Genomic DNA, 71,361 nt, shown 5'->3' with positions numbered 1-71,361 from the left:
TATATTTTATGTAACATCTAACGGTCTTCTCTAATCATGCTAACACGCCTCTCTATGTTTCAACTGAGAAAGCGTTGACAGTATGTGATAATGAACAGTTCCTAGACAGACAGACTTAACTCCAAAATTATATTCCAGTCTATGATATCTTTGAAGTTCCAAAAATATTAAATAAATGAAGTGCTGAGCAAGCAAAACTCAGTCATAAATTAAATTCGTTTAGAGTACAGTTCTATTACTTCCTATTTAAGCAGGAGCTTTCTTTGGCTGATAAGAATCATGAGATACATACACATACATACTTACATTCTGGCTTTTTCTCTGATTTCTATCATTTCAACTTTTTTCTTATCCAGTGTGAGTTGGTATTAAACCGTGCATTGGAGCTCTGTTCCTTATATGCGTCACACACTGGGTTAACAAATGGAGAAATCCTAGGTGTAATGGTAAACTTCCACCAGGTTCAATGGGGTTCCCACTTGTTGGTGAGACTCTCCGGTTCTTCGTCCCCTACTCGACTTTTGATATCGCTCCCTTCGGTAAAGAGAGGATGAAATGGTGAAAATATCACTCAATCTCCTTTACTCTTCCATTCTTAGATGTTAATTGGTGCGTTACTTGCGAGTATGGGCCAATATTCAAGACTAGCTTAGGGGGCGACTGGTAATTGTGTCGACAGACCCGGATCTCATCATTTCGTCTTCCAGCAAGAGGGACAACTGTTTCAGTTGGTATCCTGATACATTCACAGAGATCTTTTGGACGTCAGAATGTGGGTTCCTTGCATGGTTTCACGTACAAGTACCTGAAGAATATGGTGCTTAATCTCTTTGGTCCTGAAAGACTTAAAAAGATGTTACCTGAAGTTGAAAACACAGCTTGCAGAATGTTACAACGCTGGTCAAGCCAAAAATCAGTTGAATTAAAAGAAGCAACTGCTAGTGTAATTAAACATTTATGTATCTCATTCATGGTTCTTCATCCGTGTAAGATTCTGGTCTAGTCTAAAGCGCTAACTCGGTCTTTTTTTGCAGAGATATTTGATCTGACTGCCAGAAAGCTTATAAGTTATGACCAAGACGATTTGTTGGTGAATCGCGGGGGAATTTTGTTGCATCATCCAGGGATCTCCTCCCCATTGGATATTCCTGGAACAGCTTATCACAAGTGTTTACAGGTACAAACTGTGTTATATACCAATTTCTAGCATCAGTTAAGACTTATGGAACTATATAGGGAAGGGGAAATGCAATGAAAACGCTGAAGGACTTGCAAAACTAAAGGCGGTCTCTGCCCCGTAAGCAGCAAACTAACACATAGACTTACATGGAGAGAATACAAATCTACATGGAGAGAATACAAATCGATGACATTAACATAGACTTTCCAGGTGAGACAGTTGCAGGTTAAACTTCTAATAAGATCAATTATTTTCAATCAGGCTGTTTTATTTCCATACTGACAAGTACAAGTTCCATGCAGTTCATCAATGAAACAGTTAGACTGGCATATATAGTTCCTGGAATCTTCAGAAAAACACCAAGGGAAATCCATTTCAAAGTTATGCATTAAAATAAGCCACTCTCCAAATGTTATAATCAAGTTTTAGTCATTCAATTAATATGAAAACTAACACATATCAATAACAATGCAGGATATACCATTCCGGCAGGTTGGGAGGTAATGGTCTGTCCCCCGGCCGTGCACCTCAATCCCGAAAAATACCAAGATCCCCTCATCTTCAATCCATCAAGATGGGAGGTGTGTGAATACTGTAAATTGTGTCCTCAACCTGCAAGATCAATCCGAAAAAACAAATACTTTTGAGCTAAAAAAGATTGTAACATGTAACTGCAGGGAACAGAAATGAGTGGAGCCTCAAGGAATTTCATGGAATTGGTGGTGGCATGAGATTTTGTGTAGGAACAGACTTCACTAAAGTGCAGATGGCCGTATTTCCCCATTGTCAGATTACAAAATACAGGTAATAGAATGCTGCTACATACTAAACATGTTCTTTACCTGTTCGGAACCGATCGATGGATAGTAACTCATCGAGATTCCGAGCCCTTTCAGGTAGGAACCGATCAAAGGAGGAAATATATTTTAAAAAATTGAAAGTTTAGGTATTATAATGAACTAAAATTAATAGTTAAATTACTAATACTTAATTATCCGAAATTCTATATTTCATATATTTTACTTTTTATTTTTTTTATTATATTCTAAAATTTTTAATTTTTCATTTTAAAAATTTATAAATTTATCCCTTAATATTTTTTTTCGCACTCATATTTTTCTAATAAGAATTACACGTGCAACTCTTGTGGGTCTTATCATCTATGCCATTCAAACCAATTTTGATCTTCTTTTAAATGAATGTGATTTTACTTTTAGAAATAAAAATTTAAAAAATAAATTGGTAAAATTTTAAATTTTAAATAAAAAATAATAATTAAAAGAACTTATAATACAAATGAGTTCAATGTTGGAGTGGAGTAGAAAGTGAATAAATACTAATTATTAAGACGAAACTGAAATATGGTAAGTGTAAGAGGTGAAGCGAACATTATCCGGCAATTATGAAAAGAAGACAAAATCAATATTCGGTTTGGTTTCACCAGCATCGTCAACTCGCCATCTGTCTATCCATCTCCACCATTCCCTAGAACCCTAACTATCCAAATCCCCTGAGTGAAAGAAAAAAAACCCCGTAAATCTCTTTTGTTTCTAGATCTACCTGTTGTTGTTGTTGTTTGATTCTAGGACGTTTTATTTTATTTTGAGAATTACCAAAAATGGCTTCAACGACAACGAACCGATCTTCGTCGGATGATACGTCGATGCGACGCCTCTTTCTCAACAAGCAACGGTTCGCGGGACGAGGCCACTGCACGTCGATCCGTTCGTCGCCAGAGCCTCCGTGAAGCGGCTCGGTTCCTGCGCGAGCAGCAGCCGAAGGATGATGCGTGAACCCTCCATGCTGGTTCGAGAGACCGCGGCTGAGCAGCTCGAGGAGCGACAGAGCGATTGGGCGTATTCGAAGCCCGTCGTGGTCCTCGACATTATCTGGAATTTCGCTTTCGTCGTGGTGTCGGTCGGGGTTATGTTTTTTAGCAGGGACGAGAGGCCCGAGATGCCGTTGAGGCTTTGGATAATTGGCTACGCTTCGCAGTGTTTGTTGCATATGGTTTGCGTTTGTGTGGAGTACAGGCGGCGCCGGAGGCAGCAGAGCTTGGGATACAGGCCAATTAATGCCGGCGAGGAAGGGATTCCCAGCCCAAGATCAAGGGTGGATTCAGAGCAGTACGTGTCATTGGCTCAGCTGGAAGAGAATAGTGGAAGGTACATATATTGTTACTTAAAAGAATTTGAGAAGCTAATATGATAGGGTTTTTTTTATTAGTTTTGAGTTTTATTTGCGAATTGGTAAGGTTTTTGGTAGGCATTACTTTCTTCAGTGATAAATTATATGATCGTTTTCTTTTTGGTTCTGGCCTTCTGGGGAAATGGAGAGGAATTTGGAATTTTCGTTCCGTTTGCTGGAAATTGGAATAAATAGGCTACATGCCACAATAGAGGAATTGGAAATCGGCTTATGTTTTCTTGTGATATCTGGATTGCAATTAGGTATTTGATATCGGTTGGGGATTTTCATGTATGCAAAGCATTGAAAGTAGTTAAATTAAATGTTGAGAGCTTATTATGATCCTAACAGACATTTAACTCATCTGTTATAGCTTTAAGTTGTGTATGATATTACTGCACACTTAAATGGCTGAAATCATTTGAAATTGATGTTTCCAGTAGTGTTGCAAAGCATCTTGAATTACGAACACGATGTTCTCGTTCATCTGGTGGATCATTGGATTCTACTGGGTATCTATAGGTGGCCAAGCGTTGGCACGCTCCTCCCCTCAGCTTTATTGGTTAGTAAGCATTATTCTTCCAGCTGTCTTTATGGTGTTTGAATGTTTTCCTCTATAACCAGATCCTAACTATTTTAATTATTATTTCCTCTGCAGGCTTTGTATAATTTTTCTTGGTTTCGATGTTTTCTTTGTTGTTTTCTGCGTTGCACTGGCATGCATCATTGGTATTGCTGTTTGCTGTTGTCTTCCATGTATTATTGCAATCCTATATGTGGCAGATCAGGTAATTTCAAATCCCGTGATTATATACGCCTTATTAGTTGTTTGTGTGCATTTGACACATGATTTTGTGCTTCATATGTAGTTTAGTTGTTTGTGTGAATTTTGAACTTTCTACTTGGATCTGATTCAATCGAGGTGATTGTTTTAATCACCGTACACTAAATAACAGTTTTCTTTCTGGGTTTGGCTGGAAAGGTTTAATTAGTTAATAATTTCTGTAGTTGTATGGCTCTTTGATGCACTTTTCTTTTTACTGGCTTCATATGACCTCTTGAATCAGGAGGGAGCTACCAAGGAAGATATTGATCAGTTGTCTAAATTCAAGTTTCGAAAAACCGATGATAATGGGAAATCTGCTGGTGATGTACAAGGACCTGTTGGGGGAATAATGACTGAATGTGGCACTATTCCCCCAGGGAACAAATGCTTTCCCCAGACGACGCAGTAAGCTGACATCTTTTGTATTTTTTTCTGTTTACTTCCTTTATCTTCCTCCTACGAGTTGCCCCTCCAGAAATTAATGATGTTAAAAGACGACTATTTTATGACAATTCATTTGGCCTTGTGTGAGTTGAAGGGAGTTTAAGTGAAGTACCCAACTGATATTTGATTCTGGGGTTAATTTATAGGAATGTTGCATTTGCCTTTCCGCTTATGATGACGGAGTTGAGCTAAGGGAACTTCCTTGCGGACACCATTTTCATTGTGCCTGTATAGATAAGTGGCTATACATCAATGCTACCTGCCCTCTCTGCAAATACAACATTCTAAAGAGTAGCATCCACGAGGAAGTGTAGAAGAACGGAAGCAATCCATTCACGGTCGATGACTCTGGTACATCTGCTTATGATTTTAGCTCAACAGCAGCAGTCTAATGTACAGCACTTATTATAGGCTATTCTATTATTGTCCTTTTGTGGTGGTGGTGTAGATGTCATCTATCATAGTACTGGGGTTAGTGATGTGTTTGTTTTAGCTATGGTTTTCATGTATATGATGATTCCCGCTGGCATCTAAAGCACTGGCTGAGTTGAACAACACGTTTCTTTCTCGTTTTTATTTTCATCATTCGATAATAACATGCACTGTCTACTATTGCTCAAGGCATCTTCTATGCGTTCTGAATTACATTGGCGGCTTCTAGACTTCTAGCACATATAAACAATGAAGCATATATGGTTTAATTAATTAGATGACAAGACAGTACAAGAAACAGAGTGACGCACGTAACTGGTGAGTCTATTTTTAATAAGCAGAGTGATGCATATAACTGGTGTATGAAATAATTTTCTTTAGAACAGGGTTTAAAATTTCATGTCCAGATAAACATTTTTGAAATTAATAAAAATCTGAAACTAAACTTTTATATCTTCAAAATATTAATACATGAAGGTGTCGTGTTTTTAAATAATTATTATTTTTATTAGTATTGTATTGTACTAAGATTCCAAATTAATTTTCATGATAAGGTTTTTATTTTTTTTTTACAAATGCATACGTGTATATATATAAAAATCTCAATTAATTTGTTGAAAGTTTCTTATTTCATAATGATATAAACTATGAAGTGCTATTTGAGAATTAATTTTATCTAATCAATTTTATAAAAATTAGATTATTTTATAATAATATCCGACCTCTAATAAAATTACTTAAAACAATTGATTTATATAACAAATTGGTGTTGTATTATATTAATGCTACAAATAACAAAAAAAAATTGATTTTATAAAAAAAAATAGTGGTGCAATTGTAATGCTCCCAAAGAAAGAAAGAAAATTTTCGTAGGCTTACTGAATTCTAATTATTCACAACAAGAAGCTAAAAAATTGTTGTTCCCAATTAAATTATCTGAATAAAATTTCGAGTGAAATCTAGAACAAGCAGGAGATATTTTACGGCGCTGTATGTCTCGGAGGTGTTCCTTCTCGCCTCTTCGAAAGCAATCGTTAGCGAACTCCCATCGGTCCGGCATTACCTTCCTAAATCCTAAAACAATAACGGTATCTTATAATAAATTAATTTCTCATAATGAACTAATTATACTTTTGCTATGAGCAAACTCTTAACACTTACATATGTTGAGTTGGTGTACGAAGCTGGAGAAGTTGATATGTTTGAAGTATTTAGGGAGCAAATCGCGAGCGAATTCCGACGGCTGCCAAACGATGAAAGCCGATCCATCTTCATTCCATGAAATCAAGTCATCAACGGAGGGATCGTCGACTAACTGATAGGTTTTCATAAGGAACGGAGTCGGTAAAGATCGCTGCGAGTCGGCGGCAACACCGGCTGCGGATTCGCAGGCCATGAGGTTCGGTCCTGTGTAAAGAGAGAGATTCCTCCGCCTCTACTTTAGTTCCTGAACTGCTGCTGATTAAGAAAAATAATAGTGTACGTTTTAGCCGAGAAAGCTCTTGAAGATAGAATAAATAAATGAACAAAGATATATCTTGGATGCTTCTAGCTGAAAATATCTACTTTAGTCGTTCAAATTCAACACTGAAATTCATTTATTTATTCAGATTCACAGAAATGGAAACAGTCTCCCGCTGCTGTGATGTTTTGATATAATTGATGAACAAATATTATAACATCAACCCGTTTCTTCCGTCAATCATAAAGAAAAACATTAAAAGAAATTGAAATGTTCAAATCTAACAGGGAGATGTCAAAATATTTTAACATTCGTACCGGGAACGAAAGCAAAAATTTTCCCACCAACCAAACAAGTAACAAGAAACCTGGCTCGCGCGGTCAGACACCGTTGAATCAAAGGTTTTCAACACAATATAGAACTGAAAGCCGGCATGTGACAGAGAGGGGGAGGATGGCAGGCTAGGTTTTGTTATTTCTAGAAGTTTCTGGGTGGAGTGAATGATAAGAGAAGAAACTAACAGAATTTGAGAAGGAAAGGGGATATCGAGAGACTTAAATTAAGAGAAAAGGGAGAATTTCTTTTTTCGACCCTCTCGACTTCATTTATGGTCAGTAATTAAAAGTTCGGGGGTAGGAACTCATTTAAAAAAGTAGTAGAACCAAACAACAGCAAAGATAGTTATCGAACAGCAGAGGGAGCAAGGTAACTCCTAAGATTACACCTCAGGGAATTAGTTTGGAGGTTGGATGTTCGAATGATCATGATAGTGTTGCCATGGAAGAAGTTTTAAACACTCAAGTGACACAAGAGAAGAAAACGCCTGGATGCCAGGGAAACTCATCCCTCAAATCAAAACAGTTGTAAAGATGATATCTTGGAACTACATAGGTGTGAGAAATAACAAGTTTATTAGAAATTGTAAGGAAATTATCAATGACGAGAAACCATCGATTATTAGTCTTCTACAAACAAAATCTCCCGTGGGAATTGGATTTTCGATCCAGAAAAAGAAAAGTTACGCTTCGAAAATTTCTTGTTAGAACAGTTGTGGCGGGAGGAGCTGGCGAGTTTGATGGAAGATCCGAGGATAATATACACTGAGGAAATAATTTTCCCGTCGTTACCGTCATTCACTGATCAGAAACCGACGCCGGTTGCTGAGAGTGATCATGAAATGAAATCGTCGGAGGCCTTGAAGGAACAAGTGAAGGAATTGTTAAAACCGTGGTGCGAGATGATTCTAGAACTTGGAAGAGGATGTAGAGATGTTTTGCAGCAAACGGAACAAGTGAAGGAATTTTTGAAATCGAAAGTTACTGAGGATTCGTTTATAGTTCAGAAGCTTGGTGGACCCGTGGCTAAGGTCTCTAGTCAGTTGAATTTCTTGAATGAGTTCTTGCCTCAGGAACATGATCCTATTCACGCTTGGCCTGTTATCTTCTTTGTTTTCATCCTTGCACTTTCAGCTCTAAATTTGAATGGTGCGCATGATGTATCGGCACCACCAGTAAAGAAAGTACTTGTTCATCCTCCTAGCGCAAGCCGAATCCAGCTCCCTGATGGCAGACACTTGACTTATCGTGCAATGGGTGTTCCAGTGGACAAAGCTAGATTTTTCTCTTATTGCACCGTTATTTCTACATAGTAGTATAATTCTTTTGTGTGTTTAATTTTGTATTCATTTTGTTGCTTTTGTTGCTTCTATCTCAAAGTGTCATGGAACTTGAAAGTTTCACAGTCAAGAGTCCATAAAAAAATATGTCAAGAAACCTTGTAAAAGAGGGTGAAGAATAAAGAAATGAAGGTGAATAAGAAGAACGAAAGAAAGCATCAGCACTTTCGATTCAAAGTGAACGTAAGGAAGCATCGGCACTTTCGATTCAAAGTGAACGTAAGGAAGCATCGGCACTTTCGATTCAAGAAGAACGAAAGGAAGCACCGACACTTTCGATTCAAGTGAACGGAAAGAAGCGTTAGTACTTTCGATTCAATTGTTCATCTTTTCATCAAGAAGGTTGAGAAAGCAGGGAGAATGTTGAGAGAATGATGCAGGCTCACGTGGATAAAGAGTGTGCTTGTGTAATGCCATGCATATGCATGCAGCTCATGCATGTCCAGGTTCTAGAAGTTAGTCTAGAAGCTAGGTTGTTATGAGTTTGTTAATCAGTTAGGAGGTTTTTTGTGTTGCTAAGGCTGTGTATAAAAACAATATTGTATACTGTGTTGAGTAGAATTCTTGTTAACGAAGCAATGAATTAAAGAACTCTTTCCTTGCATCTTGAAATCCAATATAACCTCATCCTATTAAAAAATTATGCGGACACAATGAACATACGTTAGAGTGTGACGGGATTTTAATGATATCGCCTCTATTGAAGACAGTGTGGGAGTAATGCTGATTGTCTTGACCGAATTATTAAATTTTGAGAGCATTGGGATAAATGTAACCTGATGGATGCTGGATGGACAGGTAATAGGTTCACTTGAGTTAGAAGCTGCCATGGACAGAGCATCCTACAAGAATGATTAGACAGGGCTTTATACAACATCGAGATGATTGACCTTTTCCCTAACCTTCAGGTGACGGTCCTTCCAAGACATTACTCTGACCATCATCCAATTTTGATGGATTCATACTTGGTTTGCACTGTGGACAAAGAGAGAAGACCTTTCCGTTTTGAAGCTTTTGGTTAACTCACCCGAAGTTTAATGACGTTTTTAATAGAGCTTGTACTTGTAAGAAAGACTCGATTATGGATGCTATTGAGGAATCAGTTAAAGAGATAAATTTTTTTTGGAAGGCTTTGACCTTTGATAATATCTTCAAACAGAAGCATACTCTGCAAAATCGTTTAAAAGGTATCCAGAAGTCATCAAACTATTTTAGATCAAGGCCCTACAGAAATTTTGAAAAAAAAAGGCTTAAACAAAGAGTTTCAAAGGATCCTTAACCAAGAATAAAATTTATGGTTGGTGCGGGAGGAGGAAAAAACAAAATGAGAAGTGACGTAGGAGCAGCGGAATATTCGTCCGTTAACGGAGAAATCTGGACGGTTTTTGTCAACAACCTAAGTAGAAGAATCACTTTGGGAATATTTTAACAACCATGGAAAGGTTGTCGATAAGACAAGGTACAACAACTCCACTTTTACTTTCGTTCAATTCGACTGTGAGAAGGACTGCCTTAATGCTATTAAGAAGGTGGATGGAACTTGGATCAACGGGAAAAAGGGTTTCTGTGGTGATAACCAAATATCAGAAGACTCGTAAAGGAGAAGCTTCTCCAGGTAAGGTGGTGAAAGGATCAAAAGTGGCTTCTGGATGAGTTAGGAAGACAAACAGAGGTCGGGAGGGATATTTTGGAAGCTTGCGAGACAACAGATCATATATGGAAGCTCTGATTAGAAACCAAAAGTCAGACAGTTCCCACACAAGCAAAAGACCCCCGGTGTTTCACGGTAACGTGGGAGGAGGAGAGAAGAAGGACCTGAGGACGTATCTCCCCTCAAAAGGTTTCGTTCAAAGGGCTCTCTTCAATGATGGAATCGACGTCAGAGTAGCGAGATGGGGTTATGCTCGGAACTCATGTCTTATCACTTTTCCATCGACGGAAGTATTGCAAGAGACGTTGTCAAACAAGAAGGTCAAATTATCGTATTGGTTTGAACGGTGGGATCACCAGGTTATGGAGGATGACATTCTCATGGCTTACTGCTCCATTGACCTCATTGGTGTCCCACTGAACTGCTGGCACGAGTCATTTTTCTCAAGTTTGGTGAATCAATGGGGACGGTTAATCTACATCGAGGAGGCGACGAGGAACAAAGAAGACTTGACGGTTGTGAAGATGTTAATTAGGATTGCAAGTCCTTTTTATGTCCCGAGGACTATCTCAATTTGTTTGAAAGGAAGATCGTATTCGATTATTCTCAAGACGGGAGCAACCACAATCAACTCAGTGGATTTTTCTGGTAAGGAATCCAGGGAAAACTCAGAAGATATATGGAATTTAGAATCATCGGAAAGCGAGGAGCATGGTGGCCAAAATTTTTAGGCTGATCTGGACAACCAACCGACTTTCTTAGAGACGCAGAATAGGATGGGCTCATGGCTTAATGAGGGCAGGACAGGTGGCATCTAGGGGGAATGAATCTGACAACAATCTACCCGCTTGCCCGAGTCACCCGTCATTGATGTTGGAGAGGGGAATAGGAAATATTAATGACAAAGAGACAGACATCCAAAATGCTCTGATTGCCTTAAATAAAGATCGTGCTGGCATGGTCTTAGGAAAAAATTGAACTCATTTTCTGATGGGCATGCTCAATCTAGCCCAGAGCCCGTAAGTGCTGCCTCAAGGAGTTCTCTCTTATCCTCTGATTCTGAAATTGTCCTAGACAATTTGACTGAGGTGTGCAAATTCGGGTATCCGTATCTTTGAGTAATTAATTTCTCGGCTCGTATTCTGACTCAGATGTTGCGGGTACTCGGTAATCGGTACCCGAATACCCTATTTTTTTCTTCAAATTATTAATTAAAAACACACATAAATTTAAATATTTAAAATTTCGAATTAAATAGTTCAACATCCAAACATAATTAAAAAAATGTCATGTTAGCATCATTGTTCATTTTTAAATATAGGCGACCAAAACATAATCAAAACGTAACATTAGGTATAATTTTGAAAAAAATAATTATCGAGTGATCAAAACATAAATTAGATAATATATAAGCGACCAAATAGGTAGTTTACCCTAAATAAAAATATTTATGAATTATATTAGATAATATATAAGTGACCAAATAGATAGTTTACCCTAAATAATAATCGAGTGACCAAAATAAAAATAAGAAAATATTTAAGTGACCAAATAGGTAGTTTACCCTAAATAATAGTCGAGTAACCAAAACATAAATTTGATAATATATAAGTGACCAAATATGTAGTTTACCTAAATAATAATCGAGTGACCAAAACATAAATTAAAAAATATACAAGTGACTAAATAGGTTGTTTACTCTAAATAATAGTCAAGCGATCAAAACGTAAATTAGATAATATATAAGTGACCAAATAAGTAGTTTATCTTAAATAATAATCGAGCGACCAAAATATAAATTAGATAATATATAAGTGACTAAAAAATTAATTTACCCTAAAAAATATGAGATCTCGAATAAAAATCAATTTTATGATCCGAATTCGACCCAAAAAAGGTTCGACAGATCAACGGATCAAATCAATTGGATCCAATACTTTTGCCCACCTCTATTTTTTTCACAAACAATTCAAAGGAGTCTCGTTAAATAATAATATCGAAGAAGAAGCCAGAGAAATGGGGTCTCGGTGGATAATCAAAATCAACCCCTAATGATTCGAGGCGAGCAATATGAAGGTGGACCCAGGATGGAATTTTACATTAAGGTTTACAGGAGATTGAGGAAGCAAATTTGACTTTCTTTAGAACATGCTAGGGCAAATTCTTCCCAATCTGACCAATCTAAATAGGATGCGTCCCTTAGAAGAGAGAGAAGAAGATGAGGCTACCTGGGAGGTGAGCGGATTGCTAGGTATTCTTTTGAAGGTGGAAAGGAGAAGTTCTTGGAAAAGGATATGGACTTGGAGAGAGGGTGTAGAACTCGAAGATGAATGGGAAGGGAGGTGTTAGGTCTTTTTCAGGTTTTGTTATTATAAATTATTATGGGTTTAACAGTAATCTTGTGGAACATTAGGGGGGGTTGGGGAGGAAAGAGAAGATAAGGTGGTTAGGAAGATTATTTTTAAAAGAAAGTCTCAAATTGTATTTCAACAGGAAACAAAGAGGGAAGCCTTTAAACCTAGTTTGCTAAGGAATTCGGGAGGAATCAGTCTTAAAGAGAATCTATCTTCCCCCTCAAAATGAGCTTCAAGGGGTCTGCTGTGCTTGTGGGATGAGAATTTCTTTGAGCTAGAATCAAATTATGTGTGTAGTAGATTTATTGTTCTAATAGGGGGGGTAAAGCAGAGTCAGACTCCTTGCTGCCTAGTTAATGTGTATGGCCATGCTATGGAGGCTGAGAATGCGTCTTTCTTCTCGGATTTAGCCTCTTACCTGGAGAACTTAAATCTGTTGATATGTGTAGGGGGCGATTTTAATGCATTTTTATAAGTGGAAGAGAAAAAATGAGTGGTAAAGAAAGTCCATTCAACTGATTGCTTTAGAGATTTCATCCAAAAGGTAGAGCTACTGGACTTCCCCCTTCAAAGGGGCTTTTACTTGGAGCAACAAAAGGGATTGCCCAACTCTTGTGAGATTAGATAGGTTCCTGATGAACGTCAAATTTCTGATTGTTTTTCCAGATTCATCGCAATTACTTTTGCCAAAGTCAATATCAGAATTGGGTTGATGGAGCAACAATGCTATTTTATTGGTGAAAGAAGAGGCTAATTGGGGTCCAAAACCATTTTGATTTTATAACTTCTTGTTGGAGGAAAAAGGTTTTAAAGAGATGACGAGGAACTCAATTCAAGAATTTAGGAAAATGAACAACAGAATTGGGTTGATAGAGTCACTCAAGCATTCTAAAGGCGCCATCAAACATTGGACCGGAAATTGATTTAAACTAGTGTCTAAAAGGATTGCAAAGTTAAAAATCAAAATTCATAGAGTGGAGATGAAATCTAATCGGGTCTGTTGATTCGACGGCGAAAGCAACCTTTTTGAAGAATAAAGAGGAGTTGTGGAGGTTACTGAGAATAAATGAGCAAATTTGGATTCAGAATTCTCGTATCAAATGGGTCAAGGAAGGGACCGCAAGATGAAGTTTTTCCACATGTGTGCTTCGAATAGGAGAAGGGATAACACAATTAAGATGCTTAATGTGAATAGTGAGATCTTAATTAAGGAGTGTGTGAATGATTTCTTCTTTGCAAGTTACAATTCCAAATCGACGCTGAAAGTTGGAAATTTGGATCTTCCCCTTCCGAAGTTAGCTATGGACCAATTAATGGCTATTGAATGAAAATTTTCAGAAGATAAAGTGTGGGAAGTGTTATCCTTATCAAAAAGTAACAAAACTCCAGCTCGAACGAATTTAATATGAGGTTCTTTAAAAGGTTCTGGTCGAATTTGAGGGTGGGTGTGATGAAGTTCTTTCATGATTTTACAAAGGGAAAAATCAGGAGAATGAAGTTAACCACTCCTTCATAACTTTAATTTCGAATAAGACCAATTCGGAGTCGCTAGAGGATTACTATCCCATTAGTATGGTTGGAGGAGTAATGCCCCGAAACCCGGGTTGGTAGATTCGGACTAACCCAAGTCAGTCATTGAATAAATTCCTTAGCCTTTGGAAGGCTTTGACCCAATTTGAGTGGACTTGGAATTTAGCCAAATAATTGGTAAAAGGGAGGATTATGAGAGTTGACCAAAGATAGAGTGACCAAAAGAATAAATAAACGATATTTTCAAAACAAAAGCTAAAACCTTTAATTACATGATGATATCATGTTATCCCCTTCCCCCTTTTTTTTCACCACTCACCTTGTCTTCTTCTCCCAAGCTCTCATATTCTTTTCCCAAGCTCTCATCTTCTTCTCTAGAAACTAAGCAAAGGTGTTAATTTGGTGGCCTTGAAACTTTAGTTGAGATTTCTAAAGGTAAGTTTCAGAATCACCACATTCATAGCTTCAATCTAAGCCCATAATATCTTCATTCTACCTTGACTTCTAAAATGTGGGTTTAATAGGGGTTTTAGCAACCTTGTGAAATCATTCTATTTTGGAGGATTTCAAGTCTTAGAAATGGTTTGTAATCTCTTCGAATCTTCTGGAACAAGTTAGTAACACAAGTGTTTGATTATTGTCTATTGAGAGAAGTGGGAGAGATCTCTCAAGCTAAGGGAAAAGAGAAACCTACCTTGGGTTAAACCTTAAGCACTTCTAGCAGCTTAGGGATCAAAGGTAACTCACTTCAGACTTGACTATACCATATGTAGGTCAATTAAATGTGTTAGTAGGTCGCATGAGTTAATTATCATTTTCATGGTAGAAATAAAAAATTGTGTTCCTAGCGTGTTTATAACCTTTTTATGATCCCTTTAGTCATATTTAAGACTTTAAAAACAATTGGGACCATCAGTAGGGATTTTAGAGTGGAAAGTTTGTATTTTTCATGCCCAAACAGGGCATTTTCGAGCGAGGGTATCGGTACTGAAAAAACAACATCAATACTATTCTTAAAACAAAGAGTAAAACTCAGTAGGGAGTATTGATACCCATTCATGGAGTATCGATACTACATGGTCGGTCTCGATACCCATAGGGTGGTATCGATATTGAGATCACTTAGTAATTATAATAGGCAATTTTGGTACTGATACCTAGGGTGGAGTCGATACTGGTATCGATACTCTCCATAAAGGTATCGATACTCAGTAAATTATCAAAACATCAAAGCTAAAAATGGTATTGATACTAGGGGTCGGTATCGATACTCAGGGGTCAGTACCGATACTAAAGGCACATTATTGATACCCACATGCAATTTTGGATAGAGAACTCAAGAATTCAAAGAGTAGGTTTTAGGAGTCTCATTCATACCAGAATGCTACGAAATAAAATTACAAGTGAGAATGTTAAATTAACTTAAAATAATTACAAACAACAACAACTAGGATGAAATAAAACTAGACTTGTGACACTCGGTACAACCAGGACACCCGAGTCACTTTAGTATGATATCTTAGTCAGTGCCAAGGCACTTATCACCATCTGGGCGCAGATGCCCCAAGACTCTACGGAGTAAGCTGGTCAGGTGTACGTTTCTGATGCAGATTATGGATCTCACCCAGAGTACCTTCGGGTATTTAAGCAGACTAGAAGGGTGTGTGAGCTCTGAGATGCAGAATCCCTCAGTCGCACCATGATGTCCGCCACAGTATAGTAGACAAGTATCTTTTATACCTTTCACTTGTTCCATTAACTAGCGTATGAATACATATAGTATAGTGTATTTTTTAGTGAGACACTGAGCTAGCAAGCTCAGTGTTCGGAATTTGTTTATGTGCGCAGGTTAGGAGACCGTTCGTGGGTAGTTATCGTTATCATGCATTCCAGCAAAACAGAGCAGCTGAGTATTTCAGAGTTTGTCTTGAGTCACTTTTAGAGGGCATGTACTATTAAGGAACCATGTATATTCAGTCACAACTCTTGATTGATTTAGCTCAGTATTGTATTATTTTGAATACTTTGGGAGCTCCCCATACTTGTAACTCATTTGTTTTGATTTTTATTATTATTTCTATGGGCGATTTTCCATAGAATTGACATTCAATTATTTTAAAAAAAAAATTGGGTTAGCCACTTAGGTGGTCTTAGGTGACATCGTGATCTAGTGATCTTCGGGTCGGATTGGATTAGGGTCTTATAAGAGGATTATATAAAATCCTATCGAAAGTTCTCTCAAGGCGGCTCAGGGCTTTTATTGAATTGATTACCAGTAATACATAGTTTGTCTTTATCACAGGAAGACATATTTTGGATTGTTCTTTCATTGCAAACGAAGGGATAGATGATCTACGTAGAAGAGGCTTGAAGGGGGTAGTTTTCATAATAAACTTCAAGAAGGCTTATGATTTGGTAGATTGGCAGCTCTTGTTAAGAGTAATGAAGGAGATGGGCTTTGGGGATAGATGTATATAATGGATTTCTAAATGTATTTCTACTGCTTGGTTGTCTATTCCTGTAAATGGTGCTCCAACAGAAAACTTTCCTATGGTAAGAGGGCTTAGACAAGGATGTTCTTTATCTCATTTGTTATTAATATTGTTGGAGAGATTTTAAACCTGATTCTAAAGAAGGCAGTGGAAGTGGGGCTGTTTAGTGGCTTCCTAATCGGTAAAAAGGAGGAGTCAATAATGCTTTCGCATCTCTAATTTGCCAATGACTTGATCATATTTTGTAATGCCTCTTTAGGACAAGTCAAAAACTTAAAAATCCTTCAAGTCTTTGAGTTAGCCTCGGGTCTGTAGCTAAATTTAGGCAAAAGCAAATTGTTTGGGATTAATTTAGAAGACTCTGTCCTGGAAGAATGGACAGCATCAGTTGGTTGTTTAGCAGGTGTTTTCCCAACAGAATACCTTGGCTTACCTTTAGGTACAAATAATAATTCTTATGCATTTTAGGAACCCATTATCCAAAAGGTTCATCATAGGCTAGCCATCTAGAAGTCAAACTTGTTATCAATTGATGGGAGATTGATTATTATTAAGTCTGCCCTGATTTCTTTACCCATTTACTATCTTTCTTTGTTTAGGATGCCAGCAGTAGTTTATAAGAAACTAAACTCGTTGATGGTAAATTTCTTATGGAAAGGCTATGATGAAAGAAGGAGCATCCACTGGATATGATGATCCTCTGTGAGTCTCCCAAAGGACAAGGGTGAGTTAGGGATTCCATATCTTGATTTCCTCTATCGCGTTCTTCTAGGCAAATGGTGTGGAAGTGTGCAAGTGGAGGCGATAACATGTGGAAGGGAGTAATTTTTTTTAAAATATAACTAGGACGGAGGGATCATCCTACCAAAAAAAACGATTGTCTTTCCAAGTGTATTGGCTTTGGAGGAATGTCCTAAACTCTTCTTATGAGGAAGACAAGATTGATTGTTGCCTTACGAAAAACTTTAAATTCCAAGCTGAAAAAGGTGATTCTATTATGTTTTGGTGGGACTTATGACTGGTAGACTTACCGCTGAAAGAGAAATTTCCCAGTATTTATGCTTTTTCTTGGAACAAAAATGGAAGAATTTATGAGTTTGGAACTAAAAACAGGTGGAGTTGGGAATGGTGTATTCCTCTGCGCAGGAGACTTCATGATTGTGAATTAGCTCAATGGGAAGACCTTATTAGTTTGTTGAGTAACTTTAGATCAAGTGAAGTTGTGGTTGGCTGGTTATCGTGGTCTAGAAATGAGAAAGGAGTTTATTCTATTAAGTATTTTGGAGCCGTCTTGCACAAACCAAAGAAAGACCTCTTCGAGTGGACTAAGATAATCTGGTTTGGGCTTGCCCCACCTAGGGTTGAGATTTTTGTATGGCTAGTAGTTAACGGGGAAATGACTGTTAAATCTGAATTGTTGAAGAAATGTGTCAAGGCAATTTCGAATTCTTCATGTCCTTTATGTAAAGCTGATATATAAAGAATTTATCATCTTTTATTAGGGTGCAAGGTGGCAAGGGAGGTATGGTGTCATGTCCTTAAACTCGGGAAATTCTTGACTGTTTCCCATGTGATATCCCTACCTTTCTAGCCTCTTGGCAGTATGCCACACATGCTCAGGCCTCAAGTTCGGTATAGAGGTTTGTTCCATTTGCTGTTTTGTGGACCTTATGGAGATTTTGGAATGACATGGTTTTCAACAACTGCCCTTTGGATATTGTGCAAATTGTGTTTCTTTCGAAATGCAGATTGGTTTCCTGGTTCAAGTATATACTTCCCTCCGCTTTTTATCCCTTTCGACAATCTTGTTAGTGATCCCTCAATGGCTGATACATTGTCCTTTCCCTTTTCTCCTGCTCCGGACAAAGTTGGTTGGCAACCACCTCCATATGGATTCTTAAAAGTCAATGTAGATGGAGTTATGAATAGCTCTTGGAGTTGTGGAGGTATTGGAGGTCTTATTTGTGATCAGGAAGACAACTGTTTAACCTCGTTTTCTAAAGCAATAGGCCAAGGTCCTCTAGTTTAGGCGGAACTTTTAGCCATCAAACAGGGAGTTTCTTTGCTCTTGAAGTTAGAGATTAACCTAAAAACCAAATTGATTGTAGAGTGTGATTGTAAAACTACTTTGGATTGGGTGAAGGACCCTCTTTTATGTCATGGTTTATTCTCGAATCTAGTTAGAGATATTGCAGATGTTTTTAGAGCTCGGGAATAGTTCTTAGCCTTGTCAGGAGAGGGACTACCACTAAAGCAGACGAGTTAGCAAAGCAGGGGATTAGATAGAAGTTCGGTTTTATAAGAGCTTGGTTGTATCTTAGTTCCTGGTTGAGTTAGTGTCTCTTATATTTGCAAACAGGGATGTTCTATGTTTATTTTGTATTTTTTTTACTTTGTATTAGGTTTTCTGTTGGAATAAAATTACGAGACACTATTTTCCTCCTCCCACTATCGATTGGAATACTTTTTTGTATTCCGAGAAGTATGAAGGGGGGAGGCCTCCAATTCTTATAAAAAAATCTAAATTAGATTGGACTCTGAAAGGGGAGAGGAATACCAAATTTTTCATATCACCACTATGATAGAAGAAAACGCAACAAAGTTTCTGGTTTAGTTATTGATAATAAGTGGTGCTCGGATAAAGAAACTTTTAAACAAACATGTTGTCGAGTTAAACAACAAGTTATTTGAACAGAAGGATGTAGGTGATATTGAGGAACCTTATGCGAAATTTAAACCTTCTATAAAAGGAGAGGAAAAGACGACCTTAACTAGAGAAGTCTCTATTGACGAAGTGAAAGCTGTAGTTTTTTTTCAATGAAAAGCTTAAAAGCCTCTGGACCGAACGAAATTCAACCTATCATTTACAAAAATAATTGGGATACTGTCAAGGATACATTACTGGTGCTTATCCCGAAGACGGAAGTGGCTAACAGTTTGATTTTATAACAGGGCCATAAGCCTTTCTAGTACCTCATACAAAGTTATGACTAAAACCCTTGTTCATCTAATCCGACCTATTTTACAAAGGATCATAGGACCCTACCAAAACAACTTTCTACCAGGAATGGGCCATCGGATAATATTTTAATGGTTCAGGAAGTGGTGCGTACCCTTACGAATTTTAAAGGGAGAAAATGGATGACTATTATGAAGATTGACCTCAAAAAAGCTTACGATAAGGTGAATTAGAGTTTTCTTAAAAATACTCTTCAAAAGTTTGACTTCCTCGAAGGAATCACCAATATTATCATGTTCTCCATACAATCCAACAGCATAAATCCCTTATAGAATGGAGGGAGAACATAATACTTCATTATAGGACATGGCCTAAAACAGGGAGATTCTTTATCCCCGTACTTGTTTATTCTTGTTATGAAACGTTTCTTACATTTGTTTTAGAAAAAGTTGACATGGGAAGTGGGAAAGCCATCAAATTTTCAAGAGGAACTAACATTAGTCACCTATTCTTTGCAGATGACCTTTTATTATTCCTTGAAGCTAACGTGGATCAGGTCGTTGAAGTTCGCGAGTGCTTAAAAGAATTCTTTCGGGCTTCGAGGCTCGAAGTTAACCTTAAAAAATCAAAGATGTTCATATCCCGCAATGTGAATGAGGAGACTGCAAATCACATCAGTCAACTAAGTGAAATCCCTAGAACAGACAACTTGGGTGTCTACTTTGTAGTTCCCATCATACATAAAAGACCGAACTTCGGAACTTATGCTCTAATAATTGAGAAAATAATAAGTTAGCAGGTTGGAAAGGAAAAGTTCTTTCACCAGCAGGACGACGAACACTTATCCAGTTGGTCACAACAGCAACATCAATCCATACAATCCAGATGACCATATTTCCAAACGCAACATGTAGCAAGTTGGATAACATCAATCGTAATTTCCTTTAGGGCGGTGTATCCGAGTATTCTAAAAACCACCTTGTGAGCTGGGATGTTGTGTCGATCTAAGATAATAGGAGGCTTGGGAATGCGGGAAACAAGACTCACGAACCTTGCGTTGATGGCAAAAAATGGTTGGAGAATGTTTAAAGAAAATGATATATTATGGGGCAAAATTTTTAGAGAAAAGTATCTGAAACAAACGGAATTCCTGAACGTGGAAAAGCGAGGCAATAGCTCGTCCAGTTGAGGAGGGATTTTGAAAACCCGAGACTTTGGGGATTACGGAAAGGTAGAAATGCTCAAATCTTCAACAATGGCGACAGAAATGTAAACCAAATCAAACAATACAATATAAAATTAGCCAGGAACATCAAAACAACGTTGGAGAACTCACATACCAAAAGTACAAAGGAACCAAGGTGGGTTAAATGGAGAAGACCACCAAAGGGCTGTTGGATTATGAACTCGGACGATGCCTACAAAACAAATACCGAATACGCGACGACGGGAGACCTTATTAGAGACGAGGAGAATTGAATTGAACATTATTCAACTGATGATCAACTCGCTCTATAAACGCCCCTAAAACCAACAATTATCTGAAAGATTGAAGCAGTTTTATTTTTTCATTTAAAACAGCAGAACATTTATTAGTAGTCGTAGAATGAAGCAACCATAGAGCAAAATCACCAGCCAATTCTCTTGCAAAGCTTATAGCCAGATAAGATAGCACAGACTGCCATAACTATAAATGTTGCGAAGGCCATGCTGGTCGATACAACGGCTCCCTTCCGAAGTGGTGTGCCTCGCTCAACCAGTCCAATGATCGGCACCGCCACTGAAGCCGATGACACGAGAAGATAACCCACCAACTGTTTACATAGCAACCCCATACATTAGCAAGTGAAAGTAGTAGAGATAGAAGACGGCGGATTGCACTTGCCTGGTCGAGGAAGAAGCTTACGTAGTCCAAGGCCATATCTGAGATCAGAATGCCTCTGTGAGCAATGTCACAAACGCCTTTAAACAGTTGTAAAGCCGTGTATAGGAAAGCTATACTGGCTACGATGAAGCAGTATCTGTACACCAACACAAACAATCAACAATCTGCGGTGATCTGAAATGTCATGTTGTAATCTTGTGAGTAATTAAGGGCAAAATTATGTTGTGCTTACATTAATTCAGGGTAGTCAGTGAAGCTAGGAGATGGTTGGTGTTTCTTCTTTGTAGAAGGGGCAGCGAGTATGAGAGCCGAGATAAAGGAGAAGAGAAGCACCGAGAACCGAAGGAGGAGAGTCGAGTGATGATGTATGGAAGATCTGGAGCTCCACCCTGTAGAAGCCACCGAGAAAGAGAACGGTGAAGGGGTTGGAAATGGCTGCTGCTGCTGAATCTGAGAATTGAATGCCACAGGGGAATCAGCAGGCGTGATCCTACGAGCAATCGCCAAAACAAATTCTCTTTCATCTTTCACTGCTTCCTCTATCTTCTCCATTCTTCAGTTGAGAAACTCTCTGAAGCCTGCTTGTTCTGGTTAATATTTGGGACTCTTTGAATTTTTTTTTTCTCTGAGTTGAATTTTTGTGAATATGGTGATCCTTCACAAACAACAAGTTGTTGACTTGTTTCTGGGATTTTCATAGGAAACTGTTAAAAGTTTCAAAGTTTGGCAATCAATTTTGAAAAATATTTTTTTTAAAAGTTTGATAAATGTTTCTTTGAAAAATGTTTTACAAAGTTTGGTAAAATTTTGGTAGATTTTTGTTAAAAATAGGAATGGGTAAATTCACTTTAGTCATTGCACTTTAGGGTATTTTCAAAGATTAGTCCCTAAGTTTCTACTATAAATACCCTTACCCATTTAGCTTCAAAATCATCCCAAAACATTTCTTTCTTCCTATACTAGAGAGCTTTCTTGTGAGTAGTGAGTGTTTTGTAAACACCTGTAAATTTTCTCTCTTAGTAAAAGATCTGCAGCAGCCCGGAGACGTAAGCACAATTGGCTGAACTCCGTTATCAATTTTCGGGTATTATTTTTCCGCTTTTATTTCGCATTCTCACTAATCTGGTTATAGGGAAATTATTTGTACTCGGTTTATTTTCCTAACAACTGGTAATCAGAGCTTTTGGTTGTGAATTTTGTCAAATTTTCTGTGAGGTTACTATTCATTACTATTCACGTGAATAGTGAATTTCGTGAATAGTGAAATTCGGTCGGCGATACGAGTTTGTTGACGGTGGTGTTCTAATACACGGTGATTCGCAAGAATTGTCAGAAACGATCCAAACGAAGCCAGATTCGAGTGGGAGCGATGGCTGCAGACGAAGGGAAGGTGAAAATTGAAAAGTTCGATGGTGCGGACTTTGGCTTTTGGAAGATGCAGATTGAAGATTTTTTGTACCAGAAAAATCTATATCAACCTCTCTCAGGAAAGCAACCAGAGGGCATGAAGGATGAAGATTGGGCTCTTCTCGACAGACAAGCCCTCGGAGTTATCCGACTGACGTTATCCCGCAATGTTGCTTTTAACATAGCAAAGGAAAAGACCACGGCGGGTCTTATGGCGGCTCTCTCCAGTATGTACGAGAAGCCATCGGCCTCAAACAAAGTTCATTTGATGAGGCGATTATTCAATTTGCGGATGGCGGAAGGGGCATCGGTGGCACAACACCTAAATGAACTCAACACAATCACAACCCAGTTGAGTTCAGTGGAAATTGAGTTCGATGATGAAGTTCGAGCTTTAATTCTCTTATCATCTCTACCAGACAGTTGGAATGTTACTGTTACAGCAGTCAGCAGTTCGTCGGGAAACATCAAATTAAAATTCGACGATGTTCGGGATCTGGTATTGAGTGAAGAAATTCGACGAAGAGAATCGGGTGAAGCATCAACCTCCTCAGCCTTACACACGGAGTCTAGAGGGAGAACTTCAGAAAGAAATTCAAATCGTGGCAGATCAAAATCTAGAAGGGGCAAATCAAGAACAGGAAATAAAGATTTTACTGTTATAATTGCGGCAAAAAGGGTCACTTCAAAAGAGATTGCCGAGCACCGAAGAAAAATACCGGCGCACAGGAATCTGCCAACATGACGGAGGAGACAGGTGATGCCATGATTTTAAGCGTCAACAGTCCGATTGAATCATGGATCTTGGATTCAGGGGCATCTTTCCACTCCACCCCATGCCGAGAAATCATGGAGAACTATGTCAGTGGTGATTTTGGGAAGGTTCATCTAGCTGATGATGAAACCTTGAAGATCGTCGGAAAAGGAGACATCCGACTAAAGCTGCCAAACCAGACCACCTGGAAGCTGACAGGAGTGAGACATATTCCTGGCCTCAAAAGAAATCTGATTTCTGTTGGGCAGCTTGATGGAGAAGGATATAGTACAACTTTTTCAGGCTGTGAATGGAAGATTACCAAAGGAGCACTCGTCATTGCTCGTGGTAAGAAGACCGGTACTCTCTATGTAACCTCAAATTTAGAGAATATCATTGCAGTAGCAGATGCTGATGGAAAATCAAACCTATGGCACCAAAGGCTCGGCCATATGAGCGAGAAAGGAATGAAGATACTTCTGTCAAAAGGGAAGCTGCCGGATCTAAAGAATGTAGATGTCGGACTATGCGAGGATTGCATCTTTGGAAAACAAAAGAAAGTCAGTTTTACAAAGATTGGCAAGACTCCCAAGGCAGAAAGGTTAGAATTGGTTCATACTGATGTATGGGGACCATCCCCTGTTCCATCTCTTGCAGGCTCACTATATTATGTCACCTTCATCGATGATTCAACAAGGAAGGTGTGGGTTTATTTTCTGAAGAAGAAATCAGAAGTCTTTGATACCTTCAGAAAATGGAAGGCCATGGTGGAAAATGAGACTGGTTTGAAAGTCAAGCGGTTGATGTCTGACAATGGAGGAGAGTACAGAGACAGTAGTTTTAGAGATTTCTGCGCAAACAATGGGATCAAGATGGAGATAACAGTTCCCATAACACCGCAGCAGAATGGCGTAGCAGAGCGCATGAACAGAACTCTGAATGAACGTGCCAAAAGCATGAGGATACATGCCGGATTGCCCAAATTTCTATGGGCTGAAGCTATCAATACTGCAGCTTACCTGATCAACCGTGGGCCCTCAGTTCCTTTGGATGGCGGAATACCAGAGGAAGCTTGGAGCAAGAAAGAAATAAACCTTTCACACTTAAGAGTGTTCGGTTGTATTTCTTATGTACACATAAACTCTGCTGAAAGAAGTAAACTTGATGCCAAGTCCAACAAATGCGTCTTTGTTGGTTACGGTGGTGATGAGTTCGGTTACCGGTTTTGGGACTACGAAAATCGAAAGATCATCAGAAGCAGAGACGTCATTTTCAATGAAAATGTGATGTACAAAGATAGGTCAACCGCAGAATCAAGTAATACCGAAGCTGAAACAAAGGAATTTGCTGAGTTCGAGGATATTTCTGGAAATGATGTTCAGATCAATCCTGAAGCAGTTCAAAAGAACCACACACACCAGAACTGAGACGCTCCTCCAGAATTCCTAAACCAACCCAACGGTATTGCCTTCTTTGCACTATTTGTTGCTGACTGACAATGGTGAACCAGAGTGCTATGATGAAGCAATGCAGGTGGAGGATTCAGTCAAGTGGGAGTCTTCCATGAAAGATGAGATGGACTCGCTTATGTCAAATCAGACTTGGGAATTAGCTGAATTACCACCAGGCAAGAAAGCGCTCCATAACAAGTGGATTTACAGGATCAAAGAAGAACATGATGGGAGAAAACGCTACAAAGCAAGATTGGTTGTCAAAGGTTTTCAGCAAAAAGAAGGTATTGACTACAATGAAATTTTCTCTCCAGTCGTAAAACTGTCTACAATCAGACTGGTGTTGAAAATTGTAGCTGCGGAGAATTTACATCTCGAGCAGTTAGATGTAAAGACAGCTTTCCTTCATGGTGATTTGGAGGAAGAGATCTATATGAGGCAGCCAGCAGGCTTCATAGAGGCAGGCAAGAAAAACCTGGTATGCAGGTTGAAGAAGAGCTTGTATGGTTTAAAACAAGCTCCTAGACAGTGGTACAAGAAGTTCGATAGTTTCATGAGTAGCAGTGGTTTTACCAGATGCCAAGCAGATCATTGTTGCTACATCAAGAGGTTCGACAATAGTTTCATTATTTTATTGTTGTACGTTGATGACATGCTCGTTGCAGGCTCAAACATGCAAGAGATCATAAACTTGAAGCAAAAATTGTCGAAGCAGTTTGCTATGAAGGATCTGGGCGCTGCAAAGCAGATTCTTGGGATGAGGATCAAGAGAGACACAAAGTCGGGGACTTTGATGTTATCGCAGGCTGAGTACATCAACAAAGTACTCTCCAGGTTCAACATGCAAGATGCTAAACCAGTAAGTACACCTTTAGGTGTTCATTTCAGACTCTCCAAAGACCAATCACCAAAGACGGAGGAAGAACGTGCACACATGGTGAAGGTGTCGTATGCCTCAGCAATTGGAAGTCTGATGTATGCCATGGTTTGTACCAGACCAGATATTGCTCATGCAGTGGGAGCTGTTAGCAGGTACATGAATAATCCGGGCAAGGTACACTGGGAAGCAGTCAAATGGATCCTCAGATATCTTCGGGGTACCACAAACAAAGCACTTTGTTTCAAAGGTGGAGATATATACTGACAGGCTATGTAGATGCTGACTTAGCCGGAAATGTCGACATCAGAAGAGCACTACAGGGTATGTCTATACTCTAGGAGGAACTGCAGTGAGTTGGGTTTCTCAACTACAGAAGATAGTTGCTCTCTCCACAACTGAAGCAGAATATGTCGCTGTTACGGAAGCCAGCAAAGAGATGGTTTGGCTCCAAAGTTTCTTGGAAGAGTTAGGCAAGAAACAAGAAAACAATATCTTGTATTGCGACAGTCAAAGTGCTATCCATCTAGCAAAGAATCCGTCTTTTCATTCCAGGACAAAGCACATACAATTGAGATATCATTTTATCCGGTCTCTTCTGGAAGATGGGATTTTGAAACTTGAAAAGATTAGTGGAGCTCAAAATCCGGCAGACATGTTGACAAAGACGGTGACTACGGACAAACTGAAGTTGTGTTCAGCTTCAGTTGGCATGCTAGAATAACAAGACCAGACATGCTGCTGCATTGATCGAGGTGTGAAGACATATTAAAATCAGTCTTCAAGTGGGAGATTGTTAAAAGTTTCAAAGTTTGGCAACCAACTTTGGAAAATGTTTTTTTCAAAGTTTGGTAAATGTTTCTTTGAAAAATGTTTTTCAAAGTTTGGTAAAATTTTGGTAGATGTTTGTTGAAAATAGGAATGGGTAAATTCACTTTAGTCATTGCACTTTAGGGTATTTTCAAAGATTAGTCCCTAAGTTTCTACTATAAATACCCTTACCATTTAGCTTCAAAATCATCCCAAAACATTTCTTTCTTCCTATACTAGAGAGCTTTCTTGTGAGTAGTGAGTGTTTTGTAAACACCTGTAAATTTTCTCTCTTAGTAAAAGATCTGCAGCAGCCCGGAGACGTAAGCACAATTGGCTGAACTCCGTTATCAATTTTCGGGTATTATTTTTCCGCTTTTATTTCGCATTCTCACTAATCTGGTTATAGGGAAATTACTTGTACTCGGTTTATTTTCCTAACAAATGGTAATCAGAGCTTTTGGTTGTGAATTTTGTCAAATTTTCTGCGAGGTTACTATTCATTACTATTCACGTGAATAGTGAATTTCGTGAATAGTGAAATTCGGTCGGCGATACGAGTTTGTTGACGGTGGTGTTCTAATACACGGTGATTCGCAAGAATTGTCAGAAACGATCCAAACGAAGCCAGATTCGAGTGGGAGTGATGGCTGCAGACGAAGGGAAGGTGAAAATTGAAAAGTTCGATGGTGCGGACTTTGGCTTTTGGAAGATGCAGATTGAAGATTTTTTGTACCAGAAAAATCTATATCAACCTCTCTCAGGAAAGCAACCAGAGGGCATGAAGGATGAAGATTGGGCTCTTCTCGACAGACAAGCCCTCGGAGTTTGATATCGAAGGATGAAGATTGAAGATTGGGAGTAGGAACTCGAACAATCTTATGCCTTCGGGTTCGCTCCCTCTTTCTTTAGGGAGTATAGAACTCGCAAATCTTCTGAAATCGGGTTCGCTCCCTCTTTCTTTAGGAAGTATAGAACTCGAACATCTTCAACAATCGTGTCCGCTCCCTATTCCTTCAAAGAGTATAAGACTCGAACAATCTTCAACAATCGTGTCTGCTCCCTATTCCTTCAGAGAGTATAAGACTCGAACAACCTTCAACAACCGTGTTTTCTCCCTATTCCTTCAGAAAGTATAAGACTCAAACAATCTTCAACAATCGTGTCTGCTCTCTATTCATTCAGAGAGTATAAGACTCGAACAATCTTCAACAATCGTGTCCGCTCCCTATTCCTTCAAAGAGTATAAGACTCGAACAATCTTCAACGATCGTGTCTGCTCCCTATTTCTTCAGAGAGTATAAGACTCGAACAATCTTCAACAGTCGTGTCTACTCCCTATTTCTTCAGAGAGAGTATAAGACTCGAATAATCTTCAACAATCGGGTTCGCTCCCTCTTTCTTTCAGGCAGTATAGAACTCGAATAATCTTCTTACGGGGTTCACTCCCTCTTTCTCTAGGAAGTATGGAACTCGAAAATCTTCTTCAAACGGGTTCGCTCCCTCTTTCTCTAGGGAGTATGGAACTCAAACATCTCTTCAAACGGGTTCGCTCATTCTTTCTTTAAGGAGTATGGAACTCGGATATCTTCACACGGGTTCGCTCCCTCTTTCTCTAGGAAGTATGGAACTCAGAAATCTTCTTCAAACGGGTTCGCTCCCTTTTTCTCTAGGGAGTGTGGAACTCGGACATCTTCTTCAAACGGGTTCGCTCCCTCTTTCTCTAGGGAGTATGGAACTCGGACATCTTCTTCAAACAGGTTCGCTCCCTCTTTCTCTAGGGAGTATAGAACTCGGATATCTTCACACGGGTTCGCTCCCTCTTTCTTTAGGAAGTATGGAACTCGAAATCTTCTTCAAACGGGTTCGTTCCCTCTTTCTCTAGGGAGTATGGAACTCAGACATCTTCTTCAAACGGGTTCGCTCCCTCTTTCTCTATGGAGTATGGAACTCGGACAACTTCTTCAAACAGGTTCGCTCCCTCTTTCTCTAGGGAGTATAGAACTCAGACATCTTCTTCAAACGGGTTCGCTCCCTCTTTCTCTAGGGAGTATGGAACTCGTACATCTTCTTCAAATGGGTTCGCTCCTCTTTCTCTAGGGAGTATGGAACTCGGACATTTTCTTCAAACGGGCTCGCTTCCTCTTTCTCTAGGGAGTATAGAACTCGGACATCTTCTTCAAACTGGTTCGCTCCCTCTTTCTTTAAGGAGTATAAAACTCGTACCTCTTCTTCAAACGGGTTCGCTCCCTCTTTCTTCAGGGAGTATGAAACTCGAACAATCTTCAAACGGGTTCGCTCCTTTTTTCTCTAGGGAGTTTGGAACTCGAAAATCTTCTTTTGCTTCACTATTTTTTTGTGAAGGCTTTAGTTTGATTTGCTTCAAAGGTTGAACCTGAAAATCAAATATTATCAATCATTAATGTATGCTTGATGATTCGAAAAACATTATACTCAAAAATTTAGAATTTAAGAGAATCTTTTCGAATTCATTTCTCTGGTGAGAGCTTGTCTCGACGCAATTAAATGCAAGAGTCTTCCTTGACTTGACTGCCATTTGAACCTCTCCATTCCTGAGACCTTGAATCGGTTAATGACTCATCACGTGCGTTTCTTTTTAATCACTTGACCAGTTTATTTGTACTCAAAAACTTTTACTTTTTCTCCTACATCTGATGGTCTGATAGTTTGCTCCAACACTCTTATGAGAAGACTTAAAATGGATTTCCTTCACGAACCTTTGATGAAGACACAAGATGGTTTGCTTCATTATTCTTTGGTGCATGCTTAAGACGGTTTGCTTCACTACTCTTTAGTGAAGGCTTAAGATTGACTTTGCTCCAATCTCATGTGTGCAAGTCTTTCTTCATACACGAAAATCTTCGTTTTTCTTCTACATCTTTATGGTCTTCACTTCAAAGCAATGCTTCTTCTATGGATTAGACCTCTCTGTTCTTCAGGGTATGTCTCTTTAAACGCAAATCCTTGTATTTGAGGCTTGAAATCTTCATTTCAACTTGGGATTTTAACATCCTGCATCTTCTCTTTTCAATGGAAAACCTGTCAAAATCATGTGTTTATGCATGAAACATGAATACAATTAAATGTATCAGTGTAATGCATTATCTTTTATGCAAATGATGTTCTCATGAATGCATAAATGTTGAATCAATCTTTGTTTGCCTTCAAAGTGGCGAACTCAGTCTTCTTCTACTTGATCATTCTTTCCAAGGTCTGCTTCATATACCCGTGTAACAACTCACAATTTCCAACTTGCATTTTTGACGAGCCCTCTGATCTTCTTCCATCGTCTTGTCGTCTTCATCTTCCATCTTCATTTTGGATAAATCACTTTCTCTCTCATCTTCTTGCTATGGTCGTAAACATGATCGTGTTGCCCCAGTTTTGGAGACTATGTATATGACTGTGCCAAACTCCACAAAGATCAATGGGATAACAACATCTATTCTGATTTAACTCTTGCAGCACATCCCAAGGAGGATCTTCCCCAATTGTTCATGTTACCAAATCATTTCTCATTTTAACCTTGAAGTTGTGTAAGACAACCTTCATCTTGGGTAATGGAACCAACACATGATCGCAACATTAATTCAGCATCATATTTACTGGTTCGTAAATCATTTGACAACATATTCATCTTTTCTTGCAGCTTCTGCCCATATCTCTCAACTGGAGAAGCTATTCGCATAGCTTTCAGAGTTTTTGTATGGTATTACAAGGATACCAAAACTCCGTAGGAATTAAAGTGGGATATCAGCTCGCCCACATTAATGCATATGAAACCCTAAGAGTAAAGCGACTAATGATGGACCAAATGATCGTATACAATAAACTCCACCATCGTTGTTTCACCATTTTCACCCCTCATTCATTTCTATCCCATCGGAATGATTTGTCAAATTCAATGATCATTCCACAAGTCTTCATAGGCTTCCAAATATGCCCCACATTAATACCTCCAGTTGAAACATGTCGTCACTTGTGCCACAACATTATCTTATATTGATACGGGCCTTCAAAATATTCCAACACCTCAACTTGTAAGGCTCATTCTCAATTCCTTCTTGGTCTTCTTGTCATCTCGACATGATGTGGGTTCAGTCATGCCCAAACATTATCTTATACTGGTACGGGCCTTCAAAATGCCCAATCACCTCAAATTGTAAGGCTCATTCTTCATGCCTCCTTGGTCTGAATCTTTTCATCTTAACATGATGTGGGTTCAGTCATGCCCCAACCTCATCTTACACTGGTACGGGCCTTCAAAATGCCCCATCACCTCAAATTGTAAGGCTCATTCTTCATGCCTCCTTGGTCTGAGTCTTTTCATCTCAACATGATGTGGGTTCAGTCATGCCCCAACATTATCTTATACTGGTATGGGCCTTCAAAATGCCCCATCACCTCAAATTGTAAGGCTCATTCTTCATGCCTCCTTGGTCTGAGTCTTTTCATCTCAACATGATGTGGGTTCAGTCATGCCCCAACATATCTCAACATGATGTGGCTTCTCTTTACATCGTCATAAACACTTAAGAAGTGATCGACCCTTCTAACAAATGTCTTGTATTTTATACAAGTTGTAATATGTGTCTCTTCTGAATGATGAGATCTTCTTCTTCTCGATGAGTTATTGACAACGTCACAAAGAAATGTTGCCAGCTCTATCCTTCATCCATTCTGATCTCTTTAGACCATCTACTTCAAGATTGCGGAATGCTTCACGTTCCGGCATTGCTTATTCTTCGTCTCAAATAGAGGCACAATGAGCCTCACCAGCTTCAAGGACCTTTCACATTTGAACTGTCCTGTTTGAAAATGTTTTTCTTCTTTCTCTTAATTCAAAGATCAAATAATGAAAGAATTTTATAAAACATTACCCCTTAATTCAGGCTTGCAATCAAATCAAATCATAGACATGAGTTCACAGAATATCAAAAGAATCAATAACTCTTTAATATTTTCAGGGTTATAGCTCTTTGACAATTGTCAAAATTGAGGGGTTGGTTTTAGGCTGGCTTCCTATTTTCTAAGGCTTCGACCACCAAAATACCATCTCTTTCTTGATCATTGTGACCATCACAACATGCCCTTCTTTCTTGGCTTGGTATTTTAATCGGATGCGGACAAAATGACGTAACTAGTATACTCCATTACTAGACTTTCCAGAACACTTCCATTTCAGTTCTCTGAAATCTTCCATTTGTTCAAGCTTCGTAGACTCCTCTAACCAAGGTAGTGCAGAAATATCGATCTAAAAATGAAATTTCTGAGTGCTCGTGTGAAATTGACTATGACAGGTGTTCCTTAACTCCCTTAGTCCATTTTTATCGCAACTCCTTATTTATAAAATTAATTTAATTTGCCATTGTTTGGCTAGCTGAAATCAGCTTTATTGTAATTTGCCTTTATCGGGCTAGCTGAAGGGTTCATCTCATCACAAAGTCTTTGACTTGACAATCACAGTGGAGCATACACCGAATTGCCAGGTACCCGATCAAGGTCATGGTTTGAATATAATCTATTCATAAAGCCAGGGCTTTCGAGTTTCCTCTATAACCAATTGCCTTAGTGGAATAGCTCAGCTTTATTGTATACACATATATTATATTTTTGATGGGTATGTGGATTCAATTTCTTAAGCTTGTTAAGAAGAACCTGTCATAGTCTAAGTGTTGTTGAAAGTCAGAAAATCTCATCGTTAGAGTTCAATTTCCAAGCAACTGACCTAAACTATATTCACCTACTCGACTATTCCATCCGTAAAGATCATAATCATCATTGAACTTTCATCAACAAAAGTGTGGTCTATTCAGTTTTGTGATATCATACACAAAAGATGCCCCATGTTGTCCGCTCCTATACATACCTGAATACCAAGCCTATGGTTCATCCCTTTATGATAAGAGAAGGCTATATCGATCCCTGCAATAAAAAAGTATGGTGTTCGAGTGTATCTTCTGGGGGGTAAGGTCCATGGTCCTTGTTTTATCAGGTTTCAACCTTGCCATTTTGTCGAAGATTTATAACTCTAATCATTAAAGAGCTTTTAATTCAATTGATATTCAAAGAATTTCAAGTCATGAATTTGATTCAATGTCCACCATCCTTAAAGTAACATGAATTCATTTAAATATCATTAAAAACAACTGATGAGAAAGTTCAAAAAACATGTTCAAACAGGATGTTGCACACGACATAAAGTTTCACTATGAACAAAATGATTCCTGCGTAGTCAGGATGCCCCATTATTCTTCTGATGCAGTGGTGTTTGATTCGATCGGGTGCTAAATATTGTGCTCTGGTGCCCCACTCTAGCTCGTCATCCATTGTTCCACCAATTCTAGTGTCAACGTCCCATTTTCTACAAGTATCTCTATATCCTTTAATAGCGGCCTACAATTCCCCGTAGAATGCCCCAATGCTCCCATGCACTATCTTGATCATAGCTGTGAGCAGAAGGGTCTGGTTGCACTTTCACCGACCTCAGTGTGAGGTATTGACCTTTATCCAAACGGGGATACCGATCTGATATAAAAGTTTGAAATACTTTCAAAGTATTTTTTTGGATCTTGGGACTTTCTTCGGACGACTCGAGTACCTTACTGCCCCTTTTCTCTTACGGCTGTGGGAATTTTGGACATGACATTCATTCACCTCATCAGATCTTCGCTCTTCATTTCTTAATGGCTTCCTTCAACCACTTGAAATCGTCTTCAAATTGCTCAAAATTGATGAGGCTCATCCCTTGGTTTGAGTTAGATACTCTGGGGTAAAGTATCGCTCTTGATGTACCAGTCTGATGAGATTGCTTTCCTTTATCCTCCATTTTCTCTTTATCAATAGCTCGTGGTTCCAGCACCTGGATCACTTGATTCGATACGCCTTGTAGAGAACCTGATGCTTGATTCATCGTATCTTGTTGTAATTCGACCAACTGCTCTTGCAACTGATCTTGTGATTTCTCATTAGTTTGCTCCATTGCTTCCATTTGTTTGCTCATGATGATGAGGAACAAAATGAATGAATGATCTTGTTATTACTGTCACATAACCTCACATAAGTTACTTCCATGGTTTCATAATTAATGCATGTAAAATGCTTAAACAAATACATGCAATGCAATGCAAATGCAAATGCAAATGCCAAATGCAAATGCAAAAGGTGTTAATTCCAAAAGTGACCACTATAGAACAACATTTCATTTAGACAACAAGATTTCATTACACCATACAACCAAAATACAATTATGATTCTTCGTCTCTTCATTTCCTTGAGTCGTACTCTTCATGGAATCTGACATTGCACCTCCAAAATTGTCGGCGTACTTTATCATCTTTGATGAAGTCGAACGTCCTTAAATTGAATCTTGGGATCTCTATCTTCACTTTCAATGCAAAATAGTCTTCATGTCTTTTTGAAGTGTCTTCTCGTCCTTGGTATTACTGCATCTATCTCCTGAGGGAACATCTTCGGCCTTCGCTCATTTGAAGAGAGTCTTCGATCGACTTCTAACTTCATTCACCGGATGTCTTTCTTTGTGGATCGGTCTTCAATCAATTTCAGATTTTTTCATTCATCAGATGTCCATCTTCATGAATCGTTTGAATGTCTCTAGATCTCTCGATTTTGACTACATGGTTAAGAGTTTCTTGCCTCATTATGACAAGCCTTCTTATTAGTCAATCACTTGCAAATTAACACATTTGAATGACATGAAGATGCAAATGCAATAAATCCAAAATAAAATAGACATAAACAAACAATGGGTTAGTACACATAATATAAACAACAAAATGATGAGTATAGTAACAAATAAAACCTACCGTCACATGCTGACTACCCAATCATGCTTAGTAGATCCTACTCAACATGATATCTACCCCCATGCTTTGTCATTCACAAAAAGTCCTAACCGCATGATAACTAATTCGCATGCTTGTTCGAGAAAATAAACCTAACCGCATGATTTCTAGTTCGCATGCTTTGTTTGATAAAATAAACCTAACCGCATGATTTCTAGTTCGTATACATTTATTCAAAAAGCGAAAATAAATTACTCGAAAACTTTTCCTTGTGTACACTCCTCACGGGACTCTTAAGGTTCGGGTCAGGCTCGACCTAAGTTCAGGCTCTATGTTCATTACATGCTGGGTTAGGTTCTAAAGCAATAGGTTCTCGAATTGTCCTTGTCGGTGCCCCTTGGGCTGCCGAACCCTCAATCCTGGCCCATCACAGGCTTTAGGGGATCGAGTTCAATTCGAGGGAACACACCTCCTTATGTCCATGCGGAGGTGAATACCATCACGAGGACCATAAGGTGTGAGCTCCAGAAGTGATCCACTATCCCATGCGGAAGTGAAAACCACACGAGGGAGTAGTATCTCACTCCTACTTAAATAGGATGGAGCGGGGTTTTAGGTCATGTTATGCAAATGCAACTGTGTAGTGTGTGAGGAAAAGTGAAAATAAAACAACCCATATTCTCAAAATACTTAAAAGATCAATCCTCTTTCAACACAATTAATCTGAAACCAATAACAAACAAATCAATACAACTATTTATTGATTAATCAAATTAAAATCAAACAGAGGATCAAAAACCAAATTAGAACGAATTTATAACTTTCAATTGCAAAGACAATCAATTAATTGACTATAGGCCTGACTCACTAAAAGGTCCCCAGCGGAGTCGCCAAGCTGTCGAAACGATTTTTAAACCGGTGGGGAAGCGAGATTTGGAAAACCGCATCATTTTTAATTATTCTCTTTACGATTGAATTTTAATTAAAAGCAATGTGATTTTAGAAAACCTCTCATTTCGAAAAATTTGGGAATTCATTCATGATAAAAATACGGGTTTGAAGAGTCGCCACCAATCTTTGATTAGGGTGTGATTGGGCACCCAAAAATGTTTTGCCATTTTAAATAAAAAAAAATAATTTTAATTAAAACAACAAATTTAGGTATGCATTACCAAAATTCGAGTTCGGGAGTCGGTTACGCGTGGGGAAGGATTAGCACCCCCACAGCGCCCTAAATCGGTACCTGTCGATTAATTAATGTCTTTGCAATGAAATTTACAAATTCGAGTTTAATTTGATTTATGATCCCCGACAAAACACCACATGAATTTTACAAAATTCAAAAGCACCCAAAATAGATTGAATTAAAATTACCAGGCCTTTAGAAAGATAAAGAATATTCGATTATTTACAAATATCGAGACCAGATCTTAGATAAGTTCTAACTATCTTTTCTCGATAAATTTAAATAGCCGAATATTTCTTTTTCTTCCGTTCCCAAATTTTAAAAGCGATAAATTAATTTCTTAGGTGTCACTGATGGAATATACTTTTAATTTAAAATCATCAAAAGCGGATATCTAATCAGCTAAGACAACCCACTTAAAATAATTTTAAATTAAAAAGATATTACCTTTAATTAAATTATGTAAATACATTGAGTTTATGCACGTGAGGCTAACATGCAAATCATACTAAAATGATGTCATATAAAAATTAATTAAACCAATATTTTAAAATATCATGCAATGTGACATTTCCATAAAAATTATATACACATTTTATAACTAAAAATATACTATATACATAGTTATATTTAATGAACAAATATGACCTAAACAAAACAAACGAAAACATAATACAACAAATTATAAATTTCAGAAAATAAATATATTTATTAAAACGAGGACTAAATGATATCAAATAAAACTTTAATAACCTAATTATAAATAAAATACGAATTAAGGTAGAAATGCTAGTATTATACCATATTAAATATTAAGAACTGAAATGAAACTATTCCTATTGCAGGGGACTAAAAACAGAATAAATCCCAACACACTCATGACTAAAGTGCAACATGCAAAAATATGAAGGTCAAATATCTAAACAACAGAAAATAAACAAATCAACACTAGGACGAAAATTAAATGAACCATAAAATAAATAGACAGAATTAAAAACATGCAAACTTCGACCTAGGGACTAAAATGAAACATGCGAAAATTAACAGTTCAATGTATAAAGAACAGAAGCTAAATACAATACCACTCAGGACTAAAATTGAATACGCGTAAAATATGGAGACGAAATCAGAAACACAAAAACACCTATTTAAGGACAAAAATGTATTAAGCTGCAAATGAAAATGACTCATATGGAAAATGACCCAAGCGCAAAACATGAACCTTAAGGATTAAAATGGTAAAAACAGAAAATAAAAGGTTAAAATAAAATAACAGAAATTAGAGTGTGAAAATCAGGAAAGATACAAAGATAACCGTTCGGATGTATTTTCTTTGATCTGCCGTCATCCACCGTCCGATGGTCCTGATTTTTCAATAGGTTGTTTGTGTTGGCATCGCGCAACTTTTCACCGTTCGGAATATTGATCGCAGATTCCGATCACCGGCAAGAGGCTAAAAACCGTCCGGATTTATTTTCTCCGATCCGTCACCGTCCACCGTCCGATCGTCCTGATTTTTCAATATGTTGTTCGTGATGGCCTTCCGCAACTTTTTACCGTTCAGAATATTGATCAAATATTCCGATCACCGGCAAGAGGCTAAAAACCGCCCGGATTTGTTTTCTCCGATCCGTCACCGTCCACCGTCTGATCGTCCTGATATTTCAATATGTTGTTCGTGATGGCCTTCCGCAACTTTTGACCGTTCGGAATGTTGATCGGAGTTCCCGATCTCCGACGAGAATCCGGCAGATTACAAGAAGTGTTGTTTTCTATTTTTTTTTCTCCTTCCTCTCACGTTTTGGCCTCCTCTATCTCCCTCCTCTCTCATAATTGCATCTCCATTTTATCATTGAATGTCATTTTGTCTTTTTCCCTTTTTTTCTTCATTTGTTGCATCATTAGGTAGGAATAGTGAGGGTAGGTAATGGATTATGTATTTTGCTTTTGACTTGGAAAATTGCTTAAACTTTCGGTGGATGAATGATTCTTTGAATTTGGTGGATTTGTTGCAGATTTCACGTGGGCAGCTCGGTTGTGGTGTTGTAACCGGGTCTGGATCCTGTAAAATATAATATGTAACATTAATAATAATAATAATATAATAATAATAATAATATAATTTAAATATAATATTTATAACCCGGACAAAAACGGGTGTCTACAGAATTTTTGTGAATATGGTGATCCTTCACAAACAACAAGTTGTTGACTTGTTTCTGGGATTTTCATAGGAAACTTCCTGTTGGCCGTGGTTGGTAGATAGCAGCGCATGTCTAGTGAGACAAACAAGCTTACATAAGCTTGTTAAACAGATAAGATTGAAGTTTAATGGCTGAAAGGGATTTGCATTGCTCAATTTAAAACCTTTTGTTTAAATCCAGAAATGATAAAAATATCTCACTTACAAAGACTTGTGCATGTAATCCAAAATCTTTGCATGTAATCAAGATTTTTATAATTACTATAGATTCAACGCATCATGTTTGGGTTTGTCTCCACGTAAAACGGTAACTCACCGTCCTTGCTATCTGAATACTGCAATTATTGGCACTTTTAGCGGGGTTTAAAGAGAAAACGTCACAAAATTACAAAATTTACGACGTTTATGTTAAAAACCCGCTATAGATTGTTAAATGGTGGCATTTTTTGAAAACGCCACTGTAGACGTGTATTGTAGTGGCGTTTTGCTTAAAATCGCCGCAATATTTAAGTACTTTGGTGGCGTTTGTAATTACAAACGCCGCAAATGTTTAGTTTTCTATCTTTCTACACCTGTATCCCTTTTCATTTCTTTTTCACTATCTGTTTATTTCCCTCAAAACTCTATCTTCCTCTCACAAAGCCGCTGCTTGATGCTGTTGTGGTCTTCACCGCCACGCCCATCAAGATCTCCACACTGTTTCGAGTCAGCCCAGTCATCCTTGACTCCGACAACTTGTCTTGCCATTTTTCATGGAAAGGTTTGAAATTGTTAGGTTTATGACGGACCGTAGCTTTTTATTTAGATTCAGCTAACTGTTTTCTCTCTCAATATATTAAAGATATAATATGTCACTAGTCTTCTAAAACTAGAAATTTCATTATCGAAAATTTATTTCGTTTTGCTGATTAACTGTTCGCAATTTCAATTGTCACGTAGTTTTACTGAAATGTTGATTCCTTTTTGAAGAATGATTTATTTCGTTTTTTTGCTTATGCCTTTAAAAGCACAAAGGTGTTTTTGTTGTGTAATTGTTAACTAATTGTGAATTCTTGACTGTCTAAGATAGTTGTTGGCATTCCCTTTCCAAATATGTAGGTATTCTCAGTTATCGATGATGTTTTCAAACAAATTTTATTTTTCTTGATTGCTGACTTCTATACACTTTGCAGAAATGATAAACAAATCGCATTAAAGAAGAAATATAATAATACATACAGATCATCTTAAAACTTCTGAGTGGAAATGAGTGATACTGCCAGCAAGCGTTCACATCTTTAAATCAAGCTCTTGGTATGCCTAGCAAATTTCCAGCCTCAAGGTTTATTTATTTGTTTATTCTTGTAGTGTTTGTTACTTGATTTGGTAAATCAGCAAGTCGCATTTGCACGTTATTCTGTATTTGCAGATAGTTGATTACTTTATTTACGCATACAACAATGTCTTATAGCAAAAATTACTTTCAAATGAAAAGATAATAAAGGGGACATCTTCGTGGACATTTGACATTGTCTAAATCTTATAACAATGTCGTTTGGTTTACCTGGAAGCCTGGATTTGGCAAACTCCGATACTTGAGGTTTAGTGTTTTGTTGGTTATGGAAGTTTTATTTTTGTATAGAGAATTATATTCAGAGTTATATACCTGGCTGTTTGTCTTTAATACAATAATTATAATGGTGCAGGTCCTTTAGTTGTTGAAGAGCGGACTTAGTAAAAATCCCAAACATCTCACTGCTAGTTCCGATAAAACCTATCCTTTGGGGCTTCTTCAACTTAATGCAATGCGTCTACCTGATATCTTCTCTAACGATTCAAGCTTTCAATTGGACATCACTGTTAACTTTCGATTCCTTGTCTACGAATGCTTGATTCAAAATTTAGAGTAGAATTTGAAGTTTAGGAACAACGGGAAGAAAATGTCTTTGCCTTTTACACAAGTGTTTGGAATATGAGTTAATGTATTATTTTTTATTTCTTTATTTTGTTTGGATTGAAAGTCATACAAGAAAAAGAAATAAAAATTAAGGAAATGAAATGATTATGAACATGTTGTTAGGAGTTTGTCTATACTGGCGCTTGTCAATATAAATGCCGCTATATAACATGACTTTTTGGGCATTTGGCAGAAAAGCGACTCTATATAACATGACATTGTGCGCCGTTTGGCAGGAAAACGCCGCTACATAACATGATCTTTTGCGGCGTTTTATTGTCAAGAACGCTACTAACTTTTGTGGCGTTGGTTTCAACAAGGCTTTTTACGGCGCTCTTACTATCGGCGGGAGGGATTTTAGCGACGCTTATAAACGCTGCTATAGGGCTAAAAAGACGGTTAAAAATTTGTTTGTTTCACTCCTATGTTTTAAGAATGTGTGGTATTGTACTTTTTTATCTCTGATTTTAATTTTAAATTGTAATTTGATTTTTGATTTGTTTAAAATAAATGCAATCTCCCTTGCTTTGTTAATATTATGAGTTTCAGAATCATTTTAATAAATCACTTCTATTTGTGTTGCACTTCACTGCATCACATTAGCCAGTGCAACCACTTTTACCATCTAAAACAACTGTCCCTACAGGGTTTGGGCCCTGGCAACACCAAGTTGAATCTTAATATAAAATCATCTTAAAACTTTCAAATTTCGTAAACCCTAATCTACATTATTCATTTCACATGATATTCGTCTCATGTTATGTTTTTTTCTCAACCGTGATATTCTCTCTATTGTTCGGATCATCGAATAAAGTCCTTCGTATTCAAGAGACCCCAATTCAGAATGATTTTTTTCGATTAATTGAATGATTTGTTTATAACTTTTTAAAATTAAATATCTTATTTATAATCTTACTGATAATTGATTGACATGTGATGTAATTTACTCAATAAGAAAATTATAAAAATATGTTTACCAACAACACCTTCTAATGACCGTTTTATTTTTTTTTTTACACATAAATTTTGGTAGCTTGTGTTTTGACAGTGACTTTTTTATTCAGTAGAAAGCCCAAATAAAAGGCCAGGGTGCGCTCTAGATGGTGTGGGGATTGCAGAGTTTAGGGAATCCATTATGGAAGCAGAGCTTATCGACATGCCTCTTTGTGATAAGAAAGTTTCATGGTACGGTCAAGGAATGAGAGAGGTGGCTGCTTGTTTCTTGTTTGTTAAGCAACGTTTTGGTTGATGAAAACCCATTCTGCTTTTAATAATTAGTATTGGAAATTTTGACTTTTTAGTCCAAATTCTCTTGCGTATCACTATAGATTAAAACGTGGCAATGAATGGAGATTAGAGGATAACCCCTATTTTCTCTAGTTAAAATTATGGCCTCATCTTCATTAAGATTTCCAAGTGATCAAGTAGCCGCCTCTACCTTCTATATAAACCCTATTCTCAATTGAGCGAATCCCCATCTAAGAGCCAAAAATGAGCTACTTGTCCATTTCACAAATCTCCCCCATCCTCTTCTTCACCATCCTTTTCATTTCCGCCCATGCAGCGCTCTTTGAGATCCGCAATGAGTGCTCCTACACGGTGTGGGCGGCAGCCTCTCCTGGCGGAGGTCGTCGCCTAGATCCGTTCCAAAGTTGGACAATCAACGTGCCTGCTGGCACGGCCATGGCTCGTATATGGGGTCGAACCAATTGTAATTTCGATGGCAGTGGTAGGGGTCGTTGCCAAACCGGTGACTGTGGTGGACTCCTACAGTGCCAAGGCTGGGGTGCTCCACCGAATACCCTGGCCGAATATGCACTTAACCAATTCCAAAACTTGGATTTCTACGATATTTCCCTAGTTGATGGTTTCAACATCCCCATGGTGTTTGGTCCGACTAGCGGCGGATGTCACAATATCCGGTGCACCGCGGACATCAACGGGCAGTGTCCGAGTGTATTAAGGGCTCCCGGTGGGTGCAACAACCCATGCACGGTGTTTAAGACCAACGAATACTGTTGCACTCAAGGGCCCGGAAGCTGTAATGCGACGGATTTCTCGAGGTTTTTCAAGATGCGGTGCCCTGATTCATACAGTTATCCACAGGATGATCCTACGAGCACTTTCACTTGCCCTGGTGGTGCCAATTACAGGGTTGTGTTTTGCCCCAGAGGCTCCACTCATCTGGAGATGGTTGGAAGCAAGAGCCGAGAAGAGTAAAGGGATTGTATTTGGCCTTTGATTTCCAAATGATGATCAACCTGTTGATGTATTTGTACGTACTTTTATGTTGGATGTGTGTTTGCTTGATGCGAAAGCAAAAAATAAAGCTTATGATGATTCAGACATCGCCATTGAATACTGTATTTAGGGTTTCCATGTCACAAGTTATTGCTTTCATAGAAATCTCAAAGTCCTACGTATTTCGTGGCACATACGCATACTATATATATTTATTAAGAATATGGTACTTTCGTCTTTCGAGATCTAACCTAACCTAACTAAATCCGATCACGTAATATAAAGTTTGAAGACTTTCTCAAAGTTAAGTTTTTACTAGAAAGTGTTTTCCAGCACATATTGTCTAGTCAAACTAGATAGAGTTTATACTTCAATAGTTTATTACACGTTATTTAGAGTTATTTTTATCTATACCCTTAAATTATGATTTATATTCTAATTTTATCCTCAAACTTTTGAACATTTTACTTTCTTCCTCAAATTATAAACATTATTTTAAATTAGTCCATAAACTTTTGAATATTCCGATTTCATCCCCAAACTATGACTCTCCTTTTAAATTAGTCTATAAACTTTTGAATCTTCCAAATTCATCCTAATATATATAATTAGTTTCAACCATAGCTTAATATAAATTTTATTTCTTTAAAATATACTAATATAATAACATAGCTTGGCCTAATAATTTTAGGAAGAGGGACATGATTAGCATATATTGATAGTTTGGGATGAATTGATCATTCAAAAATTCGGGATCAATTTAGAATGAGGATCATAATTTGAAGATGAAATTAAAACATTCAAAAGTTTAAGAATCAATTTAAAAATAAAAATCATAATTTGAGGACATATAATACAATTTCGAATTCAAGGGGTAATAATTTATTTGAAGTGGTTATTTTATTTCTTCAAATATTTTCGTTTTTGTAGAATCTAAATTTTTAATTTTTAATTTAAATAGATGATTTTTTTGTCCAGGGACATAAGGGATTGGATGCATATTAATATCGCTTCTCCGGGGTTTTATGCACGGGATGAATGTGATTGGGACTTATTATTTGGCTCGATACTTTGGTTGATTTGGAAGAATCGCAATAGGAGAATTTTTTATCTGGATTACATTGAACAGGACTCTGTATTAGTACAAGGTAGGCGTCTTCGTTTCGAAGCTAACCGAGCAATTGAATCAGCTTTGCAAAGGACTTCGTATTCTTATCGAATGATTAACGAGCCTGCTCATTGGTCTCCGCCTCCTACTAATTGGTGCAAGGTTAATACTGATGGCTCCCGTAAAACATGAAATTGTTTTGCTACATGTGGGGGCGTTATTCGATCTTCGAATGGTGGTTGGATTCTTGGATTCTCTAAAGTAATAGGAATATGCTCTATCGTTGAGGCGGAACTATGGGGAATACATGAGGGTCTCTCTCATGCGTGGAATCTTGGTGAAAGACAAATCATGGTTGAAGCGGATAGCTTGGTGGTTATTCGGATGTTACAGGGAAACGCTAATAGAGGTGCGATATTTACTCTTCTATACCGGGTTAGTGTATTATTAAACCATGAATAGACAGTTATTTTGAGGCATATAAACCGGGATGCGAATAAGGTGGCCGATAAATTAGCAAGGATAGCTGCAGCAAGAGGCGATGCTCATACGATTTTCTACACCCCACCGCTGGAAGTATCTAGTTTACTACAACATGATTCTGTTGCTTGCAATTTGGCAGTAGAACATTAAGTGTTGGCTTATATCTTTATTTCATCAAAAAAAAAGTTAATATCAAATATGTTGTATTTTTGTCAATACACTACAGCAAAACTGTACATTTGCAGCGTTTTTTTACCTATAGCGGCGTTTTTAAGCGTCGCAAAAAATACCTGCGGCGCTATGACAAACGCCGCAAAAAGCACCGCTGAAAATAGCGTCGCTAAAGTTCGCGGCGTTTGGTAACAAAAAACGCCGCAATAGGTAACGATATATAGCGACGTTTGTCCAACAAACGCCGCAATAGGTGTTGATATTTAGCGGCGTTTTTCCAATAAACGCCGCAATAGGTGTTGATATTTAGCTGCGTTTTTCCAACAAACGCCGCAATAGGTGTTGAGATTTAGCGGCGTTTTTCCTACAAACGCCGTAATAGGTGTTGAGATTTAGCGGCGTTTTTTCCACAAACGCCGTAAAAGATCTGGTATATAGCGGCGTTTTTTAGAACAAACGCCGCAAAAGGTCATATCTATAGCGGCGTTTTAAGATACAAACGCCGCTAATTACCTCTTTATAGCTAAAAGAAATTGATTTTGCAAATTAAAACTAATTTGTCAAATGTTGTTTTCTACTCTTTTATTACTCAAATTTAACCTGTAGCGGTTTCCAATAAACTTGACATCCATAACAACAAACTTAAAATCCATAACAAGAAAATTGAAATCCATAATAATAAATCAAAATTTACATTAACGTAAATATAATGTAGTTCAACATTATTAACTATAATAAACAATAATGTCTAAGATATTTTGCTTCTAATCTTACACATTCTTCAAAACTCTTCGTCACAATGAGGCGCTTAAATTCAAAGAGATAAATCCAGTTTATATGGGAAAACAATGATGCAGAGCTAGTATCGTCCTGTCATTTCTTGCATAGATATTTGCTTCATGAGGTCTTACTCCAATTGGCATGCCACTTGAAAAGGTCCCATCCATGGCAATGCAAACCCGATCTCTAGTTTCATATCCAAATAAATCATCAGTTTATATGAAAATCCATTATATCTTACGTTAAAAAAGTTAACAACACATTTCTGCATGGTCAGTCCCAGCAGTCAACAACTCTATGGCATGGGCAACCATCATGATGATAAGCAAAATATAGAAATAGATCTTAATAATTGTGCAGAAACATCCAAGCTTGAATTTCATGATAACTTCTAACAGCTTATCGGACCAAACATATTTTAAATCAATAGCACCCAGAAAAAGGCTCCAAAACTGCATTCCTAACAAACAGAAAGATATAAAGATGGAAATATGACAGCTTACCAAGGACCAAATCCTTTCAAGCATTCTGCTAAAACAACCTGAGAACAGATAAAAGCACAATCTAACTTAAAGATAAGGAAGCAAAAAGAGAATTTAACGGAGATTGTAAATTAATATTTTATCCCCATTTGTCACCTCAGTATTTTCCCCAATAATTTCAATTATAAGCCCCATCAACTTATGTGCATAGGCCATTGGTTTCAATTGAATGCTTTTCTGTGCCAAACTGTACATGATTTCTAACCCCTAACAGAAGAAAATAAATAAATGAGATATGTAATACAAGGAAAGTACATACCATTGTGAATGGCCTGATGTATAACAAGTGAGAAATATACAATTCTATTCAATGGCATGTTGCAGAGCAGAGACTATTAGCATTACCCAACATTATTTGTAACATACTTCTCAAACCCTGATGAGTCTGCTGGTGAGCACACTGAAACCAGAACACCTTCAGAAAAGTGAATAGGTGAAAAGCTTGACGGATGGAAATGCAAAGAATATATGGAACTACTTAGTTGAAACAACAAAAAACAGAAGTAGCATAATAACAACAATCGTTTCCAAGTTAAAACACATTTTAGTCAAATAACTGAACAAAGACTTGCACGAACCTCTTAACTATTAAAATGTTTCAATGAAACTAAAGGTAAATAGAGCTACATCTTTTGGATACAATGCATAATAATTAATATCTTACCAACCTCGCGATTGCTGAGTTGATCTAATTGATAAGATCCATGCAAGCGCAATATTTTAACTTGCATGTGAAAATATAAAACTGCATCCAATCATAAAATTCCACTAAAAAAAAGAACCTAACTTGCTTTCATAATTTTATTAAGCTGAAAAACCACATTAGTCTGTCAGACACATACCACGATATCTAGCCAACCCACAGCAAGTGTTGATGACATAACTTCCCAGTATTTGGGATTATTCTCCACAACCTACATTCAATAAACTGATTAAATAACACCATCTTAGATGAATACAAAAGATTACGAATCAGTCAAACAACTCACAAGCATAAACTCTAGAACTGTGTTAGTACCATACAAAGAAGTTAACTTCATAAGGAAAATAGAAGGTTAATTATTTCAGGACCTGCAAGTTTACAAGTTCTTTTTGAAAATCAACAAGCTTTGCGTGCACTGTTGGGTATGTTCCTGAGAAAAGGCTGTCGTAGTCCTGCCAAGACACAAATTGGTTATTAGTAAACAAAAATCTTTAAAACCAACACAATGTAACGCTTAATGGATATAGTTAAAAAAAGGAAAGGGATTTACAGCTAACCGATCAACAAGGCGTTCAGGTAACCACGAATGAGATGGCTTTTCAGCATAAAACATTTTCAATAGCTCCCACGCAGCCTTTAAACTAGTTGGCTCCTCTCATTTTTGAGGGGAAAAAGGCAACTTGAAATTAAACGAAAGTACCATTAGATTAAAACCTTCAAGCTTAACCATTAGATTAACACATTCTCCATTCTCCCTCCTTTCCATTCTTCATACCAAATAGAGCCAAAATGTCTGGTACAAAATAAAAGAAGAGGAAATTACCAATATGACTGACTTCGGGTAGTCGATAACCGGAACTGAATCCGATTTCTAACCACCAAGAAGGGAATTTATGTCTTTGTTGTACTTCATTATGTAATCCCACCTGAACACAACAAATTCAATATTTTTCAGAACAAAAGAAAATAAACTCCAAATATATTTTAATAAAAATGAAAATTTGAAAACTAATTACCAATCAGCATCGTAAGGTGAGGAATTCATTGATATTTTCACAAGCTGGAGATTGCGTTTTTCTGCTTTAGAGTAGAGCAAAAGGAGAGACTGAACCGTATGCGATCATCCACCAATGAGCATCACTGACTTCGCCGTCTCCGCCGCTGAGCTTCACTTCCACTATTTTTCCTCCTGCATCGTCTTCAACGGAGGAAGGAGCGGCGAAAACTGAGACCCAAAGGTAGTGGCCACGTGACCATGAGACGGAGAGCCTAGAGATTGGAGACTTGAGACAATGACGGAGGGGATACACCGCCGAACCCTGGGAATCTGTACAAATCGGAACTAAAGCACCTCTGCCAGAATCTGACGAGAAGCCTTGCATTTCTTTTCGCCAGTAAATCAGTGAATGGGTCTGTTAGTCTCGGAGCGTTAGGGTTTTGGGATGGAGTATGTAAATGTTGAATTGTTGAGGAGAGGATTAAAAAATTCTTATTAAAAAGTTTCATTTGTACGGCGTTTGTTCTAAAAATGCCACTAAATTACAGTCTTTAGCGGCGTTTGTATAAAAATGCCACTAAAGTAAATTATTTAGCGGTGTTTCTGTAAAAACGCCGCTATAGAATGAGTCTATAGCGGCGTTTGTACAAAAAAGCCGGTAAAGACTCGTACTATAGCGGTGTTTGTACAAAACACCACTAAAGAACATTATTTAGCGGCGTTTTTATAAAAATGCCGCTATAGTATGAGTCTTTACCGGCGTTTGTTCTAGAAACGCCGCTACAAATGTCGCTATTAACCCATTTTGCTGTAGTGATACTAACGTTAATTATATTACTATATATTTTTTTTATTAATATTGACATTAATTATATTATTTTTCTTAGATAAAAAAATCCATAAATCTTGAGAAAATTAGTCTTTGAACCCACAAAGCATGAGAAAGGCCAGAGTTTCCAACGCCAACAAATCTAGAGAAAGCCTACAATCTCTAAGCCCAAAAATCCCGAGACATGTTGGAGTTTGACCTTGGGAAAGACCATAATCTCTACTACCCACAAATCTTGAAATAAGCTATAGGCTTTAATGCCTAAGGAATGCCCGAATCCATGAGTAATATATTTTTTAATTATTGATATATTGATTTATTAATCGGATAATTTAAACTAATAATGTAAAAAATTATTATAATAATGATATTTTCAGTTTCACATTATCATTTTGTTCATTAAGGGAGTCAGAAATATGTTTTAATATTGATTATTCCCATATATATTTGAATATTTAAATTTTTTAGACTAATGGAATTATAGGATACTTTCGAGGGTGATTGAATGTGATAAACCCATTTGTAGTGAAGATAGGGAACAGGAATACCGAGTTACCAATCCACGTAGAAGCATCATGAAAAACCTATACACTAGTGTCCGTGATTGCGACGGCCTTCTACCTCAGACTTAGAGGCAACCCCACTGCTCATGCATAGATTTCATAATTTGACTGCTTACTCTAATATATAATATAATGAATTGAGTATGATAATATGCATCTAAATTACAATTTATTCAATATATACAACAAGATTGAGATAGAAAAATAGAAACTAAAATTAAATTCAAACAAAATCTTTTATACTAGTATATCAGTATAATTTAATTTCTCAAATCTAGTTTAGTATTAATTATCGTCGATCAAAAGATAAAATTGATACATTTAAATAAATTTTATACACTTAAAAAGTATGGATAAAATTACTGTATATTTAGATTTGTTATAGATAAAATACTCCTTAATGAATAAAAAAGTACTTATTTTTTTAATTGAAAACGAGTCAAAGAACATTAAAAATATAGTCGACATGATTAAAGGATCTAAACCAGTTACCTTAATGAAATCCGTTAGACTTTTAGTAGTACTCCCAAAAGAAAAATCAGCAGGCAGCAACAGCGTTGAAGATACGCATGGCGAAGTGATTAGGTTCCATAAATATTAAGTTCTTTATCACATTGGAAAATAGAACCAACAAAAGAGGAAGCGTGGACTCAAAGAAAACTCCATGATCGGTGTAAAAAGCTTGTTGCCGCACCATGCAAATGCAAGCGCAAGAATATCTCTGCCCAGCACCAAAGAATAACCAGCAACCAAGAAACGAATCACCCACGTCTTCATTTTTTCAGTTTCTGATATAACAATTTACTTACACCTCCGAACTTCAATGAATGACTGTTAGAACTCACAATGGCATCACCTACTAATTATGACAAGCGGCCTCACCATCATCCTTCATCTCTCTGGTTTTCTTCATTGAATTTGGTTCTACTCCTCATGGCACCTCTGGTTGTGTTTTTACTTCTCGTTTCTACGCTGAGTCCTCAACATCCCTCGACTCTCTATCCGCTGTCGTTTTCTTCTTATCGTTCTTCGATTGTGCAAGAGCCAACTTTTAATAATTCCATCGTCAATGGATCCTTCACAGATTCTTCTTCCCTGGAAGCAGAAACTGATTTTTTTGCTCCCAATGTGCCCTTTTCAGATGCGATTATGGAGAAAGAAACGCCCCAACTTGTAAGGTTTTTCTTTTCTCCTTTTTAAAACCCTTTTTCTCTTTTTGTTGTTTTCCATGGAAATTTTAGAACTGTGGGATAAAAAGCAGGAGGAAATGTCAAAGAATAAGGAATCTGAAGGTATTGTAAAGAGAAACAGCAAGTTGGAGAGGATTGAAGCAAATTTGGCAAGAGTTCGGTCTTCCATAAAAGAGGCTGCTTTGGTTAGGAATCTGTCATCGATCCATCAAGACCCTGATTATGTGCCCCAAGGTCCAATCTATAGGAATGCCAATCCTTTTCATAGGTATACTGGCTTTAATCACGTGTTCGCGTTTTCTCTTTATCGAATTCGATCTAACAATTAACCTGTCCAATTGGAATGAATCAGGAGTTACTTGGAGATGGAGAAGCTGTTCAAGATTTACGTGTACAAGGAAGGGGAGCCGCCGATGTTCCACAATGGTCCATGCAGGAGCATATATTCCTCGGAAGGGAGGTTCATTCATGAACTGGAGAAGGGAAATTTTTATAGAACTCAAGACCCTGACGAGGCATTGGTTTATTTCCTTCCATTTAGTGTTGTCATGCTGGTTCATTACCTCTATAATCCCGGAAACTTCAAAACCGATGCCATCGGACGGGTTGTTGTAGACTATGTCGATGTCATTTCCGGTAAACATCCTTACTGGAACCGGAGTCTCGGTGCAGATCATTTCATGCTCTCATGCCATGATTGGGTAAGCAATTGTTCCTTTCAAGCCTAGGAAAAGCCACTCTACATGATTGTTTTTGCTTTATTTTTTCATTTTTTTTGGGCAGGGGCCACGAGCATCATCCTATGTGCCACATTTGTTCCATAAATCCATTAGAGTTTTATGTAATGCAAACACTTCTGAAGGATTTAATCCATCTAAAGATGCCTCATTCCCAGAAATCAATCTCTTAACAGGTGAAGTAGAAGGGCTATTAGGAGGCCCTTCTCCGTCTCGTCGGTCCATTCTCGCCTTTTTCGCCGGGCGTCTCCACGGCTACATCCGGTACCTCTTACTCAACGAATGGAAAGACAAACGAGACCCCGATGTCCAAGTATTCGATCAACTCCCCAGGGGTGTTTCCTACACGTCGAAACTGAAGGACAGCCGGTTTTGCCTATGTCCGAGCGGATACGAAGTGGCGAGCCCGAGAATCGTGGAGGCGATCTATGCCGAATGTGTTCCGGTGTTGATTTCGGACAACTATGTGCCACCTTTCAGTGATGTGTTGAACTGGAAAGCGTTCTCGATTCAGGTTGCGGTGAAGGATATCCCCAACATAAAGAAGATATTGATGGGAATTTCTCAAAGGCAGTATTTGAGAATGCAGAGGAGAGTGAAACAAGTGCAGAGGCATTTTGTAGTGAATGCAAGTCCAAAGAGATATGATGTGTTTCATATGATTAACCATTCGATTTGGCTTAGAAGATTAAACATTCAGGTTCGGGATTTTGATCATTCTTGATTTTCATGTCTCAAGCCTTGTTATTTTGTTGTATAATTTTCCTATTGTATTTATGGGGTGAATAAATTTTAATTTAATTTTAAATTATTTGAGTTAATTAAACCAATTTACATTTTTTATTTAAATTCCGAGTTGAAATCAAATTTCAATAGATGTTTCATTCTCAAAATATATCTAAGTGTTTTTTTTATATTTTTCTTTTTATTTTGATAATTAATTTCTTAGGTAAAGTACCCAGATGATCCTTCGATTATAGGGTACTTTGTTCAATCCTTCAAGTTACAAAAATGGTCACCCAGCTATTACTTATGTTCCAAATTTATTTTTTTTCTATTAAAAAATCAAATTCATCATTTTCTAATTGTATAAGTTGGACGTTAACATGATAACTGAGATATGATAAGTCGTTTGAGATTTTGGGATCATATTTTATCATATCATAGTCAACAAGTTAACGTTATATCGTCTACTTTTTAGTGAGATATGACGATTTTGGAACATAATAAATAGTCAAGTGACCATTTTGTTATTTTTAATAGTCAAAGAATTCAACAAAAGCACTACTCTATGATCAGATGACCATTTTATAACTTTTAATCTTTTAATAACCGAATGACATAATAAAATAGTAACATATAATCGGGGACCATTTGTGTACTTTACCCTAATTTCTTTTATTAGAACATATAGAAAATTAATAAGAATTTAAAAAATAAATAAATAGAGAAACACTGATAAAAAAATAAAGTGTTAAATTAGATGCGGTTAGAAAGTCGAAAGTCAAATTATTCATATTAAATAATAAATAACTATTTTATAAAATAAATGAAATTTGTGTTATTATTATTATTATTATTATTAGATGCCGTGCAACCCATTGTGTTGCTTCCTCTCTCTCTCTGCTGACTGTTTAGAGGCTTCCAATTGCCGAAAAAAGTGTTTATCATTAAACTATATAATAGAGTATGGAATTTTAAGAGGTTCTATTAATTAAAAATTTAACCTAAACATTATATATATACAACCGGCCAACTTTAGGCTTACAAGTCAAAGGGCTGGGTTTACCCCTACCCAAATATATTTTAACCGAAATTCTCAATTTAATTTTTTTATTTAATTAGTTTAGTTTCTCTAATTATAAGGAATTTTGTTTAAATTCTTATAAAATTTTAAATTTCAAACATTATTTTAATATTATCATCTTACTGAAATACGTTAATTTTGTAATATAAAAATATATTGATGAGCAAAATAGTTATTAAGACAGTACACGAAATAAAACTTGGCCATATCTTCATATTAGATTTCGAAGTGATCAAGTAGCCGCCTCTACCTTTTACAATGATCTCTATCTTGCCAAAAAGCCGCCTGTCTATGCTTATATAAACCCTCTTCTCCAATGAACAAATCCACAAGTAAAACCCAACCATGAGCTACTTCACCCTTTCCCAATTCTCCTCCATCTTCTTCTTCACCATCCTTTTCGTTTCCTCGCATGCAGCTCTCTTCGAGATCCGCAATGAGTGTTCCTACACTGTGTGGGCGGCAGCCTCTCCTGGTGGTGGTCGTCGCCTAGACCCTTCACAAAGTTGGACCATCAATGTGCCTGCCGGCACTGCCATGGCTCGTATCTGGGGTCGAACCAATTGCAATTTCGATGGCAGTGGTCGGGGTCGTTGCCAAACCGGCGACTGTGGTGGACTCCTACAGTGCCAAGGCTGGGGTGCTCCTCCGAACACCCTGGCGGAGTACGCGCTTAACCAATTCGGAAACATGGATTTCTACGACATTTCGCTAGTTGATGGTTTCAACATCCCCATGGTGTTTGGTCCGACTAGCGGCGGTTGTCGTAATATCCGGTGCACCGCGGACATCAACGGGCAGTGCCCGAATGAGTTGAGGGCTCCCGGTGGGTGCAATAATCCGTGCACGGTGTTTAAGACCAACGAATATTGTTGCACACAAGGGCAGGGGACCTGTGCTCCGACGCGTTTCTCGAGGTTTTTCAAGGAACGGTGCCCTGATTCATACAGTTATCCACAGGATGATCCTACGAGCACCTTTACTTGCCGTGGTAGTCCCAATTACAGGGTTGTGTTTTGTCCCAGAGGCTCGCCTCATCTGGAGATGGTCGGAAGCAAGAGCCAAGAAGAGTGAAGGGTTGGAGCAGTTGATCATCAGCTGGGAATAAAACTAAAATGTTACGATAATGAACCTGTTGTTGTATTTGTACGATGGTTGTGTGTTGTGTTTGATGTAAGAGCCAAAAAAGTAATAAAGATAATCCTTATGTTTTACAATGAATCTGGGTTTCACGAAACAAAATTTTATAACTGTGTCGATGAAAATTTCCACGTAGTTGATGACATACAGTTTGCTAGGTCAAAAGTATTTATTAATAGTAGAGGATTAGCTATGGATACAAGTCAAAACTATTTATTAATAGTAGCCAAAGTTCTACGCTATAGCACACCACCTCACCTAACAAACATCACATACATAGTTTCATGCCACCTTGCACAAAAACAATTAAAGAAACAAAAATTCAAAGATTTTGCTTAATAGAAGAATTCTTCCGAAAACTTCGATAAATAAAAAAGTTTTTCTATTAATCCGATAAATAGAAAAATGACAGCAAAAATATTTTTTTTTTGCAAGTTTTGAGAATTTACCATTTTGTTTATGAATGGTGTTATATTTTTAATTGAGATATTTATGTTGATAATCATTATTATTTTTTTGTTGTAAATAATCTTTAAAAGATTAATATTCAATAAATTTTACTCCACTATTTTTTTTGGGATTACAAAGGGAAATAGGCAGTAAACTTAAGCTACAGAGAAACCCTTAGGAAAGGAGATTCCCCTGATATTGGCATCCAGACACGAGAGGATTTCCGGCGGTGGAAAATTGAAGATGATCAGCTCCTCTTCTAAATGACAGCCCATTTTGGATAACTTATCCGCACAAAAATTACTTCCTCGATAAGTATGGCGAAAAACGATGGACCCATAAACATACTATCATTTTGGTTTTCCAAGCCAATTATCCACCCAAAAAACATATCACCATCTCCAATCCTATGAAGCATTCCTTCAGCTAAGCTTTGTAACCCATAAACAAGGCTTTTCCAAGTGTGTGACCACGAGGAACGACACTGGTTATTAACAGAGACAAAAGGCTGTTGTTTCTCATCCATCTTATAGATTAACTTAAAAGCTCTAACCCATGCTGTTTTTTGTAGAAGGACGAGGTTGTGATATCTCATCTTCCAGAGGCCAAGACCCCCAAGACGTTTTGGTTTACAAACATCATTCCATGCTACCACCACGTTTAACATCATTTCCACCCCACAAAAACCTCCGATTGCCCCTGTCAATCTCCTCAGTTACGTCAATCAGCAAGCGGGTAGTCATCATATTATAAGTAGGAATAGCTGATATTATGATCAACTTTGAGGGCTCGTATTATGATCAACTTTGAGGGCTCGTCCGATTGAATTTCCCATAGCAAACAATATTCTCTCAGTACAATAGTGAACGGGCAACCCAGGGAACCGCACCCAAACTGCGGTGGAGTCAATCGTAGTCGTAGATGGGTGGAAGTCAGCAAACCATTTTCTAACGGTTAAGTAATGACCATAAATTATCCAGGGGCCTTCCTCCAGGGCGAAGCGAAGGTCTTCCAAGGATGAGAACTTTACCAGGAAATATCCGTCCCCCACATCAATCAATTCATAGTCCGCTAAGTCTCTCATCCAGAGCTCGGAAACCAATAGAATCAGACAATTTGACCATCGATTGAAAATATTATGATTTTAGATTACACCCGATTGAAAATATTATGATTTTTTACGATATTTTTATTTATGATTATTTCATGTTATTTCTTAATCTTAAATTAGATTCACACGGTAAAATTATCCTATTTTCTCCGTCACACCTTTTCCTTTTACTTGATACATTTTCACATTAAGTTGGTAAAACAAATATTTAATAGAAATGACTATTCAGTACAAATACAAATGTGAGAAGAAAGTCGTACCAAAAGGGGAAAAGAATGGGCGATAGACTTGTAGGTTCTTTGTGCCAGTATCCAGATCGTGACTGTTTGCATGTGACGGCGATCTGTAAGCAATCTTCATCCTCTACAACCTACATAAAACTAGTGTTATTTTCTGATTCGAATTCCAGGTATATCTTTCAAACCCATTTTTAATGCTGTCTTCCTGAAGAGCGAAGGAGGTCTTTGCAAGCCAATTGAATGGGAGAACTGGTTGGCCAGCTCAACCAGCGTTGTTTTATCCCTCCCTATTTCTCTGATTGAGTTATAATAACCAAGCCAAGCATGATATGCTGCTTCTTTCACACTACCATCAATCTTCTCCATTGAAAACTCCAGCTGCAACAAAGCATTACAAACTCTTTGTAGCCGACAGTTATGAAAGAACCATTAGACACACACATCCCGGAAAGACAGGAGGATTTAATGCTACTAGCTATGTTACTTGGACTCTTCATTGTTCTTTAAGAGCCCATATCAGACTCTCATGTTTGACACGTAAATATGTGGATATGACTGACCTCCAAGGATCCTTCAAATACATGAGAAAACTTTAAAAAAATCTAACTATACCAGCGCCGGATACATACCCGACACTCACACCTATGTCCAGGTAACCTAATAGCTCCTAGGCACATCCACAATGGAAGATACTTTCAAAAACATGGCACCAACCACTTAGAAGATACTTCTGAATGATAGATGAAGAGTAATACTTTATAAGTTAGATGCAGACCTTTTGTTTGGCATCTGCCTCCATATCCGGTAAAGATAGTTTCTCGAGAGGCAAGTCCTTAATTTCATCCAAGAAATACTCTTCCCATGGTGCAATCAATAAGATACCTTCTCCATCCTTGCCTTCCCGTCCTGTTCTTCCTAGGCGGTGTATATATTGCTCTCGGTCTGAAGGAATTCCCACCTGGTAGTAGTAAACAAATTCATTTCATTTCACTTTAAAAAAAGAAGAAGAGGGATACAACACTATATATGTATTTGATAAACAGAAAATTTCTAGTTAAACCGTGGAAGAAGCTAAAAAGGTGCAAGAGATCTTATCAGTTACAGGATTTCTCATCATGATCCAATAATATCATATAACTTAGAAGGTGAAACATAAATGTATTTATGCATGTGTTTCAAAAATTTGAATTGCATGATAAGCCAGTCAAATGCTCAAGTTTTAGGTTCAAATGTACCTGAATAACCAAAGTTACATCAGGATAATCCATTCCTCGAGCCGAAACATCAGAAGTAACAAGAATTAATCTCTTAGATTCCCTAAATTCATCAGAGATGCGAGTTCGATAGATTTGAGGCTTTCTGGAGTGCATCTCCCTAACATTCATTTTCGTTTCTCGAAGAAGCAAATACATCAGTGATGTTACCATCCCAGTCGTACAAAAAACAATGACCTGAGTGCTATAATAGTTAGATCTCAAAAAAGTCCGCAACTACCAAAATTTAAGAGGTAAAACATTTTACCTTGTACTCTGATTCTAGAGATATATGCTTCTTCAAAAGCTGGTGAACAATCTGAAAGTGCAATTCATGTGGTGCAACAAGAAGATATTGCTTAACCTGCAATCAGCAAGGGAAATTGTGCATGTAACATCACTGCTTCCGGTACCTAGATTACTAAAATTCATTTTACAAAGAAGCATGAACTTATCACCATTTATACCTTCTCATGAGTTTCTACACAGCCTAGCCCCACTGTATCAATGAAAGCATGTTCCCTTTTCAAAACGAGCTGAGATATTCGACGAACCTGCATAAGCAAGCAGAATTTAGATCGAAGTTGATTCATACAAGGAAATCTGACTTGTCTACAAAAAATATAAGGTCAAAGAACCTCTTTTGGAACTGTTGCAGAAAACAACAATGACTGCCTTTGACGGGGCAAACAATCAACAATTTTCTCAACATCTCTCCGAAACCCTAGGTCTAATAAGTGGTCAGCTTCATCAAGTATAAGCATTTTCAATCCCATCAAACGCACAGACAAGGTAGACTTGTTCTCAACGTGATCCAACAATCTCCCAGGTGTTGCAACAATTATCTGCAGAAAGTTTCAACCCAGATAATTAGAAAAGGCTAATTGACTGATATTGGAATGCAGAAGATTCTAGAAACATTTTATAATGCTATAAGAATTGCCAGACCTAAAACACAGGCTAACCTGACATGGTTCTAATTCGAGGCGCTTCTGATCAACTTTGAAACGTGTACCTCCAACTAGAGTCTGAACACCTATGCCATTATGATACTTCAGCAGAGCATTTGCTTCAGCAGAAAGCTGACTTGCAAGCTCTCTTGTGGGGCAAAGAATTAGAACAAATACCGGAGGCACCCGCTGAACAGTATTACTACTAGCAGCCTTCAGAACTGTTTCAATTGCCGGAAGCTGTTTTTCTTTAAAAGAAGAATTCGTAGAATAAACAAGAAACTACAAGTTCAGCAATAACAACTAAGGACTGGAAAAGTACCAGAAAAGCTGCAGTCTTTCCTGTGCCGGTTTTAGCTTTGACCAAAGCATCTCTGCCTGCATTAGAACGAGGATTGTCATTTAGAATGTTCAACTTTTATCAAATAAATCAGAACATATTTAAAGGAAAATATTGACCAGAAACAGAGTTAAAGAAAATATTGTATCGGAAATATTGAAAAAACCCTAGCCACAGAATTTTTTATACCAAAAGACCATGTGAAACCCAGTAACATCTCAAGCAAGGCACATAACCGATACAATTTTTTACCTATCTTCAAATCCCTATGTTTTGTATGCCTTCAGCAAATTACCTTTTATAAGACCTAATCATGCATCTTCTACAGATCTACTAACTATAATACCTCATGTCATAGATTGAGCTTCCAGAATCTGGTATGTTCTCTACAATTTAGAAACTTCTACATCAATTTCAATAGCCCACTGCATGAAATCAATTGCATTAAGGGCTACCAATGCAGAAAGAATGAACAACTAACTATAAATCTATAACAAATGTAAAATTGAAAAGCAGAGCAAGCTTTTAAAACAATTCATGGAATAACAGAGTAAGTTCCATGAATATAATACAGAATAACACAATGGCCAATAGAGCAACCACACACACCCTCAAGGCAAACCGAAAGAGTTGCCTCCTGCACTCGAGTCATTTGAAAATATCCAGCTGCAGAAAGTGCCTTGACTGTCAATGGGGATATACCACATTCATCAAACCTGTAGAAACAAAAAACCAAGATTCACCAATTTTCTAATCACCAAAACATACCATATATACACCTATAACTAAAGTAGTCCAACATATTAGCTTGCCTTTTTTTACTATAAATCGTTTCTCCCTCCCCCATTTTCTCTTCAATTTCAGCCAACTTCTTCTTCTCCAACTCCTTCCTAAGCATGGCCACTTGCTCCGAAAAATCCATCTCCATCTTAAGTTCCTTCAATGGAACTCTCCTTTCAATCTTCACGTCATACTTTCCCAACGATGCACTACTGCCTGACTTCTTAACATCCTTCCTGTACCCAACTCCTTCCCCTTCGTCTTCCAAATCCGAATCCCACTCATCATCACTCGAACTATCATCCCTCCTAAACCTTCTCCTCTGTATACCGTTCCTACTCTTTATAAACTTCTGAGCACTCTGAAAATTCGCCTTGTCGCCTTTACCACCAGGATCAGAACGCTTCAATGAATTATCATTTGACACGGAATCAGATTTATCTTGATTAGAAGAAGTCTCATTCTTCCTAAACCTTCTCTGTGCAATATTATTATGCCCCAAATGCTTCAAGGAATCATCCTTTGAGCCGAAGTATGATTGAATCCCAGCAAAAGCATTCTCGTTCACCTTGAACTTCCCGTCAGCCTGAACTGAATAGCTCCTACTCTTAACAAATTGACTATTAGTTACACCACTTGGTTTCACATTCTCTCTTCGACCATCAGATGTAAGTTCCTTTATATTAAGCGGTGCATGGATTAATCCTGACCGTGGATTTCTAGCCGTTTCAACTAACCGTGACCGTTCCTTTTCCTGTTCCTCTGATTCCAACGGACCGTCGTTTTCGTTCCACAAGTCCTCTGCTCCTTCTTTCATGAACCGATCAGCCAGGGCTTTGATGTGGTCGTTGGGGGTCATGGGGTTATAATTTGTAGAATCCGGACTAGGATCGGGTTTGCCGGCTAGTTTGGATCTTATTTGGGATCGGATTCTGGCTTGGTAAAGTTGCTTCTCTTGGTCGAGGAGTCTTCTCTCTTTCTCCTTCGCTTTTTTCTCGTGGAGGCGCTTCCATTGCCACTTGTTGAGGCCGCCGGGGAAGGTCCGTGGACCGCCTCCCATGGCTCGGGTGAAAACATGGGTACGGAGAAGCGAGAGAGTTTTGGAGCGTTGGAGGAGAACCGCGGAGAACATGGTTGGGGTTTAGGGTTTAAGATAAAATTTTGGGGGGTTTAAAATGAAGGTTAACTGCAACTTTTTGCCTGCGCGCTACAGACTACAGTGCCCCTGTATTTCCCCTTCTACCAACAAGAACGGAAATGAAATTACTAACAAACAAAAGGGTCATTTGTGGCATGCACTTTCCGCCAATTTAATTTATTTTAGGGTAAATTGAATCCTAATAATTGTACCATTAGTATGATTAATATTCGTCATTTGACTTTAAAACTTTATGTTTTCTCATATTTTTGGCGATAAATAAAAATAGTAATATAGTGTATGTTTTATTATCTTTTTTGTATTATATTAGTAGTTAACCATCGCCTTCGATAACATATTAATGATTCAACATATTTTTTCTCCTTTAAAAAGACATTAAGAGCACACTATGGACGTAACTGTTCGAACCTGAGACTATAGGACCAATAAAGTCGCTCAATAAGTTTGATAATTTCTAATATTTAAAAAAGAAGTATTTGATATAAACATTTATAAAATAAAGTCACTCATTGCCCAAAATTATAATTCATGTGATTAACTTCAATTGGTATCAATTGATTTCAAAAGGAAGATACATCGCTTGTGTTCTATTGGAGCATGATGGGATGTGCTGATGGTGATACAAATAACCCTAATTGCTATTCACTATTTATAAGGTTAATTACTTGATGAGAAAGAAAACTCAGATCACAAGGAGTCTTATTTGATGCGAATTCCTACTTCTAACCAAACACTAATAAAAGAAGTATAATCTTGTACGAACTAGATGTGCAGCAAGGTTCGGAGATGATGGAAACCGTAACTAGACAGTTGACAGAGCTAAGAGATGATGGAAACCACAACTCCTGTACTTTGTTTTCAGATAAAACTAACATGTATACAAACAAATGTCTATCAAGACCCATAATCCACAAATTAGCAAGAATTCTCAAACCAAAGGCAAAATATGTTGAAGAGAATTGTTCTATTTCACATTCACCCACATTGGCCTACTGTGTGTAGTTGATATGTCGAAGCTATCATACCTGGAATGTTAGCTAAACCGGGGCTCAAGAAAAACCGGCCCTTCGAAACTGACTGAACCCCCTCAATCTGTTCCAACTCTTTGATAAGTGATTCAACATTGGGCCACTGTTGACGTTTAATATCAGTGTGCAAGTGTTAGCCCTGCTAATAAGTAATACCTAATGCTAGTACAAAAAGGATAAGTACAAACATAGTCTGCTTCTGCTGCTTGTAGTCTTCCATCTAAGTTATCATGACCACCAACCACAGTCTCCAAGGCCTCAATCAGTGGTTCTGGCTGTCATGTTAAAAAAAGAAAAAGGAGGGTCACAACATATAAGAAAACTGGCCTCGAATAAGTGAGATTACTTTAAAATTCAGAAACCTAGTTGCTTGTCGATTACCGTTATCTCCTTCAACGATAAAAATATACGGTCCAGTGTGAAATCTAATTGATGAACTTTGGCCTCGACAACCTGAAATCATGAAGAGTATCTGAATAACAACCAAGCCAGGTCTTGCTTATTTGTCATTCATTCCTTAGAACAATAGGTGACTGTTTGCTATGGTTTTAATCTACCGGTATTGTAACACCCCCAACCCGTATCCGACCCGAATACGAGTCCGAAGTGTCACATTGACTTTTCAAACCTTGACTCTTCAGAAAAATCCCGGGAAATTTAAAACTTTATTTAAAAAAAAATACAGACTTTATCAGAGTGCTCGTACTTAATGACTTATTACATGCCAACACTTTATACATAACCAAAAACATACTTTATCAAATATTTCTGATCTGATCTTTTGGTAAGGAAAACTGACCTGTCTTGCTCCGCATCACTCCTTACTCTTCTCGAAACCTACGTGTGAAACAATCACACGCTAAGTCGAAGACTTAGTGAGGCATAACCACTTATAATGCACTTTAAAACCTATATTGATACATGCATGGTTTGTTCTATCATGTTACAGCAAGTTCATGCATTTTTCATATCGTATAAAATCATATCAGAATAATTGCAGTAAATACATGCATACACATAATTCATCATTAACAGTTTATCATATAATCACATACTATTTCAATCAAACACTATACACACAATATCATATCATTTCTATAGCATTTATCATACCACTAACTTATATTTGTTCATATCTCTGGATTAGCCCATGTACATATGTGAGAACTATCGATATGTGAGTCTATAGAGGTTGTGCACTATGCTGTCACCACAGCTCGTATAAATGCACCGAAGTGCCCCGTAGAATTGCACCGAAGTGCCCGTAGAATTGCACCGTAGTGCCCGTAGAATGATGTCCATAAGGACCACGTAGAATTCCTTAAGAATCATATACATATACTATGGATCAAGTATGTGTCTTTCAAGACTTCACACAGGTTCCAAAGGATATACATATGTCCTAAAGAACCGAATAAACCCTCGACTCTTGGCATGCCAACTATACCCCTAGCTCTCATGACACATAACATGGGCGTTATCATTTATTTCATTTCAATATACACATAAACTTGTAATTCACTTTCACATATCACGTATCACATAGCTTCTTTTCATATGATCACATAGTCACGTAGTTCACTTACCCGTAGATCATTTCCATATATTCACATGTCACATATGTCATGTTTTCCTATAATTTCTATCATTTCTCATCCAATCACCTTTATTCATATAAACATACTTATCATATCTTGTTCACCTAAAATCATATACTTCATATAATATATCGAAACACCTAGAACACTTTCACGTAGCTTATAGTCATAAGTTTTGTCTCGTATATACTTGTTTTCACATATATATTCCTATCAATTCTTATGCCATCACATAATTCCTTTAACATACATAACATATCATGTAACATTATAATAGAAATACTTATAAGTCATATCACTTAAAGCACATATACTTATAGTCACATTGCTTATATCTTAATCGTATGCCTTCTCTTAAACATATATATTCACATGTTCAGGTAATTCACCATTTCATCACATAATTGGGTATTCATATAACTCATTTCATTTCATTTCATATCTATCTATATATATATATCCTCAAGATTATCCTAATATAAATCATATAACACTCTTATATTTCGTATTCATCTAGGGCAGACTTATAAACATATCTCACTTTTATTATTTCTATATATAATCTAATCTGTTACTTAATTCAATTTCTTATAGCTCTTATAATCTTCTCATATAACTTCACAAATTTCTATCATTCAACCCATGTGTTATAGTTTTATTTAAACCTATGAATCTTTCCCATCTAGCTTATCTTATACGTTCATCTTATCATTTATGTTCAAATCCCCTAGTTGGTGTACTATTTTCACTTCATCCTATAGATCAATATTATCCAGTTTATTTCACTTATCATATAAAAATATAATTATATTTTACTATGATCACATAGTTTATATCTCATACTTTGCTTTCTCATGTTCACCTATATCATGTCATATGGCTCATATCTTTCTCATGCAGTCACATAGTTCAGTTTCACATATGTATATATATACCTTATATAGCACATACTTCTCATAACATTACATTCAAAAGCATGTCAAACATATATTCATGCATACATACAATTCATGTCATTCATATACGTATAATCATATATTCATGCATTCCAACATAGGAAATAGACTTGTCGCAAGTCTTGTTTCCATTTAGCACCATAAACTAACTAATATGCACTCACCTGGCCTCACTAGCCAATTCCAATCTCTTATCTTTCCCTTGATCGATCTTACTTGCTAAACGTTCCGGAATTGCTTTATGCGTAGAATCTACATAAATGTACATTTCGAGACCATCATTAGATACTTACACCTTGTAATTGGATACTATCAATTTAAACGAACTTATTAAATCCATATCCCCAATTTTCCTTTAGGGGAATCGGTTCCCCCCCCATGGGGGTATCGGTTCCCCTATGACATACTGGAAATTCTTGTTCGTTTGAAGGGGTATCGGTTCCCCTTGAATGGGTACCGATTCCCCTTGCCCAGAAATCATATTTTCAACCCGAAAATTACTTCATTTCCTCTCAAACACTTCATATCATCCCCTTTTCATCCTTAACTCTAGTACACATACTTAAACCAATCTATATTCATTTATTTCATCTTAAACCTCAAAATTCTATCTTCCATATAAGATTCAAAAATCATACCAAATTTCCAATGTTCTAATTCCAATTCTAACACTTCCTACCTCTTAATTTAATCCTTGACAAGTCAAATTCAACTTCACAATCTATTAACTCCTTCCATATCAAAAATTCACTTAAAAACTCATTTTTCTTAATTTCTCATAACTTGTTAATCTTTGAGGTTTAAGCCCCCTAAAGCTTTCCTTAATCTTTCTTAATATCCCAAGAATCAAAACAAGCTTTAAAACGAAAGAATTAACCAACTAAAGACTCACTTACCTTATACCAAGCTTCACGGTGGAGAGGAGGAAGAAGAAGACTGAAGAATGCTCTGAACTCTTCTTCATACGTGCTTATTACCCTTAAAAAAATTATAAAAAATCTTTCTGGTCAAATGACCATAATACCCTTAATTTCCTTTAATAATTACCAAATAACCTTCAATATATATTCAAATAATCATTGAATTCTTTCATTCTTCTACTTTAGTCACCAAATTCTGAAACTTTACAATTTGGTCACTAACCCGGTATTGCGGATGTTACAAATCTCCCCTCCTTTTAAAAAAATTCGTCCTCGAATTTTCACTAAACAACTTAGTAAGAACATATCTTCTAATGTTCTTATGTTACTTCTTTTACTTAATCCTTCTTTCTCTTAGTTCTTCAACTACCTTTTTCCTTTATACATCTTTATCATGTTACTTATCCTATAACCAATAGCATCAGTTCTTATCACTCAAAATCCTTAATCAATCAAATTCTTTATCAAACTTTAATTACCTTATAACCATACCAAACTTGTATTTCGTCATCATTTGACCAAAATACAACTTTAAATCTTTTTCAATGTGTCTATATCAAAAATTGTCCTATGTACTTCCATAGTAATCGTATCTGATCCTTTAAATCAATCCCTTCCATTTCTTTATTCCTTATTCCTTATACATTAATCATATATTTCCTTTCATGTTCACATACTCTTGTCTTATTACTTATACTCATCTTTATGTACCAATCTTCATTTCATCCTCATTACTTTAATAACCCATTTCTTATACATAATTTCATTCTTTATCATTCTTATACTTGTATTTTTCTTCCTGAAGATTCCATGCAAACACTTATCTCAGTTTCTACATCATAGCTATCTGCTCAGAATATACAACCATATTCAAATTCACATCATAATCAATTAACTCAACTTTATCTTTCCTTCAATCCTATTATTCTATCCCTTTTACTCTGACAGCTAGTCAATAATATATGTTCAATCTAGGGTACAAACCCTAATCAACCAAACACATACATCCTGTCAAATCGAAATTATCTTAAAAATTCACTTACTCAACTTATCAATTTCACCTCTATTCTCTTACATCCTGAAATTTCTTTTGCTCAAACTCAACATTCTGACTTCCTGTGTCTTATAATTTGATCATCGATATACACATTCTCAAACTCTTCTTATCAATCCTCAGCTTTACTTAAATATACAAATTCTTACTTCCTTTTCCTTTACTATACCTCATTATTATGATCCAAATATGCAACTGTATCCAGATCCATTGCAGATCTGGTTATCATATCCAGACAATATCTTATAATCTTATAATTCCAGTACATTTTTATCGCATACTCTAGTTAGCCAACGCTAACTTTTCCGTCTTAACTGCAAATCCTTATCATATAAACGCTCTGGCTTATACACAATGTTATTCCTTCATTTCGAACTCATAAGCTCTGACATATACATCTTATACACTTGTCACTGATGCACTTATCCTTGAGTTCTTCTATACGTAATCATCACGTCATTAGATCTCTTTAACATTCTTATGGTGACACCCGTCACCATATTCTATCTTATTCACATAATAGCAAAACTACTCTACATCGTTTTTCCGATTCCAAACGATGAAAATTTTCTATCATTAATCAGATATGATTTCAGCTTTCTGAAATCAACTTTTGATCTTACTAGGCATTTCCTGAGGTGTCCGCTCTTCATCCTGCCTGGCCAGGGCAAGTGAATAGCTATCACAATCAGGAATATCACCTTTCACTTACTTCGAAATTATCACGATCGGATTTCTACTGTGTTAAACTATTCTTATTTTATTAGCAAGACAACGTATTCCTTACACTATCATATCAGAAAATTTTCAATCTATGTTGGCATGTACACCTTTTATGACCTTTTGGACTTCGGTTTATGCCGAGAATCGGCTAAACCATAGCTCTGATACCATTAAATGTAACACCCCCAACCCGTATCCGACCCGAATACGAGTCCGAAGTGTCACATTGACTTTTCAAACCTTGACTCTTCAGAAAAATCCCGGGAAATTTAAAACTTTATTTAAAACAAAATACAGACTTTATCAGAGTGCTCGTACTTAATGACTTATTACATGCCAACACTTTATACATAACCAAAAACATACTTTATCAAATATTTCTGATCTGATCTTTTGGTAAGGAAAACTGACATGTCTTGCTCCGCATCACTCCTTACTCTTCTCGAAACCTACGTGTGAAACAATCACACGCTAAGTCGAAGACTTAGTGAGGCATAACCACTTATAATGCACTTTAAAACCTATTGATACATGCATGGTTTGTTCTATCATGTTACAGCAAGTTCATGCATTTTTCATATCGTATAAAATCATATCAGAATAATTGCAGTAAATACATGCATACACATAATTCATCATTAACAGTTTATCATATAATCACATACTATTTCAATCAAACACTATACACACACAATATCATATCATTTCTATAGCATTTATCATACCACTAACTTATATTTGTTCATATCTCTGGATTAGCCCATGTACATATGTGAGAACTATCGATATGTGAGTCTATAGAGGTTGTGCACTATGCTGTCACCACAGCTCGTATAAATGCACCGAAGTGCCCGTAGAATTGCACCGAAGTGCCCGTAGAATTGCACCGTAGTGCCCGTAGAATGATGTCCATAAGGACCACGTAGAATTCCTTAAGAATCATATACTATGGATCAAGTATGTGTCTTTCAAGACTTCACACAGGTTCCAAAGGATATACATATGTCCTAAAGAACCGAATAAACCCTCGACTCTTGGCATGCCAACTATACCCCTAGCTCTCATGACACATAACATGGGCGTTATCATTTATTTCATTTCAAATATACACATAACTTGTAATTCACTTTCACATATCACGTATCACATAGCTTCTTTTCATATGATCACATAGTCACGTAGTTCACTTACCCGTAGATCATTTCCATATAATTCACATGTCACATATGTCATGTTTTCCTATAATTTCTATCATTTCTCATCCAATCACCTTTATTCATATAAACATACTTATCATATCTTGTTCACCTAAAATCATATACTTCATATAATATATCGAAACACCTAGAACACTTTCACGTAGCTTATAGTCATAAGTTTTGTCTCGTATCATATACTTGTTTTCACATATATATTTCCTATCAATTCTTATGCCATCACATAATTCCTTTAACATACATAACATATCATGTAACATTATAATAGAAATACTTATAAGTCATATCACTTAAAGCACATATACTTATAGTCACATTGCTTATATCTTAATCGTATGCCTTCTCTTAAACATATATATTCACATGTTCAGGTAATTCACCATTTCATCACATAATTGGGTATTCATATAACTCATTTCATTTCATTTCATATCTATCTATATATATATATCCTCAAGATTATCCTAATATAAATCATATAACACTCTTATATTTCGTATTCATCTAGGGCAGACTTATAAACATATCTCACTTTTATTATTTCTATATATAATCTAATCTGTTACTTAATTCAATTTCTTATAGCTCTTATAATCTTCTCATATAACTTCACAAATTTCTATCATTCAACCCATGTGTTATAGTTTTATTTAAACCTATGAATCTTATACGTTCATCTTATCATTTATGTTCAAATCCCCTAGTTGGTGTACTATTTTCACTTCATCCTATAGATCAATATTATCCAGTTTATTTCACTTATCATATAAAAATATAATTATTTTACTATGATCACATAGTTTATATCTCATACTTTGCTTTCTCATGTTCACCTATATCATGTCATATGGCTCATATCTTTCTCATGCAGTCACATAGTTCAGTTTCACATATGTATATATATATACCTTATATAGCACATACTTCTCATAACATTACATTCAAAAGCATGTCAACACATATATTCATGCATACATACAATTCATGTCATTCATATACGTATAATCATATATTCATGCATTCCAACATAGGAAATAGACTTGTCGCAAGTCTTGTTTCCATTTAGCACCATAAACTAACTAATATGCACTCACCTGGCCTCACTAGCCAATTCCAATCTCTTATCTTTCCCTTGATCGATCTTACTTGCTAAACGTTCCGGAATTGCTTTATGCGTAGAATCTACATAAATGTACATTTCGAGACCATCATTAGATACTTACACCTTGTAATTGGATACTATCAATTTAAACGAACTTATTAAATCCATATCCCCAATTTTCCTTTAGGGGGAATCGGTTCCCCCCCCATGGGGGTATCGGTTCCCCTATGACATACTGGAAATTCTTGTTCGTTTGAAGGGGTATCGGTTCCCCTTGAATGGGTACCGATTCCCCTTGCCCAGAAATCATATTTTCAACCCGAAAATTACTTCATTTCCTCTCAAACACTTCATATATCATCCCCTTTTCATCCTTAACTCTAGTACACATACTTAAACCAATCTATATTCATTTATTTCATCTTAAACCTCAAATTCTATCTTCCATATAAGATTCAAAAATCATACCAAATTTCCAATGTGTTCTAATTCCAATTCTAACACTTCCTACCTCTTAATTTAATCCTTGACAAGTCAAATTCAACTTCACAATCTATTAACTCCTTCCATATCAAAAATTCACTTAAAAACTCATTTTTCTTAATTTCTCATAACTTGTTAATCTTTGAGGTTTAAGCCCCCTAAAGCTTTCCTTAATCTTTCTTAATATCCCAAGAATCAAAACAAGCTTTAAAACGAAAGAATTAACCAACTAAAGACTCACTTACCTTATACCAAGCTTCACGGTGGAGAGGAGGAAGAAGAAGACTGAAGAATGCTCTGGACTCTTCTTCATACGTGCTTATTACCCTTAAAAAAATTATAAAAAATCTTTCTGGTCAAATGACCATAATACCCTTAATTTCCTTTAATAATTACCAAATAACCTTCAATATATATTCAAATAATCATTGAATTCTTTCATTCTTCTACTTTAGTCACCAAATTCTGAAACTTTACAATTTGGTCACTAACCCGGTATTGCGGATGTTACAGGTATACTCAAATACCTGACCGGTTTTGAAATATGACTAAGGATCCAAGGTGGCATTCTATGATACTTCAGTCTGGTGAATCAGAGCAGGAACACCTTCAACCTATTTAGTACAATTAAATCATAATTCGAGTGAGAAAAAGAAAACATTAAAGGGCGTATAATCTCAGAGACACAGATGTTGTGGCTTCATGCTAAGGAAGCATATGTTCATAAGGAAGAGCAACAAAAAGGAGCAAAAATGCGCATGACACTGTTGCCAGACCCGGACTACAAAAACTTCTCTTCTAAAGAGACGTCAAAAAAGGCGATACCGGAAACAATCTACAACTTTATTGTTCTAAGAACATGGCTACATTTTACGTCGAATGATAGAGATGCAGTCACTTCCTGACCAAATTCCCCAATGATGATCCACATATTAAATATAAGCTTACAGTCTTATCAAATATGTATCTACTCTGTATATGGCAGCATGATACATATAAGTTTACTTCAGCTGTTCCAACAAAAGTTCTGGATGTGATCTTCAAATAGGGAAAACACTAACATTAATGATATACGGAAATAGAATTAATGGATTTCACATGAATACACACACAGAAAATGATGAACACCAATATTGGAATGTCCGACTTACAAGCCAACAGAAGCAAAGAAAAACCAAATTCCAGGGAAAAAAATCTCCAACTAAAGATGTCAACTGCTGAAACATGCAAGAAATTTCTTCGGTATATATCCAGTTGAACGATATTTGGCTGCTGTCTCCTCTATCTTGAGAAACTCTTCGCCTTTCTCGGCTTCGATCATCGCTCTTTTCTCTTCTGCTTCCATATGGAGTTCAGCCGCTTTGTTCTTCATTCTCTCAGCATACTCTGCCCTCTTTTTCTCCAGTTTTTCCTATAAAAAATCAAGCCCTTGGTCAAATTCAGTAATCTTAAGCTAGTTCAAATTGTTCAATGGTTACCTCGAAGCTCCTTAGCTGTGCTTCTACGTCAGCTTTCTTGGTATTCTCCCATGATCCAATAGCAGATATCTTCTTGTGTGCCCTGATTCAACATTTCCCAGAATTCTAAATTGCTTAAAACAAGGATTTTGTACAGAAATTAGAGATGACTGTTGCTTACTTGTTGTCTACTTTTGCCTTTTCATTTTCCTCCCATGCTTTGACTAAAGCTAGTCTTTTTTCAGCCTCAACTCTTGCAAGCGCAGAATCTGGAAACAATGACCTGATAATCTCATATCATTGGAATAATTCAAATTGTCTATGAACAGAGAGAAATCATACTTTCATGGATATGGGGTGATGGTCCATGATCCTCCATGTCTTGTTTAACAGGCTGTTGCATCTCCTTGGGTTCAGTGGCTTCCTCCTCTCCCATAACGTATTCGTTTAACTTAGCCACAGATAATCCACCGATAATGACACCAGAAAAGTCACAAATCTGGGTAAAATTCTACAGAAATTTTAAGAAACAGAAAAAAAAAAACACCAACAGAGAAACAGATGGAGAAGAAAGAAACTCTTGGAAATGTCAGCTGGAAACTACCATGGTTGTTGTGGTAGGTTACATATAGAAGTGGGGTCTTTTCTTTATAAATTTTATTATACTATATAAAAGTAGCTTTCTTAAAGCAAAGATAGCATCACACGATAATTTAGGATTTTTTTTCATATTTATTTAATGCATCATGCTAATAAATAGTTATATATATATATATATATTATTAATTTTAGATAATACAAGGTAGCATGTGTTCAAAGATAACTCTTAACAATTTGACATCAAACGTCCATATCTCTGACATTCCTAGTGCTCGAACCCAAGACATCAAATAATAATAATTCATTTACCATCAAGATCACTATGTTCGTGCTGTTAATAAATAATTAGAAATAAGATAAAATACAAAAATAGTCTCCTAACTATGATATTATTTTATTAAGTCTCTCGACTATTAAAAGTTATAAAATGGTTATAGTTGTTTTGTGTCCATCAACTATCAAAAGTTACAAAATAGTCACTCACTATTTATTATGTTCCAAATTCATCCTTTTTATTTAAAAAAAATGATGGTTGTCTTAGCTGAGTGTTATCATAACGATTGAGATGTGATAGTCGTTTGAGATTCTGATATTAGATTTTATCATATTATAGTCAGCAAGGTAAAGTTCAACTCAAAATAGCGTCAATTTTTAACATAAAATGACGAGTTTAGAACATAATGAATAGTCGACCGGAGATTCACTTGCTAATTTATTGTTTGTGGTTGTCCCCGTTTATATGAGTCCCCATGATTGATCCGATAGAGTAATTGTTTAGAAAAGATAGAAATCCAAAATCTTAAACCTAATTTTGCCTAAAATCTTTCATTATTTAGAAATATGAAACATATATATCTCAAAACAACGTTTATAGTCAAATGATTATCAATACTCTAATCGACCACAATTAATTATGATTTTTCCTATCTTATCTCTATTCATCGTCAACTCGCCTTCAACTTTGGTTAACTTTTGTAAGTAAATTACTATTATTCACAGGGATAAACAAATTTCGATTCCCCTCGAAATAAATTTGATTTTAAGGTATTTGTGTCAATTTAATATTTTTTTTCTTTTTAAATTTTAAATTTATCGAGTTTGAACATTTAAAGTAAAAATAATC

General features: G+C 36.9%; 7 protein-coding genes, 1 long non-coding RNA gene and 3 pseudogenes across 9 annotated transcripts; 6 read left to right on the top strand and 5 right to left on the bottom strand.

The window, feature by feature from the left end:
- The first annotated feature begins 362 nt into the window (after nt 1-362).
- LOC120186962 lies at nt 363-1,988 on the top strand (annotated as a pseudogene).
- Nucleotides 1,989-2,551: 563 nt separating this feature from the next.
- On the top strand, nt 2,552-5,081 carry LOC120186843 (annotated as a pseudogene).
- Nucleotides 5,082-7,606: 2,525 nt separating this feature from the next.
- Nucleotides 7,607-8,179, top strand: LOC120186961. Its single transcript, XM_039190765.1, has one exon. The coding sequence runs from the start codon at nt 7,607-7,609 to the stop codon at nt 8,177-8,179; it is 573 nt and encodes a 190-aa protein (XP_039046696.1).
- A 12,554-nt stretch (nt 8,180-20,733) lies between these two features.
- On the bottom strand, nt 20,734-21,698 carry LOC120186871 (CASP-like protein 4A4). 2 transcript variants are annotated; one of them, XM_039190706.1, is made up of 3 exons: nt 21,310-21,698; nt 21,078-21,213; nt 20,806-21,006 (listed from the first exon to the last, which is right to left on the bottom strand). In XM_039190706.1, exons 1-3 carry the CDS (start codon nt 21,627-21,629, stop codon nt 20,821-20,823), a joined length of 642 nt encoding a protein of 213 aa, XP_039046637.1. In that variant the 5' UTR covers nt 21,630-21,698; the 3' UTR covers nt 20,806-20,820. The 2 variants fall into 2 exon arrangements, with proteins under 2 accessions (XP_039046636.1, XP_039046637.1); XM_039190705.1 differs by having other exon boundaries at nt 20,734-21,213.
- Nucleotides 21,699-41,003: 19,305 nt separating this feature from the next.
- LOC120186819 (osmotin-like protein OSM34) lies at nt 41,004-41,881 on the top strand. Its single transcript, XM_039190659.1, has one exon. The coding sequence runs from the start codon at nt 41,019-41,021 to the stop codon at nt 41,745-41,747; it is 729 nt and encodes a 242-aa protein (XP_039046590.1). The 5' UTR covers nt 41,004-41,018; the 3' UTR covers nt 41,748-41,881.
- A 2,628-nt stretch (nt 41,882-44,509) lies between these two features.
- On the bottom strand, nt 44,510-46,937 carry LOC120186960 (annotated as a pseudogene).
- Nucleotides 46,938-48,790: 1,853 nt separating this feature from the next.
- On the top strand, nt 48,791-50,599 carry LOC120186959 (probable glycosyltransferase At3g07620). The gene is made up of 4 exons (XM_039190764.1): nt 48,791-49,117; nt 49,206-49,402; nt 49,487-49,835; nt 49,918-50,599. Exons 1-4 carry the CDS (start codon nt 48,791-48,793, stop codon nt 50,593-50,595), a joined length of 1,551 nt encoding a protein of 516 aa, XP_039046695.1. The 3' UTR covers nt 50,596-50,599.
- Nucleotides 50,600-52,008: 1,409 nt separating this feature from the next.
- Nucleotides 52,009-52,797, top strand: LOC120186906 (protein P21-like). Its single transcript, XM_039190736.1, has one exon. The coding sequence runs from the start codon at nt 52,024-52,026 to the stop codon at nt 52,750-52,752; it is 729 nt and encodes a 242-aa protein (XP_039046667.1). The 5' UTR covers nt 52,009-52,023; the 3' UTR covers nt 52,753-52,797.
- A 1,819-nt stretch (nt 52,798-54,616) lies between these two features.
- On the bottom strand, nt 54,617-59,146 carry LOC120186905 (probable DEAD-box ATP-dependent RNA helicase 48). Its single transcript, XM_039190734.1, has 10 exons — nt 57,974-59,146; nt 57,771-57,877; nt 57,144-57,199; nt 56,837-57,061; nt 56,510-56,716; nt 56,339-56,425; nt 56,140-56,235; nt 55,854-56,069; nt 55,394-55,576; nt 54,617-54,996 (listed from the first exon to the last, which is right to left on the bottom strand). Exons 1-10 carry the CDS (start codon nt 59,071-59,073, stop codon nt 54,766-54,768), a joined length of 2,508 nt encoding a protein of 835 aa, XP_039046665.1. The 5' UTR covers nt 59,074-59,146; the 3' UTR covers nt 54,617-54,765.
- Nucleotides 59,147-59,961: 815 nt separating this feature from the next.
- LOC120186869 lies at nt 59,962-68,928 on the bottom strand. The gene is made up of 3 exons (XR_005522244.1): nt 68,709-68,928; nt 60,510-60,581; nt 59,962-60,403 (listed from the first exon to the last, which is right to left on the bottom strand). It is a non-coding gene; the product is annotated as an uncharacterized LOC120186869 (long non-coding RNA).
- A 392-nt stretch (nt 68,929-69,320) lies between these two features.
- On the bottom strand, nt 69,321-70,267 carry LOC120186845 (remorin 1.4-like). Its single transcript, XM_039190677.1, has 4 exons — nt 69,981-70,267; nt 69,820-69,907; nt 69,660-69,741; nt 69,321-69,592 (listed from the first exon to the last, which is right to left on the bottom strand). Exons 1-4 carry the CDS (start codon nt 70,072-70,074, stop codon nt 69,392-69,394), a joined length of 465 nt encoding a protein of 154 aa, XP_039046608.1. The 5' UTR covers nt 70,075-70,267; the 3' UTR covers nt 69,321-69,391.
- Between the last annotated feature and the right edge of the window lie 1,094 nt (nt 70,268-71,361).

The sequence above is a fragment of the Hibiscus syriacus genome, unplaced genomic scaffold, assembly GCF_006381635.1.
Source record: "Hibiscus syriacus cultivar Baekdansim isolate YM2019G1 unplaced genomic scaffold, ASM638163v2 tig00113721_pilon, whole genome shotgun sequence".
Classification (NCBI taxonomy): Eukaryota; Viridiplantae; Streptophyta; class Magnoliopsida; order Malvales; family Malvaceae; genus Hibiscus; species Hibiscus syriacus.
This window is presented reverse-complemented; position numbering and strand designations above follow the sequence as displayed.

Excerpts from the sequence above, each read along its gene's own strand:
- LOC120186961 (XM_039190765.1), top strand. The coding sequence starts at position 7,607 with ATGGAAGATCCGAGGATAATATACACTGAGGAAATAATTTTCCCGTCG.
- LOC120186871 (XM_039190705.1), bottom strand. The coding sequence starts at position 21,629 with ATGGAGAAGATAGAGGAAGCAGTGAAAGATGAAAGAGAATTTGTTTTG. Across the intron at positions 21,214-21,309 it reads ACTGACTACCCTGAATTAAT|ATACTGCTTCATCGTAGCCA; the intron begins GTAAGCACAACA and ends GTTGGTGTACAG.
- LOC120186819 (XM_039190659.1), top strand. The coding sequence starts at position 41,019 with ATGAGCTACTTGTCCATTTCACAAATCTCCCCCATCCTCTTCTTCACC.
- LOC120186959 (XM_039190764.1), top strand. The coding sequence starts at position 48,791 with ATGGCATCACCTACTAATTATGACAAGCGGCCTCACCATCATCCTTCA. Across the intron at positions 49,118-49,205 it reads AGAAAGAAACGCCCCAACTT|GAGGAAATGTCAAAGAATAA; the intron begins GTAAGGTTTTTC and ends GATAAAAAGCAG. Across the intron at positions 49,403-49,486 it reads AATGCCAATCCTTTTCATAG|GAGTTACTTGGAGATGGAGA; the intron begins GTATACTGGCTT and ends GGAATGAATCAG.
- LOC120186906 (XM_039190736.1), top strand. The coding sequence starts at position 52,024 with ATGAGCTACTTCACCCTTTCCCAATTCTCCTCCATCTTCTTCTTCACC.
- LOC120186905 (XM_039190734.1), bottom strand. The coding sequence starts at position 59,073 with ATGTTCTCCGCGGTTCTCCTCCAACGCTCCAAAACTCTCTCGCTTCTC. Across the intron at positions 56,426-56,509 it reads CTGCAACAGTTCCAAAAGAG|GTTCGTCGAATATCTCAGCT; the intron begins GTTCTTTGACCT and ends TTGCTTATGCAG. Across the intron at positions 54,997-55,393 it reads AGGCAGATGCCAAACAAAAG|CTGGAGTTTTCAATGGAGAA; the intron begins GTCTGCATCTAA and ends GCTTTGTTGCAG.
- LOC120186845 (XM_039190677.1), bottom strand. The coding sequence starts at position 70,074 with ATGGGAGAGGAGGAAGCCACTGAACCCAAGGAGATGCAACAGCCTGTT. Across the intron at positions 69,742-69,819 it reads AAGGCAAAAGTAGACAACAA|GGCACACAAGAAGATATCTG; the intron begins GTAAGCAACAGT and ends ATGTTGAATCAG. Across the intron at positions 69,593-69,659 it reads CACAGCTAAGGAGCTTCGAG|GAAAAACTGGAGAAAAAGAG; the intron begins GTAACCATTGAA and ends GATTTTTTATAG.